Here is a 72,089-nt window from a genome sequence, read left to right as displayed (position 1 = left end):
AGAGATTGAACACCAGCAATGACTGACTCTCCGCTTCTGCTCTTACAGACATTGCAGTACACATGAACAGTGGTTGGACAAAATAATGTGAACATCCATCATTTTGGAGAGAAGAGTGAGAAGCAGATTCCCTGATGTTCTGGTACAACATTCCACTGAAGGCTACACAAAAGTTAAGTAAGTTAATAAAGAAATACAGAGCTATTTTTCCCAGGTGTTCTCATTATTTTGACCAACCCCTGTATATTTCCCTTGACTGATGCTTGATCCCTCACTGAGACCTGACCGTAAACCTTGAGGTGCCCTAATGTGAATAGTGCACCTGCCCATTCATCTGAACGGCTGAGAGAGCTAATCTGTGTTTTGGCAGCTAAATGTCCTGGGCACAGCACCCAGTTTTAGGTAAAGTTATCTGGTGTGCAGAAAAGCAGGGCACTCTCTGCTTCAGCAACTGCCAGGGTCATTCGTCAGCACCTGGAATGGAGGACGAGGGAGAATATGTGGACTAGGGTGAATGCAAAATTCTTTTCCCAGCGCTCCGGCTTTGCGATTTACAATCTTCAAAAGTGGGTTGTAAAATTTCTCTCTCTGTCTGACACGTGCACTCGAGCTTTCTCTGCTCTCTGGCTGTTCGTTCATATCTTAAATTTACTTTAATCCCCATGGGACGCCACATTACAAAATCCCATAATCGCGCGGCCGGCGTGCAGCGTTTGGGACATGTCATCTCAAGCTCAACAGGCTTTGACTGAAAACAAAAGGAAAAATACTACCATTCAGCAGTTTGGGGTCAGTAAGATTATTTTATGCTTATACTGTCCATCAAGGCAGCATTTATTTGATCAAAAATGCAAAATGGAAAAAAGGTGGTAATATTGGTAATATTGTGAAATTTATTTATTTATTTTTTAATATTTTAAAGTGATGCAGAGCTGAATTTTCAGCAGCCATTACTCAGCCGTCTTCAGTGTGACATGATTCTTCAGAAATAATTTGAATATGTTGATTTGGTGCTCAATAAACATTTCTTATTTTCATCAGTGCTGAAAACAGGTTTGTGGAAATGTTTTTTAAGGCTTTAATGAATAGGAAGTAAAAAAAATGCATTTAACAAACTATTTTTACAATACAAAACATTATTTTCGTCAATTTAATGCATCATTGCTGAATAAAAGCACTCATTTCTTTCAGTAAAGAAAGAGGATGGATGATGAAAGATATTTGTTGAACGCGACTAGTGTCAGTCAGGTGGAAATCAGAACCGGGGCTCCCCGATGTGCTTGGTCACATGGACTGTTATTTATGTCTGTATAATAAAGAACAACTACTGATATCCTGTCTGTGCTCCCCTGTCGTGTGTTTTACCATCACACAAGGGCATGCATTTTTTTTATTTTCTGCTTGGTTTCACAAGTTTACGAATGAGTGCCAGAGCCTCTCAGCAGGTGAGATGGCAGCTGTTTTGGACCTCACTCTGCCAAAAAACACATCGTGTTGGAGCCATATACCTAGACACACATAAACATAACCCACCGAAAGCCAGACTTCATACAGAAGAGTCAGCATAGCTGGACATCCTGAGACATTTGGAGATAATAATATACACCTGGTACAATGGGAGAAATACAAGTGTAAAAAATTTAATCATAGTACAGTGTACAGATAATGTCAGCAAACTTATATTTAGTTTTGTCTATCATGTAATTAACTCAAGGCTTTCATAATGAATGGTTTTCTGTCTTTGAAGGCTTAAAGTGTTTGTGTTTTAGTAGTGGTTGGTGCTTCTCACAAGCAGGAAAGCACAGATTTCACTTGTCTTAATTTTTTTTTTTAAATTTTTTTTTTATCACAATTAATCAAATCTTATATATAATAATATAATGCTTAATTATATTCTCAATAATATAATTTTTAAAGATTTAAAAAATTACATTTACACAATAAATTAAGATTTATTCATTGGGTAATTTTGCAGATTACGCAGTTTTCAACTTTACGCCAGTTGGAGTCATAGAGCATCTTTATGTGTTTTAAGCGAGTCACTGAATTATTTACTTAACCAAGTCATTTACAGCTATACTTCAGTACAGTACAGTCTTACTATACTTCAGTATTATCTATTATTTTCTACAGTAATTTTCACGCACCATTCAAACACTCCCTTGTACTATTCTGTGGCTGTGTCCCGGGCTGAGAGGGTTCACAGCAGGGCTGGGACTGTCACTGCTGTTCAGTCAGTGTGTTTATCAGGCTACAAGAGCATGACAGCTTGTATGCTTCATTACGGCTTCAACCGCAGCATTGAGTGGCATGTGGCTGTGTGTGCTTCCTGCCTGCTCTCTCATTCACACATACGTGACAGTACACATACGCAGTCTGTCTCTATTTCTGACTCGCTCTGTCTCTCCTGTCACCTGTGCTGCTCATTAGCGGGAGGTCTTTTGTTGTTCCTCCAGAGGTGAGCGAGTGAGGACTGGTGCTGAGAGCTCTGCCATTCTGTGGGTGCCAGACTGTATCATCCTGAGATAACCTACACACTCTTAATCCTTGCTCATTTTTGTACAGTGGTCATGTTCCCTCACCTTTGAATGAAATTTCACATACATTCAAAAAGGTGTGAACTAAGAGGTCGGCTACATTGTTGTTATTAATATGCTTTTAGGATTCCTGTTACTTTTACACCCTGAAATGGAAGATGGATTAGACAGATAGACAGACAGGACAGACAGGAAAATGGAGCACCAGACAGGTAGACACAGACATTTCTACAGACTACAGACAGATACAGTAGATAGATAGATAGACAGACAGACAGGACAATGGGCCAACATTAAGGTAAATACACAGATATTTCTAGATGGACAGACAGACAGACAGACATGAAGATAGACAGACCGACAGACAGCCAGACCGATCGATTGATCAATTGACACACATATATTTCTAGATGGACAGACAGACAGTCAGTGAGGTAGATATAAAGACAGACAGACAGAAAGACACATCGATAGATAGATCTGATAGATAGATAGACAGAAAAACAGACAGACAGACAGACAGACAGGACAATGGAGAGGCATTAAGATAGATAGATAGACAGACAGACAGACAGACAGGACAATGGAGAGGCATTAAGGTAGACACACATATATTTCTAGATGGACAGACAGACAGTCAGTGAGGTAGATATAAAGACAGACAGACAGACAGACAGACAGAAAGACACATCGATAGATAGATCTGATAGATAGATAGACAGAAAAACAGACAGACAGACAGACAGGACAATGGAGAGGCATTAAGATAGATACACAGATATTTCTAGATGGACAGACAGACAGTCAGTGAGGTAGATATAAAGACAGGGAGATATGAAGATAGACAGACAGACAGACCAATCGATTGATCGATTGACAGGCAGACAGGTAGATAGACAGACAGACAGATAGATAACATACAGTCAGATAGGCAGGAAAACAGATATACAGACAGATCCTTGCCTGAACACGACTGCAGTGGATTGTGGGTGTATAATGTACTGCTTCATTTGAGTAGGCTTAGCATGTTCTTTTTTTGGACTCTGTATGCTAGTATCTTGTACATTTAAAACTGTGTGCTCAAGTACTCGTAGATGGCCCTGTTTTGATCCAGATAAATCCATCTGTGAAACTGCCGCAAACTGGTTTAGCATAAAGCAGAATACCATGCATAAATAGAGTTCTTGACTCCTTATTCTTGCATGGAGATAAAACCGGAATAAACTACTGGTTTACAGACCATTGGAGGATGTTAGCAAAAACAGAAAAAAAAAAGAAAATCAGCAGGCAAAAAAAGAAAGCTGTTGACTGAACTCATTAGAGGATATGTCTTCTATAAGGTTAAAGCTAATAGTTGGCGGTTCGGTCCTATTTGCGCTTGAGGATGAGTTTGTGTGCGCCTAAGCTTGAGTGTGTATTTATTCACTGGCGTTGTGCTGGAGTCTGGAGCCGATCACTGGATTAATCAGGCATTTATTCCAAGGAGAATAGCAAACGGATCTGTTCTGTAAACACTTTAGGCAAGTGTCAGAGAGGCAGGCTAAGCCATGCCTGACAGATTGGGCATGTCAAGGCCCCATCACACACATTCTTTACTTGCTTTGGACTAATAATGAGTGTGCCCGTCACTTGAACCTCCTTTCCACCATGTCACATAATCAGATGGTCTCCTTCTGCTATATGTTGGCTCAGTAGTCAACAGGATCTCATTAATATTCATAGGTATTCATACAAAAGTGTGGCTCTAGCACACATATGGTTTTCACACCTAGATAAACGACTCGGGTTACATATGTAACCCTGGTTCCCTGAAGGGAATGAGACGCTGCATCGAAAACGCTAGGGAGCGAGATGTCACAGGCGGGTGACGTAATCGACCAGGAAGCATAAAAGCAAGTGCGGTGGAACCGGCACGTCTCACCCTTCCATTGGACAGATTGGACACGTGACGTCTCGCCCTTCCATTGGACAGATTACACATGTATTCAGAGCGCGGTCACGCTGAAGACGTTCCCCTAGCGTTTTCGACGCAGCTCGAGTTCCTGGAAGGAAACACTAATTGAATTAGATAGATAGATAGATAGATAGATAGATAGATAGATAGATAGATAGATAGATAGATAGATAGATAGATAGATAGATAGATAGATAGATAGATTTAGCTAATATACATTTTTTTCAGCGCTTAATCTTGCGATATCAACAATTGTATGTTACAGCTCTATTGAGGTTCATGGAATTAATAAGTTGGTTTTATTGTATTTTTAATACATTTATTTAGTTAAATACATTTTTCAGAGCTTTGATGATAATTAAACTCAAAAACAAAGACTGCAAATTACTTATCAATCCCATTCGGATCAAGTAAATTTGCCATTGATTTGTCTTTCTCAGACCTTTTATCCATTATATTGATAAAAGTCTTGCTATGGGATTTTTTTTTTTTTTTCACATGGCAGTAAAGATTCCAGGTATGACCAGAAACATTCTTACATCTCAAATTGTAAATCTGTACACTGTAAAATAAATAAATAAATAAATAAATCTGTATAAAAAATGGATAATGACCAGGCAGAAAATTACCAGAACATTTTCCATTAAGTTTATGTAAATTTCCTTCAATGTTAAAACACAGCACATTGCAATGCATAAAAAATATCTAAATAAATAAGTGTAAAACACCAGTAAAAAAAATAATTACTAAATAATAATTAATTTAATTTACTTTTCTTGTGTACATACAGTTTATTTTTATTATGTTGATTTTGTACATTTTAGTGACTCTGAGTGCTTGTGTGTGCACAATTCATGTATGACTTCCTGAAAAAAGAGTGACATCATCCTAAAATAACACTGCTACCTTTAAATGAGTCATTTTCAGTGTGCTCTAATGCTCATGTTTTCACTGTGTTGAGTATCGAAATGCTTCTACAAAGCAGAACTGACCTGCTGTGCCACCTTATCCATGATATCATTGCATCACAAAACCTCTTTACTATTACGCCCCCCGCTAATGTTTTATTCCCCACTCCACACCTCACACGGCACCAAGCCACAATCCTTCATCTGATCAGCCTCAGCTTCTTGGAGATTCAGGAAGGTTACCTTCACAATTTAATCCTTGACTCCATTCTTCTCAAAGGGGGGTTAGATGTTTAGCGAGGTGGAGGAGGAGGGCTACACTTTGAGCTACTGTGCTCAGACCTCCTCCAATCCAATGCCATAATATGTCGCTTTTCACTAGGGAAACTAAATGTTCTCTCTTCCTGTTCTTATTTCCAGAGTGTAGCTGCAAGATCTGCTCCATAAGCTCCTAAAAACTTTATCTTCCATTATCCATCGCAGAAGGATTACTATCCAAGGAGTTCCGTTTAATACCTAGAGAAAGCTATTCCCTTTCTTCTAAGTTGGCATAGAAGGTATGTGGTTTGACATTTGCCATATATTGTTATGTTTCAGACATTTCAAAACCTGGAATTCTTAGACTCGAAAATAATCACAGGAATGGGGCTCAATGTTAGACATCGAACTTGTTTAACACCAAATTCAGTGCCAAGTGTAAATCGTTATGTCATTTCCAAGATTCTGGCAACTAAAACAACATTCCATTTGTTATTTTGCAGTGGAAGTTGGAGAATTTTGACTATAATTGCATTATAACTGGAATTTTTTGAGATCACAACATACTATACACTTCTTTATACAACAGTTCTTTCTGGTTCTCGAATCTGATTGGCTGATAGGTATGCGATATTGGAGTTCAACAGTGCTCCTCGACCCGTCTTCTTCGCTGTTTGTATCACTCTGCTTGCCGAAGTTGCCGTATTTCTGACAGCGAGTGTCATGGCGGACAGCCAAATCCACTATCATTTTAAAAATAATACTGTTTTGTGTCACGGAATGCAGTTTTAAGAGTTTTTTATGTGCTTGCTTGGACTTCAAATATGCAGTTTGTTAATAAAGATAAGGTATATTTCAAAATTTGCTTCGACGTTTTCGGAGACGGGAGTTCCATCAGTTCAGCGGCCGTTCAGTGCTCATTACACATGCAGAGAGTGCCTGACCGTGGCCAGATCTTCTGGGATTTACCTCTGGCTCTGATGTCTCTATAGTGGTTAAACACAATATATAATTCGTGTTGGGTAAATCTAACGGCCAGTCTTTGGACTCGTTAAATTATTAGCAAAAATATTATCATGTAAATGCTGTATACTGCGCCGTCTTTGTACGGTTGGCTGAATTGCAACTTTTATGATGGCTGTTGTTGTGTATTACATTAAATATAATTATTCAATTAAATTTTTTATATAAATAATAATAGTATTTAATAAGTGTTTAGTACCGAGGTATGGTGCGTGGTCATGATGGTGAGTTTACTTACATTGTTCCACCATTAGATGGACAAGAGGGTCAGCGCTGCAGTAAAAACTTTGAAAAATAAACGCTTTTGTGAACAAATTATTTTTACTTTCAACAACGACGCAGCTAACAAATGAGCAGTGCTGTCATCACAAGTTACGCTTAACGGATGAAAGGATATTGACGATACGACAAAGATAACGCTTTCCTCAGTAGACATAGGCTTATGTTTTATTGTCTGTAGGAGATGCTGTATCAGATGCAGATAATCACAGTCGATCAGTCCATCTCTCTCTCATAATACTTCACTCTACATAATACAAGCTTTTACTACAGTAATACAATAAGCTTTCAATGAAGCAACTCAACGTTCCTTCGTTACTATTTCTAAAGTGACATTGTGGAATTAGTAACAGAGGCTTGGGCTCAGCTGTTCAACTGTCAACTTTAGATTTAAATCTGTGGCGGAAGGAAGTAGTTCTGCACAAAAGAGAGCTTTTAAAGACACAGTAGACATTTTGTTGTTGTTTCTAATTTATTTACACACTTGTGCCGTCAAACTGTTGTATAAACGCAATATCACACTCGTAGACTGCGCTATGGCTGTATGTCACACGGCTGTGATTACCTACGGACGAATCACAGCCGTGCGATATACAGCCATATCGCACTTCTACTCGTGTGATATTGCTCATAAACGCTCCTAAAAATTAAGGTTCTTTATTGCCATTGATGGCTCCATGTAGAACCTTTAACATCCATAGAACATTTCTATTCCACAAAAAGGTCTTTAAAGTGGAAAAAAAGGTTCTGAAGACCATTCAAATGTTCTTCACGCTAAGAAAAACATGGTTCTTTTCAGACCTGTTCATTGAAAGGTTCTTTGGAGAACTCAAAACGGTACTTCTATGGCTTCGTTGGAAAAATGCCCATTTGAAACCTTTATTTTTAGCAGTGCATTGGCATTTTTGGTTCCATGAAGAACCTTTAATGTTCATGGAAAATTTCCATTGCACAAAAAAGGTTCTTTATAATTGAAAAGGGTTCTTTAGATCGGTTTCACAACCCTGTCCCCATGCAGAAGCCCACCAACATAACACATTTTTATAATTGAACACCGCTGATTCAACTCATCAGCTTGATAGTAGAGAATCCAGAACCTAAAATTAATGGTTCAGATAACATGTATTGTTGGTGTGCCTCCAGGAACAGGGTTGGGAAACACTGCTTTAGATTATTAAAAAGTTCTTCATGGTAAATTCTTAAAAATTAAGGTTCTTCATTGGCATTGATGGTTCCATGAAGAACCTTTACCATCCACATACCTTTCCAATGCAAGCCAGGTTCTTTAAAGTGGAAAAAGGTTCTTCGGATTATTAAAATGTTCCTCACAGTAAGAAAAAAGTTTTTTGGGAACCCACAATGTTTTTTGTTTTTCTATGACATTGCTGTTGTAGAATATCAGAGACTGAATCAGACAAATTTAAGATGCATCAGAACATTGAAACCTGAGGAGCTGGAATTCAGAGAGGCCCCAAGGAAACACGACAATGTCATAAATTAGATTCTGGCACCACTAGTCTGAAGCAAGCAAACTAACCAACTTTTTCAAAGAACAGCTTACAACCTTGAGACAAAAGAACACTTATTGATAATTCCAATTCAGGAAGGAGACCGTCAAATTTGGGGCAAATAATCAAGACTGATGGTTAAAGAGATGGCCATCACGTGTTCCACGATTGAATTCACAAGCTTCCTTAGACTGACTTCTCCCCCACATAGAAGACCAAGACCAAAATTCCTTTGTCTAAAGAACATGCCTTCGTTCGCCATAGAACTATACAAAGACTTTCTTTTTCATATGCACATAAAATCATCCTAAAAGCACATTTCTATGCAGAACCCCATATTATGTTTGCAACCCACATATTAGACTATCATGTTTTAATCAAATATTATGTATGTTTTTTTAATCATTATTGAATAGCTGAAGGATTCCTATGCGTGTTTGGTATGTATGAGTTTGAAAAATCATGCTTTAAATGTTTCTTCCAATCAATTCTTTGTCAAATGTATCATAGTCTTGTTATAGAAACCATGTTCAAAAGTATACTTTGCAAGGGCCTGTAAAGTTCAGACCTCTGACTGAACAGATAACATGTTGATTTATTGATGGGGTGGAGAAACAAAGCAATACCCCGAGCAAGGACAGTATCTAATTGGTCAAGGCGTCCAGATAAGGCGGTCTGAAAGCCGAGTTTAAAAACTCAGGACACCATCAAACTCTCTCTTCTTATTAAAAATGCTCTCTTACAACCTCTTGGTCCTCTCCCTTCTCCTCTTTTGCCACCGCGTTGTGATGCTGCTCTTTGAGCGTGCTCTGGCCCACATGCCAGCTGCTACCACAATGAGAAGAAAACCACCTAGTCTCATTACCTCCTTTTATTTTTATTCTTTTACTTTAGTTTCTTTTCTTTCCGCTAAATTAAACTATTTCTTTAAATTACATATTAATATTAAGTTTTTATTACATTACACTGTGAAAACCTTTTGAAACCTTTACTTTTTGAGTAACTGTTCACTGAACGGTTCTTTTAGGAAACCATATGGTTTTAAAGCTTTATTTTTGATTGTAGTAGGGGATAACTGAGCCAAGCCTTGATTTGTTGTTACTAATTATGAGCATTGTGTTTGAAGCATGCATGGTGCGTTAGTCAAAGTAATTTTTATTTTTCAGAGATGAACTGGGACATTGGCCGGGACTCATGAAACAACAGGAAACTGTTGTGGCTTTTTATAGTGAACATGACAGCTTGATATATAGTTTTTGTTTATTCATATAAACAGAACAGCAGAAAGATGCAGTCGTGACCTTAAAAATCACCACAGATGCATCCTCCCCAGCAATGCCGTGCATCAATAGATTGCTGCCTGACTTATCTAGCGGCCTCAGTAGGCACGCTCATTGCCTTTGTTAAATGGACGGCTTTAGAACCAAGGCTTATGTTTCTTCACCAAATGCCTCTGCATGCATTCCGTGGTTTCAATCCAATATAGGATTGAGTTTAAGCTTTTTGCTGGACAGGGAATTAGAAGTTACTACAAAACTGTGTCACGGTCAGCTATGGTAAATCAGCAACGCAGTATGGGGCTATTTAATTCTGTGCAGCAGTTCTCGCTTTTGAATTACATCTGGGACTTAAGATAATGTTGTCATCATATATTAAAATGTTCTTCTAGTATAAGGTCTAGTCCACAACACAGCTTATATTTATATAGACCATATGAATGCCACAGTTTGTTCTTGTTTAGGGTGAGATTATGTGAAATAGATTCAGAATTGAACTGGAAATGCATTTTAAATTCCAAGCAAGTTCCTGAATTTGAATTATACTTGAATTGAAGTAGCAAACAAGATTCCATATTGCATTAAGAAAGTATAAGTAAAATTAATTGAAGTTCAAAGAAATGTAACTGTGCAAGAAAAGTACAATTTGCCTTAAATTTGAATGTTGGCTTGACAAATAGATAGATACAATTTTTTAGATATAGAATAGATCCTTCGGATGAGATGTTAAATCGAGGTCGTGACTCTCTGTGGTCATTAAAAATCCCAGGATGTCCTTCGAAAAAGAGTAGGGGTGTAAACCCAGGATCCTGGCCAAATTTCCCCATTGGCCTCTGACCATCATGGCCTCCTAATCATCCCCATACACTGATTGGCTTCATCACTCTGTCTCCTCTTCACCAGTAAGCTGGTGTGTGGTGGGCGTTCTGCCGCAATATGGCTGCCGTCGCATCATCCAAGTGGATGCTACACATTGGTGGTGGTTGAGGAGATTCCCCCCTTCTATGTAAAGCGCTTTGAGTACCCAGAAAAGTGCTATATAAATGTAACAAATTAATAGATAATTTTTTTTAATTTAGTTTATATATTTCATCATAATTAATAAAACATCTTCATACAATTCTAAGAGTGTCTTACTTGTGTTGAATTTCTTTGAATTTTAATTCACTAAATTTCTCTTCTTGTCATTCCAATTCAAATTCAGATTCAACTTCCTGGCTATTTCTTTTTAACTATAAAAGTAAAGTTTGTCGGGATAAAATTGGACTCTTGGCTTGATAAGGCTTTGTTTACACGTTTACTTTTTTTTTTTTTAAAGCTAGATAGATAGAAAAGATAGACAAAAAATAGGCTAAATAAATTAAATAAAAATATAAAAGGAAAGAGATTTGTACGGTATTTAGTTTATAAATTTCACCATATTTAATAAAACAGCTTTTGTAGAGCAGGATGGAAGAACACTTAATTGGCTATGCTGATTTTCTTGAAAAGTACAGTTCAGTAAATTTCTCTTTTTTCCATTCCAATTTAAATTCAAGTTCAACCTCCTGATCAATTCAATTCAATTTAGGTATGATTATATCAATTGGGCAATGTGTTTTGTTTCCAGACAGACTGTTGCGAAAAGTCAGCCAATCAGATTTTAGGTTACCAAACAGAGAAAGCAATCGCCAGTTTTGTGTGCAGTATACGTCATATGGTTGTCATGCCCATCTGAGTCTGAGACTAATGTCCACCCACCTGAAACAACATAAACAGTCCCAGAAGAACCTGTCCAGACAGCAGAGACACTCACTACATGATCCTTAAAGCCCCACGGGAATCGTTCTACCACAACCAGATGCCTGTCTCTTTATTTCTTAAGAACTACTGAGCTTGCTCTCTTTACACAAATCCCTCCAGTACACCCCGCAAGGGAAGACTCAGAGAGCGGGAAATACAGAGCCTGAAAGAACATCTCATTTTTCTCTTGTACTTTCCAACCAGTAAATTCTTTTTACATTTTTTTTTTTCACACAGCTCCTACAAAATAATGGTTGCAGGGGGAGAAAGTTACAGAGCAAGATCCAATTATAAAGGGGCGGTGAAGAACCCCAGACATGACACGCAGCGAACAGCAGATATGAAGGCGGAGCAGGAAACTCAAGCAGGTGTTGAGACTCATCTTTGACTTAGGGCGAACAGATTGCCTCCATCCTGCCAGCGCTCATCTGCATGGTAATATCAGCTGCCCCCTGCTAACCAGACAAAATGATAAGAGCTTCTGCCACAAGCGGTATGTGAAGAAATTCAACACATAGTTCTGATGGTTGCCTATGGTCCATAAGTTATGGATATACAGCACTTGAAGTCAGTTCGCACAACCATCATCTTAGTAACAACCCTGGGCAGCTCCTAATCTACCAAACTGTTTGAAAAGATTGTGCCATTCCAGTTCCTGTGTATGCAAATTCTGGAACATATATATTTTTCCCCATATGTGTCACACTCTGCCCGGGAGCACGGAAACCAGGAGACGAGGAATTCACAAACACGAGAATCTTTAATCCAACTAGGAGCATGGGAGGCACAGGAAACACATCACGGACAGGGAAGACAATTCAACGACCGACAAAACTAACTGAAAGGACTGGGGCTTATAAAACACAGGATAACGAGGGAACTAAGGAGACACACCTGGGATCAAATTAACAATTAACATGAGGGAGAAACTGGGTCACAGAACACATGGGGAGCAAAAACACCACAAAAACAGGTCCAAGATCCTGACATATCGCCCCCCTCCCGGAAGGTGCGTCCTCGCACCGTAGAAACATCCAAAGGGGAGGGGCGGGTGGGAACTAGGGAGGCGGTTCAGGAGGAGGACGGATACCCGGGAGGGGGCCGGCAGACAGAGACCAAGGCGGTGACGAAGGAGGGAGGAGCCAGGGAAGAGACAGGAGGGACCCGGAGCAGGAGGCGCTCAGCTGGACCCAGGCCACAGCCGTGAAAATGGCCCAAGGTGGAGCCGACGGAGGGAGGAGCCATGGAGGAGGGATGGCCGCCGACTCCAGGGGGCCGACCAACGGCGGCGGAGCAGGTGGTGGAGGAGCCCGAGGCGGAGACGGAGAGCCAACGAGCCAGGGGGATGCCGAGGATCCGGGGGGACAGGGTGGAGCCGAGGGCTCTGGTGACCGAGGTGGAGGCGGAGACCCGGAGATCCGCGGCGGAGCCGGAGCGACTGAGGACCAAGGTGGAGCTGGAGGGAGGAAGGAGCCCAACGGAGCCGGTGGGACGGAGCGACGAGGCGCAGCCAGAGGAGAGGAGTCCAGAGGCGATGGCGGGTCGACGCCCGACCAAGGCGGAGCCGGAGGGACGAGGGAGCCCGGTGGAGCTGGTGGATCGAGGGGTGACGGTGGAGGCGAGGGAGCTAGGAGCCGAGGTGGAGCCACTGGGTCTACGGGCCGAGGCGGAGTCCGGGCCTCGGAGGCAAGGGATACTCCAGCCCCGGCGACGCTGGAGGATGGCAGACCCACGGGGCTCGCACCGTACAGATAGAGGGCTGAGGGTGAGCGGGGGGGCTGCCAGACGACAGCGGTGGAGGAGGCAGGAGCGGGTGGGAGGGTGGGGATCTTCGAGGAGCAGGCACTGGAGGGCATTTGCGAGGAGCCGGCACTGGAAAGTCGGACGCCCCCTCTCTGTCCAGCAGTCCCAGATTTGTCCTCAGCTCACCCTCAGCCGCGGTGCAGGGGGCGGAGCTCCACTCCGCGCTCACACCGTCCACGGCTTGCTCCCTCGTGATGGGCACTGACGCCGGCTCTCGCACCTGGTCTGACGGGTTGGGCTCTACTTCCGGGGCGATCATCCGCTCAGTCGCTCGGCTTCGCGCTGGCTCGCAGATCGCGGCGGGAAATGGCTCTCCGTCATCGGTGGGCTCGGGCTGGTGCTCCGCACCGTGGGGAGATGGTGGGCTGGGCTCTGGGTCTGGAGTGGTTCTGGCGAGATCATCCTCTGAGGAGACTGTGAGAGGCGATCCGTTTCTCACCAGAATCCACTCCACAAAAGCGGCGAAATCCTCTCGAGGACCATCTTCGGACGACAGCGCTCTGCACGCGGTGTTCAGGCTTCCATGATAGAAAGAGCAGAGCACGTCGTCCGGGTAGCTGGTGGCGTTAGCTAACATCAGGAACAGTCTTGTATGGTCCTCGAGAGATCGGTCCCCCTGCTCCAGCAGGAGGAGGAGGAATTCGGGCCGGACATAGGGATCCATGGGTCACAACGGAAAGAAAAACACTGGGTAAAACGGAAAACAAAACGGAAGGTAGACGTAGAGGTATCTGTTTTTGGTCGGTCGTTCTGTCACACTCTGCCCGGAAACACGGAGACCAGGAGACGAGGAATTCACAAACACGAGAATCTTTAATCCAACTAGGAGCATGGGAGGCACAGGAAACACATCACGGACAGGGAAGACAATTCAACGACCGACAAAACTCACTGAAAGGACTGGGGCTTATAAAACACAGGATAACGAGGGAACTAAGGAGACACACCTGGGATCAAATTAACAATTAACATGAGGGAGAAACTGGGTCACAGAACACATGGGGAGCAAAAACACCACAAAAACAGGTCCAAGATCCTGACAATATGTCTCTAAAGCAGACCATATTTGATTTACCAAACAAAGACAAAACAGTGAGGGATAGAAGTACAGTTTGTTCAGTGTGTTATATTGTTGTGGATCATTATGTCGATCAATTTGCAGACAAAACACTGAAAATATGTCTTTCCATAAAAATGTAATTGGTCAACATGTTCTGGAAAAGATGATCTAGGACCTCTAGGAGTCTTGTTTTCATTCATATGAAATACAAATTTGACTGACTAATTTACATAAAATAGAGTTATTTGCCTATATACTGTATATATATATATATATATATATATATGATTTGAATCAGTGAAGCCTCTTCATTTTGCATCCATCTACTACGGTGGGAGTGGCAAAATGTAAATTTTGGACACTGTATTGTTGCTTTGGTATCTATTATTCAAAGTTGTAAATAAAGCAAAGATTGTTGCAGTACATTTTACACGAAAACACTGTTAATATGGACGGACGGACGACAGACAGACAGACAGATATACAGAATGACAGAGACAGACAGACAGACAGACAGACAGACAGACAGACAGATAGACAGATAGATAGATAGATAGATAGATAGATAGATAGATAGATAGATAGATAGATAGATAGATAGATAGATACTTTTGTCTTTCTATTCAAACTTTTAATTCAATGTGTTACCTGCCATTTCTTTGGAGCTATTTGTTAAATTTTCTTGCAATTTCTGAGTGAAAAATGTTTTTACACCTTTTTTTCAGTGTACAGTTGTCCTTAAAGTTTGTTATTGCAGGACAAGTACACCCATAAAATCATTGCTAAAATCATTTTGGCTCTTTAGTTGGCTTGGCTGAGATTCTTTATCTCTATGTTCTCTCTTTTTTCAGTTCACAGCAATTTAATGATGAGTGTAGAATACATTTTTTTATTCCAGACCATTTGGCTTTTATTTGCTGTTCATTCTGGGAGTGAAATGATGTGTAGTTGACTACCTTAACAGAAGCGCATTATTGTCTGCTTCTTTTCCAATTAGTAATACTGCTGCTAATGTTCAAATGTGTGTGCGTGTGTCATATTCGCTTACTCATCAGTATGCAAATACCTGCCATACTTTACCACTTGTGGCCAATAATTATACTGTGCTGAAGACGTTTGGTCTGCAGGACACAATTAACATGACACAGCACAGAGTATAAATGAGACTGCTGCCAAAAAAAAAATCAATCCCCAGGTCCTTACTCGTTTTGCCTGAGTTCTTTTTTTCTGCTTGTCTTGGACAGTGGCTGTGCTGGAGGGCTGAGGAGGAGATGATGTGACTCAGGGAGATTTCTGCCTGGTTGCTCTCTGCAGGCTGTGTGAAGGGGAAGGTAACCAGCAGGTGGGCCGAGGTTTGAAGGAATTTTCCAGCACATGAAAGAAATAGAACAAAATAGTTTCTGTGTCACAGTGAGCAAATAGCACCCTCAATCAGAAAGCACATGACCTGTCACACACGCTGAACTTGAACATACACAGACACACACACACCCAATGCATCTGTACTTATTATATAAAACCCCTTCTTATCCCTGCAGCTGATGCTATAGTGATGCAGTGATACTTGTGACATTTATAGATAGATAGATAGATAGATAGATAGATAGATAGATAGATAGATAGATAGATAGATAGATAGATAGATAGATAGATAGATAGATAGATAGATAGATAGATAGATAGATAGATAGATAGATATAATCTATCTATCTATCTATGATATAATTGATATAATTACACACGGCATATTAGTTTATATATATATATATATATATATATATATATATATATATATATATATATATATATATATTTTTGTTTTTTTAGGTTATAACATTTTTCTATGTTATTATTTACTCACACTAATGTCTTTCCAGTATTGTTTGAAACTGTTTGAAGAAAAAAACTTTAAAAAAAAAAAAAAAAAGGCAGCATATGGGCTTGGAATAACACGAGGGTGGAAAAATTACAGGGAAAACCGTTAAATCCAGGAGCAATGTATCTAACAGGATGAGCATCTCTAACATGTAAAGAAAGAAAACCTCATCTCAGGCTGTGTACTCTTTTTGTTCTATTCATACTGCATAAAATTACAGCTAGTTACACTCCATCAGGGTCATTAGCATCCTCTCCGTCTTTCTAAAAACAGAATATTGTACTGTGCAGATGCATAGCATGATTACAAGAGAGGCAGTCTCAAGAGAACAGAAGCTCAAATCAGCAGCGTGAAAGTGTCCCTCAGGGGCTACAGCAAAGGTGTTTCATTCCCTCTGTTGATGTGACAAGATATAGCACAAAAGACTGCAGGTCATGCGTGTGTGAGCACAAGCACATGGGTGTTGCATAGGGGAAGTCTCACATCTGCTTTTGGATGAAGGGGGGAAAAAAGAGAGTGTTTTAATTATCATATTAGTCATTAAAAAAGAGACATTGTCTTGAGGGAAATCAAACAGTTACTGATTCTTTCCCTTCTAGTGAAGGCGGCCTTCCACAACTTTTTTCTGTCCACTAGGTCTGTCTGATTTGTCTTTTGCATCAATTACCGTAGTTTGGTTCTGACAGGTCATTTTTGACAGGTGTAAACAAGGTAGGGAAAATATCCTAAAATAGTCAAACTATTCAGTTTTTCTTTCGAAGTTGTTATACTCTGTGTAAGCAACGTCAGTGGGTTTTAGTCTAATCCTGAAAATCCTCTCCAGGTCAAAAGGACCAGAACACAATTAAGAGGGTTAATAAATCCTTATCATTATACAAATTCATATCTATCCAATGCCATATTTAAAATAGTTTAAAATGAAATCTTATAATATAAATCATATAATATCTTATAATTTCAGTGTTTTAAATAATCTGCAAACATGGACTTGCATTGGCAAATCAGAATCCTCATAACGGCTTTCAGAGCGAAATAAAGTAAGTGCTAATTCAGCTAAACAAGAGCTTGATTATGGGATGATCAGCAAGGGGGGCATTTTATTTTGCAGGGTGGATGCTGATGGGCTGGTTAATGCTGAGTGGAAGTGTTTACACTGGAAGGAGAACACCCACAATGAGAGGTAATAAAAAGAGTACAAATAAGGAGATTTCATAGCCATTTTGTAATTCACCCTGTAGAGAAAGCATAACGTTTTTCGCCTTACTTCAAGTAAATGAATGTACTGGAATTTCTGGACTGAATAGCAATGTAGTGTTCGGTGCAACAGCTCCCCCATCTTAACAGACCTCTTGCACGCACGCTGTGCTTCGAAAATAAATTGATCCAGCCCATAAAGCCATTTTAATATGTTCTATTTGCATGCAGTTACACTGAAAGGAAACGACTGGTCGTTATTTTATGGAGCAAGCTGACGACAAAATGAACAGTAAATTGCCCAGGTAATCAACAGATACTTGCCAAACACTTGCCAAACTCTTCAAGCATGTACAAATGGTTTTATTGAACGCATGGTGGTCTTATGTAAAACAAGTGTGGATCATTTACAATTCATAGACTGTTCCACGAGGACCTCAGTGTGAGATTACTTTGAACTGTGGTGTCAAAGGAAAAGTTCAAACACTGTAGACAACTCTTTGTGGGTGGGGGTGGGGATTACATCAGTGTCATTTGGTTTATGACGCATATACACAAGTAGGCTATTTATTCCTTTGCTACTGGACTATCCTAATAGTACCTAGTAAATATTTCAACTGAAATTTTGTATTTTTCCCCCCATATAATACTGTTGATCTGTGACATCTGACATCTTTATATCTTAAAACATTATTTTTAATTTTATCCCTGTATTTTATTTTGTTATTATGTTAATAAATGTTATAGTATTATCTGTACACAGTGCACAAACAAAATACACACACACACACACACATGCGCGCACACAATTATATAATAAATATAATTTTATTTATATATCATATACATTATGAATATTATTTAAATACTAATAAATAAAAATATAATTTTTTTCCTACCCAAAATATTACATCAAGACTTATAAAATGTATAATTATATTTAATAAAATTATTATTAATAATATTATAGATATTATTCTTTGTTTTAATATTATGTAATATATTTTGTTATTATTATTATTATTATTTATTTATTTTTTACAACCTCAAATATTACTTTAAGACTTAAAACAGTCGTGGACTATATGTGATCTCAACATATGAACAAAAACTGTCCGAATCGCTGTCCATGGTGCTGAATCACCATTATAACCCTTCACTACACGCTAACCCGCATTAAGTGGTTTGTGGAGAGTATTTATGATTGTAGCAGCAGTTAGACCTGTATACATAAACTCGCCTGTAGGAAACCTGGTAATAGTCATGATGACATAGGTTTTGATGGCCATTAACTCAGAGTGTTTTAAATTACGGCATAGAACGCAAGAGTTGCATTTATATCGATATCTGAAATGTCAAGCAATATGTAATGAGTGAACTCTTGACGCAGAGGTAAATGCAGCGTTGACGCTTTTATTGGTATGATCGTAAGTAATCGATCTCCTGCCCCACACAACACAAAGCGAGGGTGGAAGCGGTATTTCAGCGGCGGCACCTCAAAGCTTTATAGCTTAATCAGCTGCAGCACCATTCACTGGCGTCACTGCATTCACTGCGTGGAACATTCCTGCACGCGGACCACATAAGGTTCGTTCTTAATCCCGACCATCTGCTGGTTTCCGTGGACGGGACTGAGAGTTTTGCGTTGAACGGTGATCAGTGACAGACAATAACCTGTCCATGTATGGCAAGCCGGATGAACGTTTATTCCTTTAAATTGATTATTCTCATTTTCTAGTTTTATTAAAGTAGTCAGTAAAAAGCTTATTTTTGCTACTGATCTATTCTACAAGTAACTATTTCTACAACAATACCCCCATTTTTTCTCGTGTAATGCTGTTGATTTGTGATATCAACTAATTAAAGTATGTGTTCTAGTTTCACTGGTACCTGTTATTTAGGAACTTACACTTTAAGTAACTGTCCCAAGCCTCACCAGAATGGATGTCTAGCTTTACTGGTGTTCTACTGTAGTCATTATACCAATGAATTACAGTTAAACAATTTAACACTTTCGTGCATATAGGTCACTATAGTGGACAGCTATTCAGAAAGCCATTTTCATGCATATGCATGGGTTTTATGCATATCTGCACCAGTGTTAATTTTGGCAGGCATTTTTGATTTAGTCTTAGTCTTTATCTTGAGACGAAAATGCTTAATAGTCTTAGTCACATTTTAGTCATTTGAGTCTTCCATAGTTTTAGTCTAGTTTTAGTCATTTGAGTCTTTCATAGTTTTAGTCGATGAAAAGTCATTGCATTTTTGTCAACTTTTAGTCAAACTGCAGTTACCAACATTTATTTTGGTAGCTATTTTATACGTAGTATTCAAACTAAAAGAGTCATCAATTATTCTCTCTTTAGACCAAATCAATTAAGCTTAGTTATGAGAAATTTGAATCAAGGATTGAATTTGGAAAAACTGGTATTTTTCAGATACAGAAGGTTTACTTAACAAGTATACATTTATTTAACATCTTTTGTTGGTTAACATTTATGACAGATAATTAGGAATGCTGTCCATTTAAGACGGAAGGTATGCATGTAATAGCCTACTGACATACATTCAGTTTTCACCCACCTGTTTAAGCTCACTTAAACCATAACGGACTGTATTTCCGTGAGATACTCTACATGATAGACATTTGGACTGCTGTGTGTGTAGTGATCGCGCGCTGTATGAGAACTGAAGAAGTGGAGCGTGCGCGAGAGAGAGCACTTCTATCAGTGCGTTTCCGCCTATCGCACCTTCACTAACTTTAAGTTAATCGCCAATGAATTGTGACTCCCGGGAAAAATGGGATGTCTGGTCACCCACTCCCTAACCCTTCGGGAGCTGAGGCCATTGTTTCAGATCGCTAGTTCGCGTTTTTGTAGCCTATCCGTCCACTGCGGCTGCCATGCAAACGCACCTTATCCAATGACAGAGACGCACATTTTGAAAGACAAGACAGTTAACTTAGCCTATAGGATGTATTTTGAATGTCCGGTAGTCCTCCAATAACATTTTAGTCCCGTCTCGTCTTGTTAACGAAGATGTGGCATAAATTTCATCATAGTTTTAGTCAGATATTAGTTTTAGCTCGTCAACGTCTCGTCTTAGTCACAGAAAAAAGGTTTGTTAACGAATATTTTTCGTCGTCGACGACGTAATTAACACTGATCTGCACATCAGCTACTAGAGTGGTCACTAGGCATCATCCTATAAACTGCCACCTAGTGGTAAGCCATAATTTGTGGGGTTTTTTTCTTCTCCAAACCAAGATGTCTGACGACCAGTCAGAAATGCCAAGGTGCTTCAGACTATCCATCCATTCCTTCTGTCCTAGGAGACTCTTGCTGATTAAAATGCATGCATACATGCATACATAAATAAATAATAAAAATGTTGTAACATCAAGTAACATCTAAGGAGTCATATTATTGTTACATTTTCCAAGTATTTATTTTAGAATGTGAGGAAAATCTAAATAATCATCTGTCCACTCTCATCTTTCCTTATATTTTTTTGTTGATATTTTGCAATTTTAACATGATTTTATATCATTTTATTATTTGATTTGTTAAATACACACAGTATTACTGTGCCAGTGCTGTATTAGAATGAAATATGTGTGAAATAAAATAAAAGTTCTTGTTTTTCATGGCCTAAGAGCAATACAAGCAAAAAGCAAACTAACCTTGATGGAGGTTGTCACAATTCATGCATGAAACGTTTAATACAAGAATACTTTTTAAGCACGAAGAAAACAAAAATAACATAATTTATTAAACAATTCTTCTCCCCGAGTTACCACGACAAATGTGTGCACTGTCCCAAGAATGTAATCAATGTAATCAGCGTTGTTTATGTCTAAACAACGCTGATTACATAGTACGCCAAATAAAAAGGAAAACTCATGGTATTGAAATGCAAAAATTGACTTTGGTGTTCATACGATATGCACATGTTTGCTTATAATATGCAGTTTTCGCTTGCATATGATACAAAATTTGTTGGCGTGCATATGATATGCAGTTTTTGCGTACATATGATATGCATCTACCCCACAACCCTAATCCTACCCATCGCGTAGCATATACACACACCAAAGTCCATTTTTGCGTATCAATACCATAAGTTTTTTTTTTATTTGGTGCACTTTCATGCGATCAGGTTAGCATATGCCAATGTCCTTGCTACGTTTCTGGGACTGGGAACATTGCAGTTGTGTTACTGTCTACGGTTCTGAGAACTCTCAGATTTCATAAAGAATATCTTAATTTGTGCTTTGAAGATACATGCAAACAAATGTCTTACGAGTTTGGAATGACATAATGAGGGTTAGTAATTAATAACAAAATTTACATTTTTGGGTGAACTAACCCTTTAATAGTATCTAATGAAAAGATAGCCAGTGAAAAAAAAAAATCCTTAGACGTAATACTGGATAATTTATTAGTTTAAAAAGTAATTATCAGTACTATGTTTTAAGCAATAAACGTTAAAGCAGCTTGCCATGATAGTCCGTGGTTTTCTTGACCTTTTCCGTCGTCTTCGAGCACTAAATCAACAACACTTCTCACTGAGAGGCGCAGAGTGACACACGTATCAAGTATTGAGAGCGTCAGTCTGAGCCAATCCGTGATGATGTCCTGCTTTCTCTCTCCCAATCCGAACAGCAGGGGAGAGAGAACAGCAGTTATACGGATGATCCCAGGCAGCGGCTGGTGCAAAACTAGTTTGTTTAAACAGCTCGACCTTTATGATGAGGAGTTTGCTCCCTCTTCCCGCTTCACGGGCAATTAATTAGACCCCCCTTTAAATTTCCAGCATCCCATGTGTGTTATAGCGACTTATCGGAGACATTTCGAGTTATTATTCCATCTCCAGTCGCGTGTGTAGAGCGTACGCTGTCTGAGGAGAAGACACTTTTGGTACCTTTTGGATGGAGGGTTGGCGCGGAAGGCAGTCGGTCAGTGATTGTGTGGATTAAGCGGGGAGGAAGTAACGTTACTTGTAAAGGTGCGGTGGTGAGAAGGTCTCTGTGTTGAGATTTGATTTGACTTCCCGGGTTTAATGCGGACGAAAGCTCGCGCTCGAGCGAGGTGCGTCGACGGGCGGGAGGAGAATGGCACGAGCTTCCGCGCTTCTGAGGGGAAAACAAGTACTTGGCTTTCTTGAGGGGCGTCGGGCACATTGCGCAGGAATTTGACTGTCCCTCAGAGTACGTTTTTGGGGATATCCATCCATTACGTCGAAAGGAAAAACCCATTGGATTTTAGTGGCTTTGGATATGGGCTTTGGGGAGTTGGATGCCTTCATATCGCACGCACCTTTGAATTTAGTCTGAATCCAGTGGAGCACAACATGGGGAAATATGACAAGTGAGAAGATTCGGTTCCTCTGACCCTCGGTGCTTCAAGCCGGACTGGCGTTCCTTCTGCTAGGTAAACTTTTCTGTCTGAATATTGAATGGCTTTTCACATTGAACTGTCCCTTCTCGACCGCCTTGAAGAATCGGTGCCGAGTGTCTGGATCTGTTTTCAGAGTATCTGGAGAGGCTTTGGTTTTTAGGCAAGGTCAGTATGTGTCTTAAGGAGAAGAACTCTCTTTTGCTCTCAGAAATGAGAAATAAGTGCATTGAAATGCTTCATAATAGCTTATTGTAGAACATCAGCTTCACGCATAAAAGATATAGCCATGGTTTGGACAGAGTGCTTGTATAGGCTAGTATAGGCTAGTTGAGATAATGGGATGGATGGGTTTGTGTGTGTGTGTGTGTGTGTGTGTGTTTGTTTGGTTGTTGGGCGGTGGAGGGGGTTGTGTTGAAAGACTAGATTGAAATCAATTCTTTCATATGCATCCACATCCGTAATCTGCATCTGCTCTGTTATAAGTAATGGTGACATTAAGAGTGTCATTCTCTGTGTCATGAGGGTTTATTTGTGAGATATTGAACAGTAGAAGCAATGAAGTAATAGTCATCAGAATTGGCACCGATCCAGTCGATGATATAGGAGGCGTATCCCAGTCATATGTGCATTCGGATTTCGTGCGATTTTTCCGATAAAAGTCATATTTGCATTCACTGCAGCGAAGGAACTTGCATTTCATATTGTGATTTTCCACCAAAAAATTTATTTTGTGCGTGATTAAATAGGCAGGAGTTGTATTTCATCTTTTAGCAAATGGTTTTAATAATGAATTTCAAGCATGCTGGGTTAATATTAAGGGCTGTAGGAGAGAAGAAATTAAAGAGCATTTTGTAGTGGTCTTTGGTTATTTAGATGATGTGTGCAGCTCTATTTGATTATTCTGAACACCTACATTAAGATTTAGGGCTTTTTAGACTGATTCTTGTCATTGCTGTTTAGGTTTTATCGTCGTTTGCCATACACACCTGAAACATGAACAGCAATATGAAATGTCTTCATCTGTCTTCATTAACCTTTCTTTTACCAAAAAAAGTTAAATTAACAAAATAGTTATGTTGTATATTCTTGCATGCTTTATTTTATGATGCTCTTGAGCTTTTAGAATTTTTTTCCAAGTCAATATATTTTATTACTTTAAATATTTAAAATATCAATTATATATAATCTATGTTCCAAAATTATATTTTATATCTAAATGCAAAATAATATACCATAAATGTTTGTTTTATTTTAAGCTGTCAAATTCCATCAGTTACTTTGACAAAAATCCTCAATTTATATAGAATTACTTCAAATGAAATGCAATTTTCTATATTATATTGTTGTTCCTAAGTTTGTAAAACACAAACATAAGAAATATGTTGTTTGATATGAAGCTGCTTTATAAATTTGGCCACAATGTTTGAGTTTTCACAGGGAGTAGATGGGTAACTGAACTGCAGCACCTCTTCCACTGGCTGGTGGTGCTATAATTCAATTTATGGCTCACACAGCAGCTCTGAGGAGCCAGTGACTTTGCGAGTGTCTTTCTGGATAAGGGTGTGGGAAACTATGGTTTTATCATGCTGACAAGACAATATAGAAAGAGTGTCTTATACTTTATAATAGGATATTCATGTTACAGCACTTCTAACAAACTGCATATTTAATGTGTAATAGATTTGTGGAACTGCTTGTGTGTAGACCTTGTAGGTCAGCCGTGTAGGTTAATGTACCCAATTATTTTAACATCTGTAGTAAAATGTGCAGCATTGATTGCCCTTCTTTACATAACATTGAAATTAGCATGTTTTCCAGCACTATGGACCGATCCTAAAACTCCCGTGGCTGTCTGTTGTGTTGAATGTGGTGCCAGGATGCCAGAAAGTCCTTCAGACTTGTTTAATTACTCTTGCTGAGCTTAGACCCATGATAAGATGAGATAGAGCCAAGAAGCCAGCAAGAGCGCAATGATTCCCACAGCTTGCGTGATTGTTTGAGTAAGGAATTGGAAAGGGTAAAAAGGATTATCACACTCATTGAGTTATTTTGCAGTTTAGAGTAAAACTGAGCTTTCTTTGAAATGATGCAACTAGCAGGCCGGAATCACAGCAGACCTGATAAATTGTAGGTGATTTATAGTGGTACAGTAAGTTGTGAGCTGCATGTTTGAGACAGATGTTGTTAAGATCGTTTCAGTCATACAGTTGCTTTTTGCATGTGAGCAATTAGGAGACATGTTAACTGTGCTGAGATGATGAAACCTAATATGCTGCTGTTTACGGATGTCTGGAGAAGCAGCCATGTCTCTGGTTTGTTCCTCTGCATTTCTTGCTCCAAATATAGAATTGAGAGAAACCTGGGAAGCTATATACACTACCGGTCAAAATATTGGAATAATTAAGGATTTTTTAATGCTTTTGAAAGAAGTATCTTATACTTACTAAGGCTGAATTTATTTGATACAAAAATACATAAAAAAAAGGAATATTGTGAAATATTATTTTCTATGAAAAAAAAGTTAAAAGGAATTTATTCCTGTGATGGCAAAGCTGAATTGTAAGCAGCCATTACTCCAGTCATTACTCAGTGTCACATGATCTTTCAAAAATAATATGCTGATTTGGAAACATTTCTTATTGTCATATTATGTTGAAAATATTGCTACTTAATATATTTGTGGACATTGTAATACACTGCCATTCAGACGTACAGGATTTATTTTCTTTTTGAAAAATAAATAAATAAATAACTTGCAAGGACGAAGCTACAGTAAATAAATTTAAAAATATATATATTTCTAATAAATGCTGTTCTATTGCAGTAATAATAACTGATAATAATTGAGTACCAAATCAGCATATTAGAAGGATCATGTGACACTGGAGTAATGGCTACTGAAAATTCAGCTTTGCCATCTTAAAAGATTTTTCAATAGAAAGCTTTAAATTGTAATAATATTTCATAATATTATTGTTTTTACTGCATTTTTATCAAATAAATGTAGCCTTGGTGAGTATAAAAAAACTTCCTTCAAAAACATTTTTTAAAAACAGTATTTATACCAGTTTGACTGGTAGTGTAAATGTGTTTGGTTGAGTAAAGAATAATCCTATATTTATTCCTTTAGCTTTTGTGACTTTCTTTGATGTCATAGACTACAAGGTTAAATTATTTCTGTCAGTTAATCATCCATGTTGTTTTCTGTGGAAGATTTGTACACTGTATCTGCTCTGACTGGTATGGAGTATTTGCAGGCCTGGGTGACCAGCTGTTGTGCATGAGTTATGTCAGCTAAAACAATAGAATTAAACCCAATAGATCTGTGACCCAAACAGATGAATGTAAACATGTCAAAATAGATTAGATATTGGATATGAGGTCAAAACTCAACCTTTAGTTAACATTATGATCTTATATCCAACTTTGAGATACACGGCAGATGGCCGCTCAAGATGTTTGCCAATACTAAAAAGTAACATCTCAGACCCCCTAGGTTATTCTTTTATCACATGTCCGCACAGGTTAAAAACTACCCTGCAGTGTTTCTGAAGATGCTGTGAGGCACCACCTGAATCTTCCGGAAGCTATTTTTGAGTCGCAGAGGACAGAGTCACTGGGATGTAAAAAGCTTTCGGGCAGCTGTTCAGAAAACATTTGGCAAGAGACATAAACTGAAACAATTCCACTCAAAACAGCCAGCTTTGGAAGCTGCATAAAATCACAACACAGCCACGGTGAGGTCATGATCAGCTCTAAACGTTCTGAATTCCGGATTCGGGAGTGCTGGCGTTCGGAGATGGGGAGAGTGTGGTTGTTGTCAGAGTGACAGGAGAGGCGGCGAGGTAAAATGGCAGAGGTTCGAGTGGGAGTCACTTTAGGGGGTGTTTGTCTGTGATAATGAGCTGTCACTGAGGCACTGGTGCCTTGTTTTGATCTTGTCACCCTGCTGCTTTAAGCAAGAGAAAACTGACAGCTGTGAATAGAAATAGATTCTGGGTACAAAGGCCAATGAAGCTATAATGCCATTAGTTATGTGTATGTGTTGGGGACTGGAGGCTTTCCTCTGTGTTCACAATGAATGTGTGTGTTACTCTTTGTCTGCAGCACTGTTGTACTGGACGGTGGTTGATGTGGTCCACTGAGACTTGAACATAGAAAAATTATCATGGATTAGAGGCCATCAAGGGTAAAAATAGGGAATAAATCACTAGAAGGAAGAGGAAGTGACAAAAGATGATTTATCTAATCTAATAATATCATAATAGCATTATCAATACTCTAGTGGATTCCCTACCATTTCCAAGTGCTCCAGTTCAAATGTAACATATGGAATTTATCAAAGCATAATTTTAATGATGTTCAAGAGTGTTTGGAAGTATATTCAATATTAAAATTGTGGGCCATGGTGGTGGGTTTAATTGCTTTGAATATATCTGTGCCATTTCATGTCAATGCAGTTTGTCTTAAAATAGAATCATTAAAAAATATATGCAAATATTAGTATTGTTTTTGTATTTGTGTGGGAGTGTAATATTCAGATTTTTTTAGAGGAGTGTAATATCCAGATTTTCTTTTAATAAAATCCTTGGGCATATTCTTGAGAAATGTTGTGATTGTCGCCCACATTTGTGTACTCAGTTAACATTGACTTCTAATAAATGTGGTGGAGTAGACCATAAAATGAGGAGTGTGATCCAAAGATGGAGTCATAGAAGATTATAGGAGTGCTGATATTCTGCGCAGTTGTTTGTTGTTGTGGTGCTACTGAAAGTCTTTGGTGACTGAAGCTTCATCAGACCTCTCTGATCTAGAAATAAATCATCAGCGTGCATTAGCTGTCATCTGCATTAGCATATCACCGCTACCTTCTGCTTTCCTCTGTATGGAGCAAAGCCTGTGTCATCCATAACGAGATTAATAGAGTTTAGCTAACCAAAGCTATCTCTTTAAAGTAGCCCATGCATCCATACTGCACTTATTTAAGCCTCATCATCTAAACAGAACTGGCTTGGAATGATTTCTATACACATACATATAAAAACAATTCATATTTGTTTCCTCTGATCTCTATTATAGGGCCTTTCAGCAATGCCAATCCCCCGTCTAATCTGTTTGCAAATATTAGTCTTGTATTCGCAAGGTGAAAATGGGATAAATATTTGTGTTGTGTTCTGAGAACGGAAGTGTTTTGTGTTGGCGAGTGCATCAGAGCGTTAGACCTGATTTTATCTGAACTGATCAGATTACAGACATAGAGGAAGAGCCTCAACAACATGGATGGCCTTAATCTGGTCCAGGGTGATGCATTCTTATACCTATACTATCACATCGTAGTTGTTTACTCAGGTCTGCATTTATGAGCAGAATAGTATGTTCTATTGTTAATCAGTATCAGTGAATATCCAACTCTGTAGAGCTGCACTGAACTGATAATCATGACTGTTTTACTCAAAAAATTATAATCACGATAATCATGATTAGTGTCATTTCATGTATATATATTTTAGATATCATGAGAATTATTACACTTTTACATAAGCACAAATCAAAAGAATGTCAACTCACATTATTTTACCTAATTTAGTTTCCTAATGTATTATATTTATTATATAAATAAACCTATTTTTTATATAAATAAACTGTTTTCATGAAAAGTGTTATAATAAGATGTTTCTCTCAAAAGCTATACCAGTAAATTTCCTGGTATTAACACCAACAATTCCAAATTATGTTAATATTTTTCCCTTAAAAGGACGGCGTAATGACATTTATTCAGCAACTACAATTACAAAAAATACAGTCCAGAATAATGTTCAGATTTATTACAGTTCAGGTTAGTAGCAAACAGCACAAACCGCCACATGAAAGAAAACAATTTAGTTTGAGCATAATATTGCAGTAGAGATCACTAAGCTCCAACTATTTTTTCTTGGTGCAGAGAGGGCACAAGTCACATTGTTGCCAGGTTGGGAAGATTACAGTATGTAAACACAGAGTAGGTGAGTATCCATTTATAGGGGATTTAAGCACTTGATATCTGGCAATTTGCATGATAGCTTGTGAAGGCGTGTTACTAATAACAAGTTTTCAGGATAAATAATTAGTGGGCACAGACAATTATGCTTAATTAATTCAGAGAAGCATAAATCGGAATTGCGATTAAAATATAATTCAGCCATACTTAGTGATGGGAGAAATAAATATTTTCAGAACTTTGAATCCATTGAACCAGTTGCTTTGCAAAATGGTTAACCTTTTCGACTTGTAACACCACATACTAGTGACTTTTGCTGGTCAGAATGGTAAATGCAATAAAAGCTCTGCTCAACAGGCCTAAAAACACCTTTTACAAACCAACAGCAAATGTTTTATTGAAAGAGTAGTCTAGTAAATGTGATTTGTTTTGTGGAGAGCTTGGTTAATCATGTCAGTAATAGACTAATCTCTACAAGTCTTCCTATTCAGTATACAAATGTGTCATTAATAATGTATAAAATGGATCAGAGATAAGGTAAAAACCATAGACTGGTTCATGGGTTCACAGAGATTGAAACATTATGAAATAGTTTGAAACAAATGATTCACAAAGGTTTCAGAGCTTCACAAAGCAGTGTTTAAAAAGAGCCTATTGCTAGCCCTACTACTCTCATTCCAGTTTATTTCTGTTCGTGCTCACCGCCTGATAAAGTCTTCCTTCCTTTTGAAACTGCAGACCACTTGAGTGTCTTTGATGAGCTGACCTGAGGGAGTAAAGCTGAGAAAACCTTCTGATGCAGTAGGTGGCATCGGATACAGCTCCCCCCTGCTGCAAACATGGCTGGCCAGGTATGGCTTACAGTAAGCAGATCTTACTAAAGTAAGCAGATACTGAGTCATAAAAAGAGGTCTGCAGAAGCTATAAAATGAGACAGTGCCACACGGCATGCTTGATATACTCACTTAAGTGGTAAAGAGCGCATTAAAGCTCTTGCTGTATCCTTGCACTAGTTTTTGGTAATGGAATTGGCTTCTTATCTACAGCCGTACCCAAGCAGAAACTGTAAAAAGCAGCTAGGCAATGTGTCCTACGCCAGGAGACCCTAATTGCACTTCACTTGGCCCGGCTGATGAAGATAAAGATTTGGTAGGTGCGTTTATTGCGTATATGATTACCTCCTCTGGCCTCTGTCTCCTGCGCATATTGACACTAAATGATGGACTGAAATGGCTGTATGCACATCTGTGTTCAGGATGAACAGCAAACTATAATGGCTTAATGCAGTCACTCTCGCTCCCTCTATGGCCATGAGAGGCTCAAAGCAGATAGAAGTCTGCCAACAGCTGGGCGGAATACAAATGCACCACCAACCTGCTCTCTCTCATTAGCCAGTGATTTATCACACACCACAAACTATTTCAGGCTCGTATTTAATGGGGACGACAGCACTGTTGTTGTGACCTGTGTGGTTCAGGGATTTTTACTTACCTATTTATCTGAAAAAATACTAACTTTTGGTACTTTCTGGAAAGTGCAAGTTAGGGAAAAGTAACCAAGGGATGGCATGAGATGACAGCTAATGTGTTGACTAAATGTCTTTGTTGATTTTAAAGCATCCTTTACAAGAAAAGACCTACAGATGAACTCTGGCTAAGGTCTTGAAATTCTTCTGAAGCTGTCAGTTGTTTGCTCTGTCAAACTGAATTTTACTGCAAGGTAAAACTTTTCTTTGAGAACTGAGTAATTAACAAAATAAGGTTGTATTCCATCTATTGAGAGGAAAATGTGTTTTTAAGAGGGTATTTGTGATGTAAAGGGGTGGTAAAATCAGTCCTTGTTTTTTATCATATTATTCGAAGGAATAATTAAACCAAAAATATTTTTTTAAAAGTGAATTCTAAGATTTTGAGTGATTAACTCACAGATATATTGCTTTGTCATACTTTTTGAAGCTCGAAAGCTTTGGTTCGGTAAATTGTAACATTGTAAATATGATCCTTTTTCATTTCATGAAAAAAAAAACATTGGTTTGGAGCACTACAAGAATGATTAAATGTCAGGATTAAAATTTTGGGGGGAATTTATCCAAATCAGGCAACAACAAGTTCAGTCAGTTGTATAGAATAATTTTTCTTTATTTATTTTTTATTTATTAGTACAATTATTGTTTTTGTTTTTTTATACTATTAAGTGGGAAAATAAAATGAAACGTTTTGGTACAGCAAACTTAACCCAACATGCCCTACTTAAAATTATATATAATAAAGCTGTTGTAAAAAAAGAAAAATCCTTTATTGAACATCAAGGTTTTAGATTTTTAGAATTTAGAATTTAACCAAGTTTGAATCAAAACACAATGTAAAGTGTTTTGGAAAACAACACAATTTAATGATTGTATATTTTGTGTGTGTGTGTGGGTGTTTTGTTTTTAGTTAAAGTAGATTGAGAAATAAAATTCAAGCTATTTTGTGTTATTGCGCAACAACAATTACCTCACAGCGCCACCTACCGGTGGTATTAGCAGTATAGTCATTTTGAACATGAATACTGCAGTGGTGTGAAAATTCTGACGTTGTGACAAGTCTAATAATGTGTTATTTAAAATAATTTTAGGTGAAGTATAGCATATCACACTGCAGGACACTTGAAATGCCAACTATACAAACACAATAAAGAGTGTATAGCTTGCATTGTGTGACATTCTTTCCCACTGTACTTCAAAACAAGAGAATCATTTAGTTAAAGGCAGGAAGCAGGAGTTTAGAAAGGCTTTGATGCTTTGTTGATTCTCATTAAGAAGCTGAAAGGTTGAATAGCTGTTTTAGAGGAGACACCTGGGAGGCCTGAATGGAGGCTGTCACCGTGAGTTTATGTCCCAGTGCAGGCAGACTCATGAGCTGAGCAAAGGCCGTCTGTCACTCCAGAGGTGCCACTCACCGTCTCTAGAGATGCCACAGAGCACAATGAGCACCTGGGAGGATTTAGAGATCCGAAAATGTGTCTGTCAAAGCACAACCAGAGGTTAGCCAGGCTCTGTTAGAGGATAAAATAGCTATCACATGCTAACGAGCAGTGCTTAATTTGTAAATGATGAGGTTGTTGAACAAAGACTGCTGATGGATCTGCCATTAAAACCCAACTGACACTGCAAGCGATTGGCAGTAGACAAAACTTGATGTTTTTTAACATGCAGTAGTAGCATACTTTTTTTCCAGAGAAATCCACTAAAAAAGGTGCCAGATCCAAACCTGGCTTGTTCTGGCACAAATTAAACATGGCTAACGAGGCTCTTTGTTAGGGCTCAGGGAATATGAGTGAGGAGGAATTTCTAATCAACCAGGCAGGTGTGAATTAAAAGACCCTACAGCACTTATAGATTGCAGGCCTCATTTTTCCCATCAGCACCTTGATCGCTAATGACAATTGATTAGACAGTAACTGAGTAATGATTGATCGTACAGAGACTAATTTCTGACTATAGGCATAAAGTCTGGTTCAGTTTGCAACATCTTTTGGAAAAGAACAATACAGTACATTTAAATTGAGTGACTAGTCTTGTTTTTCATGTGGAAAATCTGAAATTGATTCTACGCTAGTAGACCAGCTTGCTACTTGAGCTGTAGCTCATTCAAATAATGTCTCCATGAATAGTTCTACAGTGGTGGAAAAGTTTAACTTTGTGTTTGGAATTTAGATCATGTCGGAAAGAATGTATTTATGTGTTGAACGCTCATGAATGCTACTATAATGTCGTAATTATGAGTCTTTTGAGTTGTGTGTATCGATGAGAAATCATGTCGGTATTGATGATAAATTTGTTGAAATTATTAATATTTTTTGATTTACAGTAAAACTAAAGTTGCATCTACAAAATATGATTCTATTATACAAATATGTAAGAAAAAAAAAAAAAAAGATGGTATCACCATCTTGCTCCGACCAAAGTGACTTGAACCCATTTGATAACTGAATAATGACTTCACAACTTATAAATGTGAACTTCCCTGTAGGATTGAACGTACCATAAGTATTGCTCTTTTTTATTATTTTCTTCCAACAACCTGGCACCTTTTAAAACACTAATTTGTTTCCTTTGATTACGTGAAATTGCATAAAGCCAGCCAATCAGATCAGATCGTTTGCATATCTGGCCATTATTTGTGAGCAATATGCATTAGACACACTCTAGGCGGTCCTGAGACTGAGACTAGTGATTAATCTTTGTCCAGTAACTGTGAAATAACAATTAAAAAGAAGTGAAAGGAATTCAAAGCATCGTAATTCCTTTCACGCATGAAGATCTAATGTTTATTATGCACGAATCATACAAGAAACCATTGAGGTGGAGAGTTGTGAGTGGCATCTGTGTGTTGCGGTTTATTTCTCCTCCTAGAGCAAAAAACATTTCATTTGCTCGGTTTCCGCATTTTTCTTAGATGTCAAGACGTTTCCAAATGTTTAGCTAAACACGTGTGAAATGTCTTGGTGCAATATGGCAGCGAAGTACTGAAGTGTTTACTTTTGATTGCTGTGTTTTCTGGTGGTATGTGACAGAGATGCATGTGACGGTCTCATTACTTTGAGCTGTTTATGAGCATTAACATAGCTTTGATATCACACTTCCCGTCGGAGGTGAGCCATAATGTATGCATTGTCTTAAGGCTTCAGGTTCTTTTCTCATCTCCTCTTAGGCTTTCTTTCTCTCTTAAATATTACTCTCTGCATTTTAATCTCTCTTTGATCCACTTTCTACATTGCTCAGCTGATTACCTTATTTCTTGATTGCTTTATTATAGTGCTTGTTTTTTATTGCCTCATAGGCTTATACAACTTTTTCTTTTCCTTCAGCTTCAGACACTTTACATACAGATTTTACGCTGTTTTATAGCTAATTTAGGTAAGTTATAGATAAAGATAGTGGAATGCTGTGTGACTTCACCTTTGGAGAATAAAATCAAGGTTAGAACGATTCTGTCATAATAGAAGCAGCAAAAATCTTCATCCGTGCAAAAGCAGTGTTAAGTTTCATTGAAATCCACTCAAGGTTTTGCTCTTCATGGCTACTGCCTTGGTTACTGTGGAAACGGTCTTGAAAATCTCAAAACATCTGCCCACTTCAGATGTTTCAGTAAAACACATGCACAATCACACATGCCTGTTTATCTAAATGGAGACGTATGTTGTTATTAAATTAAGCAAATTACAATGCATTTGGATTGCATGAAATAGATTAATTGCATCTTAACTTTTTTTTTTATCTGTGAAACAAACTTTTGTTCATAATGAATAGCATACAGTTTTTTCTTTAAACAAATGGATCTTATTTTGTTAATTTATTTTAAAAAATCATCATAATTTTGAATGCTATATCTACTTTTGTCCTTAACCTTTTATCTTTTAAGACAAATTTTGATTTGGTTTGTTTATTTTGTTTTCATTTTTAATACCATTTTTAAGGTCTTTTAACATCTAACAAACATATGCTAATTTTGCACAAAAACACACAATTAAATAACACGTAATTTCAACATTTATTTTCCTTCTTGTCTGATGCAAAGCATGCTGGGAACTAGAAAACTCAATCATTTTAAATTTAGCTTATTATAACAACATTTTGAGTTTACAGAACTTTTTTCAATTAAGTCCAATGAACTTTCATTATTATTTGAGTGAAACTAACTAATTTCATTCAAATAATTTCACTGTTCGGTTTTACAGTGTATTATATAGTGTTTTTGATAAACCTTTTTTCCATTGAGGATTTATTCTCATAAGGATTAGATTTAATTGATTTATTGACAACTGATTGATTGATTGTCACCAAAAGCGTTCCTAGGTCAGAGATACACCCCAGTGTCATCTTTCCTAGCCCCATGTGTTTTATACTGCACGAGTACAGGCGAAATCATCAGTATCATTAAAGCCTAATGACCCTGTAATTATCTCCTTGCATTTATTGGATGAACCTAGAGTGCATTCATCTCCATTCACTCTCCATATTGTGCTTTGTTGGCTCGATCACCCCTAATTTGCAGCTTGTTGTCTTGACCTTCAGAGGAAGCAAATCATTAGGATGCTGCAGCATGTTGATGATTAAGGCTTTTCTTTGTTCTGTGTCCTCTGATGCCCTCCTCGTTCCACATATGTGCGCATACATGTATGTGTGATGATTCGAAACTAGAACGCTTGGATATGTTATGATGGAAAACATCTCAGTGGGAGCGGAATGCTTTTAGCTCTTCCTGTCTGTCAGACTGTTATGCATGATTTACCAGAGTGACAGAGCTTTTCTTCAGATGGGACACCCACACAACACACACACACACACCTAGACCAATACATATAATTACTGAGATGTGTCTACCCTGTAAGCCATCAGCTATTACACAGGAAACACAGAGACTGTGATAATCAAGAAGCCGCAATGCACAAAGCGACAAGAGGAAGCCCCTTAAGGGGGGCGGCATTTGTTTGTTTTGCCTTCTTGAAAACATACCTCTGTGATTTGTTCCCTGTCTAATGATTCTAGCTTTTTGGTCATCAGCATTTCCACACACAGGAAATGCAGGACCCACAGGACCCATTCTTTTTGAAATACAGCTGCAATACTGTCCACATGCGGTCAGCATACATAGCATAATCTATGTTTTATAGGATTTACAAAGGGGCGGATTGTTGTATTCCCGCAGACAGGCATCCCAGTGCGTATTGCATTTTGGAAAGGTAAAGCGTCATTAAATTTTATGGCTTTTCATACATATTCAGGGTCGGTAAGTGAGCTGACTGTGGATCGTTCATCATCACAGACCAAGGGCTATTTAATAGTTTCAATATTAATCATGGGCAGCACTTCATAGCAGAGTGGCCTATTCAGAGTCAAAAATACGACCGTAGAAAGGCTGAAAACAGTGCTTAGATGAATGAGCTATGAGCTTGATCAATACGTTGTATGATTTTTGAGCTCCTTGCGCTGGATTTTCACCTGTAGTCACTATTGGAGGTGCTAGGGTTACTAGTCATTGAAGAAACACACGAATGCAACAAATCACCATTCACATGGTAGTGTAATTAGCTACTGTATTGTTAGTAAATGGTCTAACTCTTCAGTGAAAGCATCAAAACCAGGGGTTTTCAAACTGGGCTCCGCAAGAATGCTGGAGGAAAATGTTTAGAGAAAAAATGCTAGTTTATGGTTGTTACCCCGAATAGTCAACGGTTCGATGCTTCAATAGGAGGAGCCTGATTCGACTACCAATCTCACGAATATATTCGCAGGCTGTTATGATCATGCCATTTTGGCTATGTGGGGGTGCTCAAATATCTGATTTCACATAGAACAAAGCATATTCTATATTAGATAACTGAGTTAAATCCCATTTATTAAAAACCTGCTATCATATGCTTAGTTCTATTGGTCCTCTTCAGCGCGCACAGCTAAAAACAGAAATACAGAGCATTAAACTACTGTCATATACATAACGTTATAATGAGAGCACTATTGTAAAAAAAGTTGTGAATTCTTAGGGTTTCGCTCACATTTAGTGTTAACTATCTTTTAATCAAAACATAAAACATTATTTACCCCGTTTGTATCTGCGAGGCGTCCGTTACACATTTTCCCTGTGTGTTAACATCAGTAATGTCTGACTTGACTCGGTAATGTATTGTGCCCCCGCCCCCAAACATGATTCGACTATCGGTCGACTATTGGCAATATTCTGATCCTTAGTCGGGGACACCCCTACTATTTTTGTGTTATTACTTTCATCTTCATTTCTAAAGGCTTGCAGCCAAAAGAAAATATTAAAATCAGGATTATTATAGTTAACTAAAACTAAAATGATAACAAAAGAGAAAAAAAGCTATTTTTATGTGATTGCGATTTCATTCTGGTTTCTAAAGATTTGTTGGAGCCTTGGAGGTCATGGAATTACTAATTGTGATTATTTAATTTTAATTCTATTGACAGCAAGAAATAACACATACATAAATATATAAAGTATTTATAAGTACACACACACACACACACACACATATATATAGATATGTATAATATTTGCAGCCAAAAGAAAAGATTAAAATAAGGATTATTACAGGTAACTAAAATGATTACTAAAACCATTCTTTGAAATAAAACATTTAGTTAAATTTAATTTAACAAAAACTAAAGCTGCAATAAAAATGAATACAAACAATCTATTGAATATTAAAAAAAGACAAAAAACACAATAGAAATCGTATTTTTTTTTTAATTTAAACAAAATATAAAACTAAAAAGTAATTCAAAATATTAATAAAAACTATAATAATATATCAGTGATACTAAAATAACGCTGTTGTGACCATGAAAATCTAAAGCTGAACATATATTTTAGGAGCAGTGTCCTTGGCATATTTAAAAAAAAAAAAAACCTAATCAAGACAACAGCAAAGTGCAGAGTAAAGCAGGTGCACTCTCAGAAAAAAAGGTACAATAGTGTTCACTCAGGCTGTACCCTTTTAAAAGATACTGAAATGTACCATTTAGGTACAAATATGTACACTCCAGGAACTAATATGTATCTTTAAGGTACTAATATGTAGCCTTTAGGGGTAAATAAGGTGTAAATGTGTAGCTTTTGAAAAAGGTACCACTTTAGTAACAGCTTTTTTACCTTTTATTGTGAGAATGTGGTGAATCAGCACAAATTCTTGTTGTTGTGGACTGATGCTGCTGCATCCTACTCCTCTCTTTGAAGAAAGCTCGCCATTGGGTTTGTAAGCAGAGATGCACTCTCGGAATGTATTCAAGCTTTCAGACCGGTAGGTGAACAATCAGCCAGTGAATCTGCTTTTGGCAAGTGGCTCTAATGGGCCTTAAAAGTGATCAGAACGACCCCTTAGTCAGTGTGTGGGACGGTGACTGGTGGCTCTCACAACAGGACCACTGAGACATACATTGTGACATAATTGAGACCGACATCTTAGAGACCTGTCCTGGCCAGACCTCTCAATCTTCTGAGAGACCAAATGTAAGTGGTGTAAGCTTGAAATCCTAAACAAACTGTTTTTTTTTGTCTCTCACCATGTCCTAGATATGGGCAAGATATTGTGCTTTTTGTGTGAGCCAGTGGTATATAAACTGTGACCTACTTCTCTGAATAATGGGATATGCATCATTTAGTTTGGATCGCAGGAGGGAGCACGACCTGAGCTGTACCACCGGCACAGTTGGCGTTGTGTGTGTGTGTTAGTGCATGTATGTGTGAATGCCACAGGCAGGTTTAAAGTGAAATAGCGCCCTCATTCCGTGCAGCATTGATCAGAGAGGCCTCGACGCCAAACTTTGCTGATGAGGAACTTGAGGGGAAACAATGGGGAATGTTTGAGATGCAGGAGTCAGACATTGCCATGGGCAGTGCGATTTAGATTCAAGCTGGAGCGTCGCAAGGATAAAACCCCACCAGGGAGAGGAGGGAGAAACTCCATCTATAGAGACCCCAGGTGCAGCAGACACAGGTGCTGGAGAACCCAGAGGAGCTGAGACAGCCGGCTCAACCAGACCTGTGTCTATAAAAAAAAGAAAGAAAAAAAACCTGCATGGACAAAATCATCAGCTCTAGAGTGCTGAAATCATTTTTATGCTGTTCTCTAAATCCTTTTATGATGCTCTCTTTTTAGTGCGAAATGAGCTAAACATTTTACTGGATCTCTCCAGGAATAGACAGCCAAAAATGAATTTTTTTTCATCATTTGCTCACCTTTATGTTATTCCCACACTATTATATTTTCATATTTTCCTCGCAGAAACACAATAAGATATCTTGGGCAGAATGTTCAAGCTTCTGTTTTTGTACAAAGAGACTGGATTGTCAAAAATTGACAAAAAAACAAGGCAAAAGTTTCATGCAAGTATAGTCTCAAATTTTTTACAATTTTATTCTAAGAGTACATTAGTTTATACAGTACCTGTGCTGAGAGTAACTAACCAAAATGCAATAATCTCACAACTGTGCAAGTGGATAACTTTCCTACTGAAGGGAAAAACAAAAAAAAAAATAAAGAAAAGAATGAATAACAACTTTATCTGTTCACCACACATATAAAATACAGTGCATGATTATTATGATTAACTAAAACTGAAATAAAAGGTGCTGGAGAACACAGAAGCATTTTCGTTACTTGAAATAAAATAAATGTTAAATGAAATTACGATTAAGCTGAAATTAAAATGAGTAGAAACACAGTTACTAAAACTTACTAAAGTTAAAGTCAAATACTATATAAATAATACTGGACAAATCATTTATTTATGCGTCACCTATTTCTTATTGTGTATGATATTTCTCTGATATTTTAATAAAATATTTGGGTTCCAGACACCAGTTCAGATAAAAAGGATCTGCTTGAGGAGCATCCTGAAATTTCAGCTCTTAAGCAATAAAGACAAACAATGATTTGCCAAAAACAACAGCGAGCATTACTGCAAAACAAATTGATTATAGATCTTGGCGGTCCCTTCCTCTTGATGCCGAGAAGACTGAGAGGGAGGTGGGGTGCTATTCCGACTGATTGTCCATTAGACTCTGCATTAATCCTTAAATGCAAAATCAATACTGAGAGGCAAATGAGATCAGAGCCCTGCTGGAGAGAAGGATAGGAAGGAACAGACACTGAAAGAAAACACACGCTCCGACCAGATATTTGTTCATTTTCTCCCCCACGCTCAGTTCTAGTCTCTTTAGAGACAAACAAGGAGACATCTAAAGATGTCTTTTGAAACAGACATAGAGCCTGCTTGAAAGTCTTTTTATACTGTCGTAAATACAAATGAGTGTTGAGAGTACAGCACAATAGGATGCTTTGTAAAGTTGTGTGATTTTAAATTGCAGGACAAGTCACAGAGGCGTATCAAGAAGTAATGAGCTCGCAGAAAGATGTTGCTGTTGTCATACATTGCGTGCTGCATTATGCACTTATTTACGCTTATTTCTCCGAACCGTGAGTTTGTGTGTGTACTTGTCCTCTGTTTGACAGAGCTGTGGCGTGTCCATCTGTTGTAGGTTTTAATGTCTATTCGTGGCTGGTGCGGCTAGCCGAAGGGTATGCATCAAACCACACCAGCTCTCACACAGATGGCAATGAGCAACTCCACAGAGACATTTAGGGTTAAGCTGTCCTCATACCCGCGAGGAACCATGTGACCCCTGCATTGCAAACGCTCATTCGTGAGACAAGAGGATTTAGGGATCAAATCAAAATCAAACAAACAAACAAACAAATGCACATTGGGAAAAATGCTGGTCTGTTAACATTTAGCCATCCTCATCTGTGTCATATTGTGAAACCAGATCTATTCGGTGTGCACCTGTGTCTATGCATGTAAACACCTGCTTCTTTGCATGCACTGCAGTGTAATTTATTTATACTTAAAGAAATATGAAATCCCACCAACTACCATTTTCGGTTGTGGTTTCTGTTGGGATTTGAATAATTCATTTATTTATTGTTGTGCATCATGAGCGTTTGGTTTGGTAGCTTGTTACCCTGTGGTGTGTCTATACAAGGCTGTTTGTTTGTTTCTTGAGGTCTGGCACACCTTGAGAAGTTCTGGGTCTGGATTATGATTAGGATTCTGCTTATTTACATTTCCTGGGGTGAAGGTCAGGAGAAGCCATTAGAGAGTCCAGAGCTGCTTGATCTAGCCAAAGCCAGACTTTTGACTATTGCCATGAAGTCTGCTCCACATTGCAGCTTATCTGTGCCAAGATCTGCCCACGTAAACACAGTTGATTGCTGTAAAATGACCAACTACTGTTTGCGTTGAGATTTAGGGATGAGTAAATATAAAATCAATAACAGAGCAATGTGCACCCAAGTTGTATTTCATTCAAATAAAGGTATTTCACGAGTTCACACTTACATATATTTAGCACGAGTAAGGTAATGCGTATTTGGCGAGTATAGTAATGCGTACTTGGCATGCTGTCCTGGGGAAGGGCTCCGGGCTCAGGAATGGCCCGAACCCAGAGTACCCTCCATAGTGGGGTGAGAACTCTAGTGATACCTCTTGAGTGGAGAAGAGGTGGTGGAGGGTTGCTGATTATCCGTCAAATGAATAGAGGTATGTCAGCTGTATTTATAGCCGTGCATTGATTAACTTGAGTGCGAACCTCCTGTGTTAATTAGGCTAAGTATCTGACGCGCTCCTCCTGAACTTTGTTAATAAAACATCATATCAGTCTAGTGGAAAATGTATTGACTTTGTGGTCAGTATATGAAACAAATCCCATGAATATCTTTATGTGATAATTATTTTCCACTTAAACACTTATTATACACTGTGAACTATTGCAGTATATATATACACATTTTTACACAAATGATCTTAAATTCTTTGGAAAACCATGCAAAGATACTGAAAAAAATATGTGTGTGTCTATCTATATATATCTATCCATCCATCTATTTTTTTGTGCAGTGTAGCAGCCTCGTTACTCGTTGACTGACACTTCTGTCATTCAAGGAAAGCATATAATGTTGTGTAGGAGCCAGCCAGCCAATTGATTTTTTCATAACCTCTTGTGATTTTTATTACTTTTTGCTATTTTTGTGTGCACTTTGCATCATACAATCTGTGGGCAGTCTGCAGACATGGGTGCCTTACTAAAACTAATCCTTACTAGAACATATTGGAATAGTACTTTTTGTAATATCACATAGCTAGATCTACCTTCTGTTCACCATTACTCCAGTCAAGCAGTTACTTTGATATCCCTCTTCAAATAAACCGCTTTAAGCAATGATATTCTGAATCTTAACCTTTTGAAAAGGCTTGGACCAAGTTATAATATTTACAAATATTTGCGAGGACACTCGTTACAGCATTAGCTCAAATGTCATCAGCGACATAAGACGATTCCCTCATCTTTAACCTCTCCTTTGAGGTGCACAGACAGTTATCCTGTACTCATCCTCCTGTTTTCCACTGGTATTTTCCTGTAATCCCATAAAGCTTTGCCTGGCTGAAAGGGTAATGTGAACTTCATGCATGAGGTAATCACCTCACTGGGTGTGTTTTCTTTTTCTTCACTTTGAGACTGAGTAAAGCCAAAGAGAGAGAGCGAGAAAGGGAGAGGACTATTGATCTTCATAAAGCCTAGCTTTCCCAGCTGTGAACGCCAGCTCTCAGCTCAGAGATAAGTTGCTTGCTTCACTTTACATAGAGACACTTTAATGGCAAGTGCATTCGAGTGAAGCACCAAACAAGCACACCCACCCGTAAACAATACAAAAGCAAAGCTTGTTTGGATATAGCAAGACCTAGAAGTGTGTTTCTGACATGCTTTACAATGTTGACATTTAACTTTTTTCTTTTTTTGACTTTGTTTTATTTTATTGTATTTATGAATCAAATACAGTCAGTCCAAAATTCTGAGCTCAGTAGTGAAAATGATTTTATTTTTATTTATTTTTATTAATTTTTTTCAGTTAGATTTGCAACATAAGAATCTTAAGTTAAACAAATATTTAAAAACCACTTAATATAAGGTAAAAAAAAAAAAGTAATTTAATGTTAAAAATCTTGTCTTTTAATTAGATGAGCAACCTAGTTCAGAATCTAAAATGTATAATTTAACATCACATATTTTTTTTCTTTTAAAAGGGTCAAATGATTATTTTTTAAAAATCATTATTTTGTATATTTGGTGTCACAGAATATGTTGACATGCTTTAATGTTCAAATAACTGTACGTTATTGTAGGTCCTCTATGCCCCGCCTCTCTCAAACGCTTTGTTTTTTACAAAGTCCCTCCTTGCGACAAGCGCAGTCTGCTCTGATTGGCCAGCTGAGAGAGTGCATTGTGATTGGCCGAACACCACAAGCACGAGTCGGAAATGTAACACCCCTTTCCATAATCACGAGCTTTAGCTTTCAAAATAAATGTGAAGACAGTTAATAATGTCCTTAGTTTTACCATCAGTTCAAGCCAAAAAGGGGAACAGAGTCACATGACAGACACAGTGATGATGCTCCTATGTGTTTGCACACAAGCCGCGTTTAAGAAAGCTGTCATGCTGTAATGTGTCCCTGTCTCTCTCTCGCTCTCTCTCTCTCTCACTCTCACACGACGTGCAAAACTTCGCATTTGAGCAGTCAATAGCAAATACTTAAACTAATAAAAAAACAGATTCAGAAGCGACAGATTGTTATTGCAAAGTCAGAATTACCTCCTCTCCTAGGTTCACGAAACGGTTGTCCATAAAATGCGTTGTGATAACATCTGGGTTGTGCTGTTCTATTGTAAGTAATCTTAATGATTCCTAAATGCATCTACTTTCGGAAGACCAAATAAAGTGCTTTTGCTTTCGCCTAGAAACACACATGGCTGCATCAACACTACTGCAGTTACTGAAACCACGCCTTCTTTCTTTGCGTGAACATTTGGGCGGCGTTACGCAAATATTTCCACATCGTGACGTAGACATGTGGGGGCGTGTTTTGAATGAGCCGTTTTAGGGGGGCGAGTCTTAACTTTGATAAAGAATATCTCTTTGGTTTTGAGACTTCAGTCTTTGCAACTTCAGGGATCTTATCTATACACAATCAGCTTGTAACACTCCAAAGAGAAAGGAAAACTTGAAATCGCATCATATGACCCCTTTAAGAACTTTTTTTCATTAAATTCCCGGATTTTCAATGTAATCTCAGTTTTTTCAGAACCCTGTATTTTTACAGGATTTTGCTTTGATCAGATCTGTCAGATGGAATTTTTACACTCATTTACTAAGACAGATTAGTTTTGATAAAGACCTTGAAAGTATTTCTGACAATTGTGGCATTTTATATTAAAAGCATCTCGGTTTATTGGCATTGAGCCTATTTTGCTTCTTAGTGGGGAGTCGATTTTTGTATCTATGATGGAATTAAAATACATCTGCTTGACAGATTTAGCAGAGGTTATGATGACACAAAGCATTTTCAATAGTGAGCGCTCTTAGTGTCATTTATATAACATTAGCAGAAACCCTTACATAAAATCGCTGATGTGACACAATCATGAATGAGTACTGATAGATGAAAACTTAAGCCATTATGCCCTTGGCTTAAAGTTCCCAAAAAAGTCTTGTCTATAAAAAATAAATATATAAAAAGACACAAATCTGGATCAATTACTTTGAGTTCTGGGAAAGAGAGATATCCACGCAGCTAAGCCCTGGTGCCATGGATCTGATATACAGCTCAGGTGGAAAGAATGAAGGCCTCAACCATTAATCGCACACCGAATGGCAGAGAGAGTATTTCAGCCCTGGGCGGTATGTTGGAAAGCGCACATCACAAACGCTTTTCATCTTATCTACCATTGCAGTTTTGCCTTTGATGATGGTGAGGGCTGCCATATATCTGATTGTACTGTGGATGTGTTACTTATTATGGCTATTTTGTCTGATGTAAATGTATCTGAATAACACTAATAAGACAAATGATTAGCATTTATGTAGGGAAATGTTAAGATCAATGTATTTTCCCTCTCTTTTGCTCAGTGTAGGTTGAAAGAGAGAATGCTATTGTCTGTGCAGTTATCGTCTATCCAGATTTCTCATTTTGTAAGATGAATGATACGATGAAATGAGCATTATATTTCTTACACCTCAGGTTGAATACACAAAGCAGTGTTTTTTTGCAATGTTTTATTTAGTAAATGCTCTTAAATGGTACAGTGATTTAAATCTGTATATGATAAAAAAATGCAATTTCAGTCTTTCCACTTAAAAATGTAACATTTAATTCAATGTGTTACTAGCAGTTTCTCAGTAAAAAAAGAAAAATACACCAGATTCTCTTTTTTTCAAGGGTAAATTGATTTTCTGGCCCACTTGTAAAGCAAGCAACCAGTTTGTTTTTGCATGTTGTTTAAGCTTTAATTTCAAGTTGGTTATTAATAAACATGTTCCACAAATGTTGATGACCAGAAAGTGTCCTAGACTTTTTGGGCCAGTTTTACTAACAGGCGTCTTTTGGCGTTACAAAAGTACTGTCAGGATTTACTAAAGATGCGCAGTGACAAATTAGTGCTGAAAATACGTGGACACAGTTATTGAATTGGCCTTATTGAATATGCATATAGAAGTTTCCCTTTCAGATGCAAAATTGATGGGAGGAAAGTATTCAAATAAATCACATAAACCTAACAAATATGGGTATGGGTATGTAGTCTACAAAATTTGGAACCACTATCCTGGCAAACTTTGGCAAATCCAGTGGATAGTTTTTCCTCAAAAGTGTGTTATGTTTTGTAAACACGAAGCCAGCCAATCAGAATTGAGCTTGAGATTTTGCCATTTATGTGTGCAATATGCATCAGGCGGTCAGTGAACAGACTGTGGGCGGTCAGTGAGGCTGAGACTAGTGTCGAGGTAATAAGGTGAAGAGGGATTTCAACCTATCACCTTCTGGTTACCAATCTTTTCACACTCATCTCCCAATGGAGGTGCTACAGATGCTCTGTTACAGATCAAAGAGTTCTGGGTCCTCTGCTTCAAAAGCGATGGAGTTGTGGTGGCAGTCCAGCATAAGTATCTGGAGGCCTTTCTCTCTGTCCACGCTCGCCGGCTTCTCTCTCCTCTCCCAGCTTGAGCCGATGATGTTGGCTTTCTCCATCGGTTGTGATCAGCGGCCAAGGTGGGCGGAAGCCCAGCGGGGGGTGAAGGATCTTCTAACGAGCTGTGAGAGGCAGGCTACGGGCGGCGCGAGAAGCCAGAGGGTCACCAGAAAAGCGCTCGGGTTGTTTGTGTGTGTGCGGATGCGGATGCTCTGGGTCAAACACTGACAGCCAGACAGAACAGAACAGCTCCCGCTGAGCTTCAGTCATCAGACACATGATCCCACATGGAGACCTTATTAACATATGCCAGCATGCACATGCACACAGTTGTCGTCATGTCAAAATGAGTCTCAGGTTGCTTGGCATACAGGGTTGGCTCAAGTCTTGTTTGCTTCTAAGTGGTTAGGTGCAGTTTCCAATTTAAATCAACTGCTCTGAGGTTGCTCTATCAAAGCTTTGGAGATTTAGTGGCCATCTCCATTATGTTTAATTGAGGTATCAACTTTGTCTCTCCTACACTCTTAAAAATAAATGTTCGTATTGGCATCTAGGTTCCACGGAGAACCTTTAACATCCATACACTCTTTAAAATAATTGGCATTGATGGTTCCATGAAGAACCTTGAATATCCATGGAACCTTTCAAATGCAGAAAAGGTTCTTTATAGTGGAAACATAAAATGTTTTAGAACATTAAAATTCTCTAAGAAAACATCGGAACCTTTGTTTTTAAGAGCATGGAATCTTCCCATTGCAAGAAAGGCTCTTTCAAGAAATGTGCACTACAAAGTTTTTGGTTCTTCTATTGCATCACTATGAAAACGTTTTGGAAATGACGCTGCAAAATTCGCTAAAAATTATAATTATTATTGACAACCAGTAAGAGCACAGAACTATAAAACTAAAGGGAAAAGTTGTTGAGAAGTATTTGAGGTCTTTCTTATCTTTTATTTCTTTTTGATTTTAGATAGTAGACTTTTGGCATCTTTTGGCAAGTTTTAGACACTGTTGAGTTCTTAGAAGTCTAGAGGAGACACATCTCAAGTAATCCAAAATTTCTCATTGGTTGGTCTGTACAGCTTTATAACTATTCACATTTTATGATACTATAACAGAAAACCATGTTATTATAGTTCTGGCTCTAAATTTTGATTGGATCAGCCATGTTTAAAGCTGTTTTCGTTAGCCAATATATGCACACCTGTGACTGCACATCAGTTCAATTTGATAGAAATGAGCTAAGTTGGTATGTTGCTCAGCAACCATAAACATCCTACAGTTTGGCTTATGAACTACATAATTATTTCACATGAATGTAAAATTAGGAGCAGTATTTTTCATCTGTGAGTCATTGGTGAGCTGTTTTCATATCTGTAGCCTTTCTTTTATTTCTTATAATAGAAAGCTACATTACTTGTGGTTGTTGTTTTTAACAGAATATTTAAATCATTAGTGATGGCCATCATTATAAAGTAGTGTTTTATGAAAATTGAGAGTGTTTTGGTACTAACAGTACCCCTTACTATGGTAAAACCACATTAATGCTTCACTTATAATAAACTGGTGGCATTAAAAGGTTCAGTGGCCATAGATGCATCTGCTCATGCTCAGACGCCAGGCATTGCACAGAAACCAAAAGAGAAATTAGATTCCCCTGATAGGATCTGTCCTGTATCACAAGTGTGCTTTATTAAAATTCATCCCATCGTATGCAACGCCGAATTCATTTTCTCTTCCAATTAAGTGACCTGCGTGCCAGCTCTCTTTCTGTCGAGCTGTTGTTCCCGTCTCCGACACGCACACACAGTCACACAGTCTTTTCCTTCTCAGGGTTTGATCAGTGCTGAACAATAGGTTATCTTTCCAGAGCACAGATTTCTCATGATTGCTGCACTCTGCTCCTCTAAAGCGTTTCTCCAGAAAATTTGGGAAAGTTGGCAGAGCAGGAAGAGGTGCAAAATATTGCTTTATTTTGACATCTTTTCGTACAGTGGCAGAAGAGACAAAAAAAGGGGAAGTTAAAAAAGTAGGGCACCTCCTAAATCAATCCTAATCCTAAATGGAGAAATATTGTTGCTTAGAGGTTGCTCTTTGTAACTCATTAGACTTAACTGAGTTCTCAGTTGTTGTTTTCTCATGTTTCTGCTGTAGCTCTTAGAGGGGACAAAATAGACACAAATAAGACAAATGTTGACTTACAGTATTTATGAGTATTGCTTATAAAATGTATGTGGATATTGTAGCACAGAAAAGTTTGGTTTTGGGAGTAAATGAATGATATTGGCTTTGAGTAAATGAAAACAGTTTATGAAATGATTGAGTTTTTGTAGAGGGTCTTTTTCTTAGGGTAAATATCTGAGAAGCTAAAGACTAACATCTTAAACTTTTTAATAACTATATGATTTGTTCCAAATTACAAATTAATGAAAGTTTAATTCATTGCCATCCTGTGGAAGCCTATTTCCACAATGGAAAAAATAAAAAAAATAAAAAATGTTTTTTTATTTTGTATCTCAGAATTTTGCCTTTTTTTCTCTAAGTTCAGAGAAAATGGGTCCAAATTGCTATAGAGTATATAAACAGAATTGTGAGATACAAATTGCTACAACTTTTATTTCTCAGAATTCTGAGTTTATTTCTGACAATTTTGACTAAATTTTGAAAAAAGTGTGAGAAAAAAGTAGAAATTATCCTTTTTTTTTTTTCTTTTTTTTTTTCTAAGGCAGAAACAGGCTTCCATCACTTCTGGAATGAAAAAATATATATAAAAAACTTTCAGTCTTAAAATCATTTGTGATTTGTGTGGGATTGTAGAGATCTTTTCTGAAACTATTGTGGAGACATGAGATTACTGAGGTCTTTTTTTCTCAGTAGAAGAATCTCACAAGCTGGAGACTCTTATTGCCATCTAGGAGAAACTGTTGAGAAAACTGTTGTTTATGATTTCTCTTTCCTGTGTGATTATTTAAATACATTCTGACTTCATAGTTTAGAGAGATTATAGGGTCTTTATGTAAAAAAAAAAGACATCTGTGTTGTAGCAGAAGTCAGCAAAATCCTTCATTTGATGTCTATGAAATGCCTGAGATATTCAAAAAGATCTCATTTGTGTTTTTGTTTTCCTGTGGGGGAGGAAGCAAAACGTTAGGAAAGGCAATAGATGAGCTGAGGGGAAAAGGCTAGATAGAAGGAAATTGTAGAAAAGAATGGAGGGAATGCAGTAAGGAGAGATGTTTAGTATGGATTCTGTCTTATTGTGTTGCTGTGCGTGTGTGTCAGTGGGAGTGATGCTGAGGCTGGTCATTGCTCCAGGCAACTACTGCGGATGTGTTGATGTTTCTTTTTTTCCCTTTCTGTATTTCAATCCATCTCTCTTAGTCTGTACCCTTCTCTCTTTTATGGAGATTTTAGCACTCTGTTTTGCCATTAGGTGCTGATTAATCTTGAATAAGCAGCCTGAAAAATGCTGCTGCCATCACTTAGCGTGAGGAAAAAATGCAGCTTCATTTCTCTTCCTGTTGAAGTCTGGATCTACATCCTCCAGAACAAGTCAGCCTCCCTCCCAGCCGTTGGAGCAAAAGTCTCCACATTTTTCTTCAAAAACATCTTTAGGCTGACATCTGCAGTGCATCACTGTTCGTAGTGCAAATAGGCCAGGAATGGGATTTCACATTGTGCCACATTTTGGTTAGTGGTGTTGGGAATACAGTAAAAGTGCAAATGGCCCTCATTCTCAGGTGAACCTGTAAGTATAAAATGTAGCTAGAATTTACCCTAAAGAAATAGGAGGTGAGAAGTCACAACATTTTATACTTAGGCAAAAGTGGGAGAATGTGTATGGAAGATGTTTGACCAGTAATGCCTGACGATGCCTGTTTTGCAAAATTTAATTTTATACAAACAAGTTTTTAGTTAATTTAAAAATGTAAATCCCTCAAGTTATTCCAAACTTGTATGAATTTCCAGCCAAACAGTTTCTGTTACCCACTGACTTCCATGGTATGAGAAAAACACAATTTGTTACACATTACATATACTTACTATTTTAATAAAAATAACCTATGCATAATTACATGCAAGTAACCCTAATCCTAACCCTAACCATATAGTAAGTACATGTAGTTAATTAATATTACTCGGTACTCAAATGTACAATTACACTGTAACAAGGACACCTTAAAGTAAAGTGTAACCAGAAGCTCATACGGATTTGGAATAACTTGAGGGCGAGTAAATGATGACAGGATTTTCATTTTTAGGTGAACTATCAACTTTAAATGGATTTTAGTTTAGTTTTTGGAAAAACCAATTCAGATTATTTCAAATATATTGGAAGAATTTGATATCATCCATTAGTCCATCCATAATTATACTGTAATTGTGGATTCAACCAAAGAGGTCTGTTATACCTCTATACAGATATTCAATACCTACTTAATCAGAAAAAATCAGAAACGACACTGACAAAATATTCTTTATTATAAAGAAATATTTGTGATTTGTAGATACATTTCGTAAGAGTACATGGCTACTTTTGAATATCTGTCAATGGAGAAAATGCTTCTTGACTGCAGTTATGTCATCTACCAGCAGGGTTAACTAGTTAAACCCTGACACCCTCACAGCACCAAATCTGGTGAGAGTTTTGCAGAATGAGTTTGACATCTTTCTCCTTCTCTCTCTCTCTCTCTCTCTCACTCTCTCTCTCTCTATCTCTCTCTCTCTCTCTCTCTCTCTCTCTCTTTCTCTCTCTCTTTCCCCTTATCCTGATCTGCATCTCTGCTGTGTTGACATGTCTTAAATATTTATGATAATATTTTCAGTGAGGAAAACATCTCCTTTTAGGACGTTTAAAAATGCATGTGTGCATTGTGTACAAAATATGACCAATATAAATTATGGAGCAGTTTTTATGTTTTATCATTTGAATGATGCATGATAATCATGGGATTCTGTACATCATGTCTTTCTCATTCTCTCTGTCTCTCTCAGGTCAACACACAGTTGTTACAAACAAAATACACATACATGATTCCTGCATGCAGAAGCTTGTTTCTGCAATGGGATGGATAGATAGATAGATAGATAGATAGATAGATAGATAGATAGATAGATAGATAGATAGATAGATAGATAGATAGATAGATAGATAGATAGATAGATAGATAGATAGATAGATAGATAGATAGATAGATAGATCGATAGATAGATAGATAGAAAAAGGTCAGAATTTTGAGATAAAAAGTCAAAGTTAAAACATTATAAGAAATAGGCTACCACTTTGCAATATCAAGCAGCATAAGCATTATTGTACACCTAAAAATATTAGAAAAAAAATAACACGTCATAAATGGATTATTACATTTTGTTTTTTCTTGTCGTTCACTCCTTGATCATAAAATTAGATTATATTGTATAATCATATTATAATAATTAGAAGTCATGAATATTAATATATCAGAATAATATCAGATTTAATTTACAATTTACTGTACATTTTATAGTATTCTCCTGCCCCACAAAACAGTCTGAATGATTGCATTTATCTATTTAAAATGCAGAAATGTATCATTGTTTGTAAATTTTCCCATCTCAGGACTGTGGCGGATTCACACCCCTGCATAAAGAACCACAGAGGAGCTGCATGGCGTACGTGTTATGGTTTAATCGAGCACCTCACTTCATTAAGGGCTGTGGTGGGGTGAAACATCCATACTCTCTCAGACATGCTTGATTAGCGAGTGTTTGTCTTGGGGCTGCTCTTCACAGTGAAGTGCACGGCAATTGCTTCCAGTCAAAGTGACTGACAGCACTCTTCAGCTTCCTCATCACAGTAGCTATCATTATGCTTTTCATGAGTGCTTGTTGTGCATATATAATCTACATGATTATTCAGTGTGGTCACTTGTCATTTGGAATAATACAAAGTGGCTTTTTCTTTGGTATATTTAGACAGACTAGAGAGGATTTTAATGGAATCAGTGATATTTTTATATCAGGATGCGTTTAGGTCCAGAGCTTGGATTTTGGGAGGGATTGCAGATGTTGTTTCATTAGATTGAAGATTATACCAGATCCCATGCATGGTTTATTTAGCCAAACAAGTTCAGATTAATATACATCTTCAAACAGTGTTCAGGCTTACAATTCTATAATCTTAGAATTCTATATTGTTAGCTCTTAAATTCTTGTAAACAATAGACAGTTTATTTGCAGTTTTTTGTGTAAACATGTCTTAACATTTAGCATTCTGATAGAATGAGTCAAGAAAGACGTGCATCACATCTGATATTACCACTGATTCATCCATTACACTGATGCATTTTGGGATGTAGTATTCCACACAGTTGCAAATGTAATGGGTCACCTGGGTATTCTATGCATACAGAAAATGTGCATACTGTGCACAGTATGCATATTTCAGCAGTATGCAGCATGGTAGTATTCTATTTATAAGCCTGAAATCAACTCCAAAATAAAAGTCATCAGCATATGCAAAATGTGAAAACATGGTTGCATCAAAAATCACATAATATCCAAGTAGCCACTTCCTTTGAGTCGGTAATTGGTTTGTGACTATTAAAATGTATGTTTTATATAGTATGACTGTGTGAAGTACGAATGTAATCCAGATGTACTGCATCCATCATAGTGTCAGTCTGCTACTACATGTAGCAGATAGAGTCAGCTGCGTCACTTCACTGCCATTCACAAATCCTCTTCTGTAGCCTCATAGAATAGTAAAGTGTCCATCAAATGCGCACTTGAGAATCTGTCTAGAAATAATACGCAATCCAGGTACATTTTACCTACTGTTTTATGAAGACTGTAGCCATGTCCTAAATGACGCACTATACAGTATGTGCTTATACACCATGCACTTAGGCATTCGACCGTGTAGTGTATAAATTAAATAAAGTTATTTTGTCATTTATCATTGGAACCTGATAGCCCCTCCCCCTCTGCTATGTAATTAAAGCTGCGACAGTTGAGTGCATGAAGTGTCCAATATTCCACACGTTGTTCTTATTTTTATTTTATTTTTTTTTTGGCTATTTAGGTGCAACATCCAGGCACTTTTCCTTGTTGGAATTTTCAGTGTGAACACACTTCACTATTTATTCTACAGAACGGCATAGAATATTGCATAAGTACGTGACTTGGGACATACCTTGTGAATTCAGATATATTACTATTGTCATATACTGCTTCTCGCCTACTATTTAGTAGGCAAGTATGAGATTTTGGATACAGTCGATATCTGTAAATTCTGCTAAGAATTATACTGATTCAACACTTGAAAACCACACTTGTGTGGTTGAATATGTGAGGTGAATGAGTTATTGAAAAATGGGTTGATTTGGGTGGTGCTAAAAGACAGATTGGAAAAGTGTGCTTGGTAAAGTATGAAAAAAGTTTTTAAATTGAAATTATGATATGTGAAAGTTGTGAATCATTCATCAGAACGTTTCAAATTAAAATGCTGAAGTCATTAATTCAAACTGGATTGCAAGAAGAACAAAGAAATAATGTTCCTTTTCTTTTCTTTTTTTTAGACTGGTATTTTCCCAAAAACATTTCTTTTTTTATATTTTTGATCACTTAGATGCCCTTAATTAAGCATGAACTATGCAGAATAATTAGTCCTTTTGTTCAGTAGTTTGTCTCTATTTAAGTTTGTAAAAGAATTGGGAAATGCAAATGTGGTAATTCTCAAATCTGCATTCATAAATGATAAAGAAGGGTGATGAAAGAGAAGATTTCTGGGTGTTGTATGCTTGGATCATAAATGAACACATTTAGCTAGTCACATTTAGCTAGTGTTCTTTATGAATATTTGTCATAACTTAACAGGTTTAATCAATGTCCTTGATAAGATTGTCATTGTCAGGGGAAAAAACTAACAGAATTGTCACCTTTAGTGAGGTAAACAGTGGCTTGGATAATTGCTGATAACTACTGGGAATTATCTGATCAAGCACCGTTACAACATGCTTTAGATTGATATACAATTTCCCTTCCAGTAACTTGAGCTGCGTCGAAAACGCTAAGGGAACGCGACCAGCGTGACCGCGCTCTGAATCACGTGTGTAATCTGTCCAATGGATGGGCGAGACGTCATAGGTGGGTGACAAGCTACAAAAGCATGTGCGGTGGAACGGCGTCAGCTTTTTGTTATTCAGCAACCACCACTCTGTGTGTGTGTCTGTCATTTCATGTTATGAGTCTTATTTAGTGTCGTTTGTCCTTACACAAGCACTATAAGCTCCAAGATGTCAAAAGTGCACTGCAAAACTAAGCACTTGGGCGACAGCAGATCACATTTCAGGCAGTGTGTTCCCCCTTGCAAACGTTACATCACTGGGGTGGATACTCACAGCCTGTGTGTAGTCTGCTTGGGAGAGTCCCTATCTCCTTCCACACCTGCCAGATCCAGTGGCCGCTCTCTGGGATCGGAAGCCCGCTCCGCGGTTTCTTCCCCCCGGGGAGGTGGCTCGACACTTCCTCTATCTGCCTTCGAGGAGGTTGATGTGGAGAGTGTCGATGAGGAGTCGCACCCTCAGTCGCCCCAATATGAGGAGCTTGTGGAGGTGGTTACTCACGCGGTGGCCAAATTAAACATCAGCTGGCCGCCGAGAAACAGGCTGAACCGCAGATGAGTAAATTAGATGAGAGATTTCTGCATACTAAGCCGCCACCTTCACAAACGGAGCCTGCCGTTTTTTCCGAGGTGTCGAGATCGTGGGAAAAACCATCCTCGGCCCACCTCTTCATCCCCACTTCTGATAACTACAGCAATGTGGTGGGGTTGAGCGAGCTATCTGTCCCCCAGCGTGGCGTCGTCTCTGAAGGCTCCGAACTTGCCCACCAAGCCGTTGTGCACAACATCAGCGCTGGTGGGCGAGGGGTATGTGGCTGCAGGACAGCCTGGTGCGTGTCTGCACACCATGGCGGTTTTACAGGCGTACCAAGCCGACCTGCTCAAAGAGCTGGATGAGGGAGAGGAGCTCAAGCCTGACGATTTTGCTGAGCTCCGTAGAACCGCTGATTTATCTCTCCGCTCCACCAAAGAGACCGACCGTGCCATCGGCAGGTGTATGGCAGCAATGGTGGCTGTGGAGAGACATCTGTGGTTGACCCTATCTGATATGAAGGAGAAAGAGAGGGTCTTCCTCATGGACGCCCCGCTTGCGCCTTTTGGCCTGTTGAACGACGCCATCAACTCCATCGTCGACAGGTACCATGAGGCCCGTAAACCAGTGTCAGCGTTCCAGCGTTCCTCCCTCGCCGATCTCTAGCTCAGGGGGCTGCTGCATACCAGCTCCTCATATAGAGAGGCACAAAAGCAGAGTGTTGCAGGCGCGCATGTCCCCTGCTCGGATCGAGTCGATCCTCTCGTCAGTCAAGAGAGTGAGAAAAGGCCAGTCACTCACTGTCAAGCAGTTTCAAAAACTGCTGGGTCTGATGGGAGCTGCGTCCAACGTGATGCCTATTGGCCTGCTGTACATAAGACCCCTACAGTGGTGGCTCAGAACCAAGGGGTTCTCCCTGAGGGGAAACCCACTTTGCACGATCAAGGTCACGTGGTGATGCCTACGTGCCTTAGACATGTGGAGACAACCTTGGTTCTTGTCTCAGGGCCCGGTGCTGGGAGCTCCTTGTCACCGCGTAACGCTAGCGACGGACGCATCCCTCACCGGTTGGGGAGCGGTCATGGATGGCCACCCTGCCCGCGGTCTGTGGAGTGGTCGCCATCTCACGTGGCATATCAACTGCTTGGAGATGCTGGCCGTGTTTCGAGCACTCAAACACTTTCTCCCAGACCTAAGAGATCACCATGTGTTGGTGCGCACCGACAACACAGCGGTGGTCTCTTACATCAACCACCAGGGAGGTCTGCGTTCGCGCCCCTTGTACAATCTGGCACATGAGATCCTTGTGTGGTCCCAGGACAGACTTCGCTCACTGAGAGCCATCCACATTCCTGGTTATCTCAATATGGGAGCAGACATCCTGTCGAGACAGGGGCCGAGGCCCGGGGAATGGATGCTTCACCCTGAGATGGTGAAGCAGATATGGAGAGTGTTTGGCCAGGCACAGGTGGACCTCTTTGAGACTCAGGAGACATCACAATGTCCACTCTGGTTCTCTCTAGTTCCTCCAGCTCCACTGGGGCTGGATGCTATGGTACAGACTTGGCCGAGGCTTCGTCTGTACGCCTTTCCCCCGATCGCTCTGCTCCCGGGAGTTCTGGCGAGAGTGCGCCAGGACGGGGCCCGTCTCCTACTAGTAGCCCCGTTCTGGCAGGGCTGAGTATGGTTCTCGGACCGGATTTCTCTCCTTGACGGCACTCCATGGGAGATTCCCGTCAGGAGAGATCTCCTCTCACAGGCGGGGGGCACTATCGTCCACCCTCGCCTGGAGCTGTGGAAGCTCTGGGTGTGGCCTCTGGGGTTGGCGGTGGTGTTAGAAGCTCTCTGTAGGCCTCCATTCGAGCTTATTGGAAGTCTGGCAGCGTGGGCATCTCGTTCCCCTAGCGTTTGCGATGCAGCTCGAGTTCCTGGAAGGGAACGTCTCAGGTTACGCATGTCTCAAGGCCATACTTCCGGGACCATACTGCGTCTCGAGGCCATACTTCCGGCATCCCTGTGAGCGGTTGCTTCATTCCCAGAAGCTGACGCCGGTTCCACCGCACGTGCTTTTATAGCTTCCCGGTCGGTGACATCACCCGCCTATGCCCATACATTGGATAGATTACACACGTTATTCAGAGCGTGGTTACGCTGGTGGCATTCCCCTAGCGTTTTCGGCGCAGCGTCTTGTTCCCTTCAGGGAACCATGGTTACATGCGTAACCTGAGACGTTTTCAGGCCATGTAGATAACACAAATGGGTCTGTGTCCTGCTACTTCATCAAGCAGTATAAAAAGTAGTTTTTCTACACTGATCCTTCCATAACCATGTGGCTTGAACACATAAATCAGTTCATCTTGAGGCAAAACATAATGCACATCTGCCAAGGCCTCTTATGCTTTACTGCACTGGTGAAGAGTCAGGGCTCGTGAATCAGATCCACTGGCATGAATCATACACTCTACATACTATTCCCTGTTGTTCATATGCACAACACATCACTCTCCATTAAGGCATCGTATTTCTCTGTCTCTCTTGCTCTTTCCTTTCTCCTGCTCTTTCTCTCACTCAAATCTCGCTGCTTCGTCCTGTCCACAGGGTGAAATGAAAATCAATAGTGAAGACTTGCAGTGTGGGAAAGAACACAATCTTTCCATTTGCTGTGTGACTGGGCGGCAGCATCGGGTCTGTGGTACTCTTGTAAGTTTCACTGTGTGCTGAAGATAGTTTCACCGGATGAGTCTTTTACGAGAGAACGAGGGAGTATTTTATCTTATCCAGCCATGTTCAAAAGTCATCTTTCCATCACTCAAAGGAATGCCCAAAAATAAACACACTCTCATGTTGTTTCAAACCTGTATGAATGTCTTTCTTCAGAGAAGCACAATAGATGATGTTAGACAGGATATTGACACCAGACTAAAACTATTACAATTTTTTGTTATTGTAAATAAAGCTGAAATAAACTGTAAATATTGATAAAAAAAAAATAGAAATGTTGCCTTGGCAGCTAACTAATAAAATAGGTTGAAGTGCAAAAATTACTCCGACAGAATAAAGTCTGAAAGAAATAAATTAAACAAAAATTAAAATTAAAATATAAAAATAAAAGCCAATTCAAAATATTAATAAATACTTTAATGGTAAATAATAAATACTGTAATAGTATAATAATATAATATTGAAAGCACCATAAAGGTATCATAAATGAAGGTAAAATGCTATGTGCATGAAACAGACAAGCTAATTTTTCATGGTAAATTTTCTCTTTCATCACGTTTCTTCCCTTTCATAAATTTGTATGTCATGAGACCAGGCACAAAAACCAATGATGTTTGGCCTTTTTGATATCAAACCTGGCATGATGTCTTGATTGTGATGGAAGGGAACCTTTCTAAGCTTTCGTATGACTTTGAGGCTTTGAATGTAGCACATGATTCATATGGACTTCTTTTACTGTAATTTTATTATGCTTTTTGTAAGGTTTGGGGTGTAACAGCCCTTCATGACTATTCAGTTCCATTGTATTGAATGGCATGAGTGTAAATAAACAATAACAAATGATCATAGTTGAGATATACTATACAGAAAGATGATATAATCAATCAATGATCATGCTTCTTTGGGTAATTCCAGGTCTAATGCTCAGACCGTCTCTTTATGATTTCATAGTCTGATGTCAGCCTCTCTTACCATTTTGATGGCTGTTTTTAATGCAGTACTCTCTATGAGTGCAGAGTTGTTAGACCCCGTATTGTGTCATTACATGCTCAACTCAGCATAATTATATAATTAATAATAAATATAATACAGTTGCCCCCACTGGGTCAGGGTCTTGCAAAAGCGTTTCCTGTTCACACACACACGGTCATTATGAAACAGCTCTTCTGCGCACCCACACAGTTCTAATGGAGAGTGAAGGACTCTACAGTAGGAAAGAATGAGTCACACCTTCGAGAGAAGTGTGAGAAAGTGAGACAAGGAAGATGTTGTGTTAAAACCCTTGAAATCGAGGATGAAAAGAGCATATTGGGTTTAGAAAGAATTAATGTTGTTCTTAATTTGTCGCTAATAAACTGAAGTGTTAAAATAGTTCCTGTAGTGCGCATGGCGTTTGTAGCCATGTGTTTTGCCTGAAATAAACCCACACTCCTTTAGAGACTGCATCGATCTATTTTGAGCAGTGTTGCCATGAGCACTTTTTATAAGCTACTTTGGGCCTGTTTTTTTTTTTTTTAATATAAAGTTGCTTATAAATATGGGCAAGTGGTTGCATTTTAGGCTTATTTCCAGTCGTGTGTTTGGACTAGCTAGTGATTAGCTGCCATATCACAATAAAGTGTGACTAACCACTAATCACAGCTGTCAGATTTCCCCACCTGCTGTTCAAACTGCACTTTATATCAGTGATTTTCAAAACACTGGGGTCTGCAGACCCTCAGGGAGCTGCAAGTGATGGTAGGTGGTCTGTGAAATAAATGTATATTTTAAGTAATTAGAAGAAAGCAAATATACATATAGCTTTGTGAAAGAAGCAAATAATTTGCACTGTGAATATGTACAAGAATAGTTTGTGTTTGTGTCCCAGGATACAACAGAGAAAGTTTTCCTCCATAGAAAATGTTTCTTTCATATTTTAATATTGGGTGAAAAAAAAATTCTGTTGTAGTATTTTCCAGGTAATAATTTAATCTTTTTTGGGGGGGGGCACCTTCAGCTCCTTTAGCTGTCAAAATAATGAATAATATATATATTTTTTTGTTTGTTTGTTTGTTTTAACTATACATATTGACTTAGAGTCTGCACAAGCTTGGGAAATTAACCCCGCAAAAGAATGATCTGACAAAAAAAAATATTTTTGGTGAGTTACTTGTTTTGGATATGTTTTATCGGAGCAGGTTGCTTGTTTTTCTTTTGAGATCTGGCAACACTGATTTCGAGCTTGGGAATGTTACTGCTGTGTTACTAAACTGCTGATTTCTTACATCTGACATGGGGTTTTGTTTGTGCAAGATGAACTGTTTATCACACTTCCTGAAATGACTGCAGGATAACCAGTGGCCTGCTGTTATCACATGCATTCTGGCTGCGCTAAGCACTGGTGTTTGATAAACATCTACAAATGCAATTATGCTCTAACTGAATAAAGGCCTGCTTTGCTTAAATTGTAGTTCAAAGGCACAGTAGCATATTAATCACACACTTCTCTCTCTTTTCCCTAGGTGTAAAAACCTGATTTACAATGGAAAAACTGCTTGTCTGCTTGTTGGTTATCGGAATGGCAGTGAAGGCCCAGATCTGTCCGAAGCGCTGCGTCTGTCAAGTTCTATCCCCCAACCTCGCAACACTCTGTGCCAAAAAAGGGCTGCTCTTTGTTCCGCCCAACATCGACAGGCACACCGTGGAGCTCCGGCTAGCTGATAACTTTGTCACCAGCATAAAACGGAAAGACTTGGCCAACATGACCAAGCTGGTGGATCTTACTTTGTCGAGGAATACAATAAGCTACATCACTCCACATGCGTTCGCGGACTTGGAGAACCTACGAGCCTTGCATCTAGACCACAACCGGTTGACGCGAATAGCCAACGATACCTTCAGTGGCATGTCTAAGCTGCATCACCTGATTCTGAACAACAACCAACTGACCCTCATCCACATGGGAGCCTTTAATGACTTACTAGCCCTCGAAGAACTGGACTTATCCTACAACAACCTGGAGACCATCCCCTGGGAGGCTGTTCAAAAGATGACCAGCCTACACACTCTTAGTCTGGACCACAACATGATCGAATACATTCCTGAAGGGACTTTTTCCCTTCTACAGAAGCTCAACCGCTTGGACGTGACCTCCAACAAGCTTCAGAAGCTTCCACCGGATCCACTTTTCCAGCGGGCGCAGGTTCTGGCCACGTCTGGTATACTGAATCCTTCCTCTTTCGCTCTGAGCTTTGGAGGAAATCCTTTACACTGCAACTGTGAGCTGCTGTGGCTTCGGCGGCTCAATCGCGAGGACGACTTGGAGACCTGTGCCACACCCTTGCACCTCTCTGGACGCTATTTCTGGTCAATTCCAGAGGAGGAGTTCCTCTGTGAGCCGCCCCTCATCACCCGCCACTCTCACGAGATGAGGGTCCTGGAAGGACAGCGGGTAGCGTTGAAGTGCAAAGCTAGGGGAGATCCAGAACCTGCCATTCACTGGATATCTCCCGATGGGAAGTTGGTTTCAAACTCGTCACGCACACTGGTTTACAACAACGGTACGTTGGATATCCTGATAAGCACAGTAAAGGACACGGGCTCTTTCACATGCATTTCCTCAAATCCCGCCGGAGAGGCCCACCAGACTGTGGAGCTGGTCATCATCAAGCTTCCACACATTAGCAACAGCACCAATAACATCCAGGAGCCTGATCCGGGCTCTTCTGACATCTCCACTTCGACAAGGGCGGGAGCAAATGGCAGCAACCACACCGGCGATGCCAAGACCAGCTCTGATAAGAGGGTGGTTATGGCAGAAGCCACCTCGTCCACAGCACTCATCAAATTTAACTTCCAGAGGAATATACCTGGAATACGCATGTTTCAGATTCAGTATAATGGAACATACGATGACTCTCTTGTTTACAGGTGAGAAATACTTATTTTTAACATTTATGCATATAGCAGATGCTTTTATCCAAATTGACTTATTTGTAATATACAATGCCAAGTTTACCAGAAAACTAAATTATTTAGAAGTAAGCTAGAGGTTTATTCATTTTTAATGGATGTCGAACAGTTGCTTTTAGTTATTGTTTTTTTTTTTTTTTCTTGTTCGGCTTTGCTGTCTCAAGTTCCACCACCATCATTTAGAAGAAAGCCAAGAAGAACAATTAGCATAACAAGGACAACTAATCCCCAATGTAAAATGACCAAGGAGTAAAACGTAGGATTGAATTGAATTAGAATGTGTGTACGAACTTATTCCACTTTTGGCATCACATTGTTTTAGATCTATAAATAAGATGGCCACAGCCATTGAAACTTATTGACCCTTCTCAAACCCCTGTCATCTCAGATTGAATTTCAGAAGTTAGTATTTCAGATTTGCATTTTAGGTCATAATTTATAGAATAGCGATGTGAAGTAAACACCATAAATACTTCATCCAGGAAGTCCATCAGTATTTCATTAAATGTGTACAGCTCTGATCATAATTTTTATCATGCAAATAATATTTACACAAATATTAAAAAAATGGGCTGATATATCAGTATAGTTTATAGATTGAAATTTAAGAAACCATCTTACAATAGACTCTCAAACCAACCAACAAGATGAGAGCGAACGATTTGGTTTAAAGGGCAGTTGAAAAAACACAATCAGTCTAGATGCATGATTGAACTGACTTTTGCCCTTTGAGTCAACAGCAAGGTGTTATGAGGCCAGTTGAGAAAAAGGACCTTATATTTAGTACATTAGCACAAAAATCCATCACCAGTTTGTGTTATTCTAGTGGATGGATGGATCAATGCTCTGCTTTCTGTCCATGTGAAATGGTAGAATAGAAATCCATTTCTAATTTTCTCTTAAATGAATAATGCTGGTGTTTTTCTGTGTATTAGTTTTTGCAGCTTGGCTCTGTGCAGTGTTTTTGACTTTTTTTTGGTTGTGATTCGTTCTGAGGCTTTAGATTACAGATAGTTTTTCTAACTATAATGTTACACGTTTAAAGTTTTTCAGTGTTTATACTTTTATACTTATACTTTTTATAGTTTTTCTGTAAATTTTTCTATCCTAGATTTTGCTATGCAGAGACATGGCATTTGGGAGACTGTAGACATACAATCCATGAACCTTTTGATTCAGATTAGCAAAAGTGTCTACCAAGAGCATATTAAAGTGTAAAATTGAATAATCACTGTAGTTTATAGTGCTGATGATATTCAGTCACCATTGTGTATGTTAGCCAATCTGTTTTAGTCAAACAGTTTTTCCTTTCACATACTCTGTACTCATTAATACATTCTCATAATTACGTTCTTTGCAGACTCGCTTGGGGGAATCAAAAAGAGATTCAATTTTTTGGTTTACTTTATCTCAATGGGCAAGACTTGAATGAATGAGCCACAGTCGGCTAATTACAATAACACACACTGGCCATGAGCATTCCTGTTCAATGAGACACACTGCAGAAGCAAAGCCATTACCTCATCATTTGTGTACAGAGCACATTGTGTGGGAAGCTCTTTTCACAAATGACGAGAATGAAGCCCACAGAAAGACTACAGATACATCTCGACCTATTTTTTTACTAGAGAAGCAGCTGGATGATACCCCATGCTGTAATCAAGTGCTCCCTTCTCAGTTAACACATTTAGCAACAGACCGGTTACAGTGAAACATAGACTATAATCAAATGTTCGCCACAAAAACAAGGCCAGTGGAATTTGTTTTTGCGATAAAGCTGCAGAAAAGTGCCATGAACTTGTTACAGAGACAATCCCCTGTTAAACCTGGGGTTAAGTGTCATGGGCACAATGATGATGGCTCTTATTTTGATTCTTGCAGTTCTGAAACCTTCCGACTATCACTTCTAAGCTGTAAGTCAATATGAAATGTACAATGTATTTCCGAGTTATACAGAATATTGGATGAGAAATTGATTGGATCTTGCAGTGTGGATGTTAAGTAGTTTGGTGTATGAGGGGTTTGTGATGTCAGTCAAAAAGGAAGGTCATTTCACAGGGGAAGCATTTTGATAGAAGATCATGGAGAATAAGTTTTTCTTTGGAATAAGGTGCACTGATGATCATGTACAATAAGGCCAGGAAGGTGCATTATGGAAATAAATACAGTTCATTTTGATTTCGCCACTCATATTTGTACAATCTCTAACAACAACAACAACAACAAAAGAAAATTAAACAAAAAATAAAATAAAATAAAAAAGTCTTTAATCCATGTAGATTCATTGAGATCTTCAAAGCCCATAATTCACTGCTCATCACAATCTGTGTTGATTTCTTAGAGGTTAATTGTGCTTTATTATTTTATGGGAAATTTTTACTAATCTCAAGAATTGTATTGAAACTGAAGACTTTTTTTTGTATTTCTAAGTAACTTTGTGGTAGAATTCTCGTTTAGCGAGTCAGAAGTTTTGGGTTGTAATCTGCCCTCGTATAATTTTTTTCCCCTTATTAAAATCAAAGATGATCATCGTATATCAAGTGCACATTTGTGTGTATTTTGTTTTGTGATTTAACCCGAATGAATAAATAGTCTCCGTATCGTCATGAGCAATAGATTGAAGCACTTGTGTGTGAAGACTGTGCACGATCCACAAGAGAACGTTCCGTCACTAATAACATCGCAACGAACTTTCAGCATGATTTCAAAAACAACAGATTCCAGTGCCAGATCGCATCTTATTTTACAGAAACTAATGTTTCATCTGCATTAGATGCGTCCATGCTAGGGGTGTGCTCAAAATATCGATTCTTAGATACATACCGATATAATAAAAAAAGATACAGTATCGATATTCTAGCCCTTAGTATCGATACTCCGCCCAGCCATTAGGGGGCGCAGCGGCGCCCGCGAGTTTAAAAAAACTCATGGAAAATGTTAAAGCAAGATGTAGCATTTAAGTGATTTCATAGTGAAATATGTTATGGCAGTACATGGTGTCACAAAAAAGAATTATAAGAAGATTTAATAAGAGGTTAAGAATAATAAGAAGAAGATTTTGTGCTTGTGTGAGCTCAGACTGTACCCTTGGAAAGTTAAATGTTGACTTGTGGTAATTTCCAGATTAATACAATTTGTGTACAATTAATCAGAGCGCTTAAAGTTGCAAATATTTAAGCAAAATGCACTTTGTTATAATGCACTTCAGGGCTCGACAGTGCGAGCATTTCACTCGCATTTGCGACTAAAAATAGATGTGTGCGAACTGGAAAATGTATTTAGGAGCACAAGTGCGAATACAAAACAAAATACAAAACAGCCTAACTTATACAGTAGCCTATAACAAACGTATTAATTTATTCTGTTTATTTATGGAAAAATTGCGATGCAGCCTCATATGATTACTTTAGAACTTTAAAAAGGCAACGGTTTAATTTAAATGAGCACAGATGAGAAGAAAAGCGGAGCGAGTTAAAGTGAAGACGCGCTGAATGACGCACATTCGCCACTAGAGGGCGCTGCCGCTGCCGTTACCCCGGTAACCCAGTAAACAAATCAGCTGCGCTACTTTCCTAAAACTGTGTAAATAATGTTTCACACTCACAGTCATTTAGATATTTATATTCGCTTTAATCTTCACAATAGCCTCAAATAATTCTTACTTAAAGACTTAATGAGCTATTTATTTTCAAACATTTTTTCTAAGCTAAAACATGGCCCATCCACTGATCTATAATAGAGAACAGTGGGCCTATCTATATATCAACGACTGATTCGTTATTATTGTTCAGTAACACAAGCTCCATTAGTTAACATGAAAAAAACAATGACTGCATTTATTAATAATGCTATTTTAATTTCAACTTTTAATAATACATTATAAAATCAAAAGTTGTCTTAATATAATTCAATGGAGCTAACATTAACTAACATAGTTGTATTTTTTTATTAATGAATATTAACTACTGCAACAATTAGCTATTGCACATTTTTAGTTAATGTTAACCTGCTTTAACTAATGTTAACAAATGGGACTTACTTACCTATTGTTCTTTCGTTCATTTGAACAATCTTTTGCACTCTAATCTTGAAACACTTGTTTACTTTATATTTTTATGTATTTTTTATAAAAGTCTTTTAGTAAATTATCTTTAATAAAGTTATTTAACCTGTTAGGACGACAACACTTTTTTTCACTTAGAAATGATATATTGTGATTTAAAAACAAAAACATATACCGTGACAAAAGCTTCAATGATTATTGTGAAAATTTTATACCGACACAGTTTAATAGGATTATAACTAATTACATAATTAGCCTATTAAATAGTGTCTGAAGTAAAATGATTTAAAAACCTTGTGTACTTTCTGTATTCTGATAAATTAAATAATGGTGCTTGTAAATGTTTCTTTGTATCCCCTTATTAAGCTAAAACACCTAATTAGAAAAATTTGCATTGCGCCCCTAAATGTTTTTAATGCGCTCCTAAATTTTTTGACTTAGGAGCACATGTGCTCCTTGGGGAATAGGTAAGCGTCAAGCCCTGCACTTTTGTCTTCAATAAATTGAAGAAAAATGCAGAGTTCTGTTTGTTGAGTAAATGTGTTCAGCATTAACTAATTGGCTCTGGCCCATGTATTTTTATTGAATTGTATCGAATCGTGTCACATTGTATCAAATCGTATCGAGACAGCTCTGTATCGAGGTACGTATCGAATCGTGACCTGTGTATCGAGGTATGTATCGTATCGCCAGGTTCTCCAAGGTATACAGCCCTAGTCCATGCCGTGAGATGTTTCAAAAAAGTGATGGGGACAATGGGCTTAATCGCCTATGAGCCAATTACATTTTACACTGATTCAGCCTTGAGATGATTTTTCAGTCACCTCAATGTAGAGTTTTTGATCTAAAACAGTGCATGTTATAAGAACAACTAAAACATCAACAAAACCGTGCTGAAAAGGACTCTTCTGCACAGTTTGAACATCAAAGTTACTTTAATGAGAAATTCCCTGCTGATTTCATCAGTCAAGTAGCACTCTTGAGGCTACTATTAAATATTAAGTACAATTAAATGTGGAAACTTTTGACTTTTGCTCAAGTACGAATTTAGCTGAACACTTGGCTTTTAATTTGCACAAGATTATGTAGACTTTAATTGAAATCACTCTGTCCTTTTTTTTTTACCCAGTATTTGTTGTCATTGCCAAGAAGCATTGTAAACTTTTCAACCTCTTTGCATTCGCAGTGCCAAATGCCTGCTAGTATCGAGAAACTCCTCCACAAAGAGGAAACTTATGCTATCCAGATGTAGTGACACTAATAGAGTCTCGGCAGAGAGCTAATTGGATGTTACATTTAACAATGAAGCATCTAGAAATAGGAGGATATATTCAAGTCTCACTGCATAAAATTAGTAGTTACTCAAACAGTAGAGCCATGCAAATATTTTCAGGCATTTTGTGAAACGTGACCCTAGCAACTAGCCTCTTGACACCATTAAACACACATTGAGTTACTCAGAACAACCCTGCAATTAAAATGCTCGGCTCATTCATTTGTATGTATGACGGCGGCCGCTCTCACCCAGCATACTGAAACGCTCTGACCGGCTGGGGCGCGAAGCCGCTTCTACTGAGAACCTTTGTACTCCAAATCCAGTTGGTTTGCATGGGAAATCACAGAGCGCTTCTTTCAGCCGGCTGAATGAGCTGAATGTTTGCCAGGCTGCAGAGGAGACAGGTGGGGCGCGTGGGGAAGGATGATAAGAGATGCTATTGTTCACGTCTGAAGCGAATGGTTCAGAGAGTGATAGCAGACCCCAGGCTCCTGCAGGTACAGCAGGACTTCCTGTAGATACAGCACCGAAGCAGATTTACCGCTGCTTCAGACTTGCGCTCTCTAGATTATGTGATTAAATATGCCTGCAGCAGAGTAAACATGGTAGAGATAAGAGATAGTCCTTATATCACAGTTTATTTTACGTGTTTATTGTAACATGCTCAGAATAGTATAATATTGCATGCTTCGTGCCTGAGCCTGATGCACAAATGAAAATCCTACTCGAATATTAGCATATTTATCAATAGCTTAGTACCGGCACATTCCTGTACAGAGCCGTCCGATCTTCTTTATCCTGCTCTCTGCTTAGATTATGAAAATCATATTTTCGTTTTTGATTCCTGAACACAAACCAAAATAAGAATCACTGGACCCCTTGAAGTAATGTCATTTTTTCCCCTAAATTAAATATTTCTTAAATTGTATTTTTTATGTGATGTTATTATAAATTTTATTAATAATAATCAATGTATTACTCAATTAATAAATTATTAATTAATTTATACATTTGTACTTTCTCTGTTTTGTTCTAAATTATGTATTGTTTAATTTGTAATTGTCATTTATTTTATTTTATTTTAAATAGTTCATTCTGTTTGATTAACAAGGATGCATAATACATTTATAATGTTAGAAAAGATTATAACCTGAAATCTTTTTCTTCTTTTCTTTTCTTTTCTTTTCTTTTCTTTTCTTTTCTTTTCTTATTTTATTTTCCGTCCTCCATACATAAATGTAAGAGATTGCTCTCTCAGGGCTACTGCTCAGCTGAAAAAGATGTCAATTAAAATTTTGCAAGAACTGGTACCACTCTTGAGGTTGCTAAAAAGGTGTAAGGCAGTTTAATAAATTAATGATGAATGAAACATATCATGTTTTATTCTAACACTGTTCCTTTCTTCCCAACAGAATGATTCCCCCAACGAGTAAAAACTTCCTGGTGAATAACCTGGCTGCCGGGACGCAGTACGACCTCTGCGTGCTAGCCATTTACGACGACGGCATAACCTCCCTGACGGCTACGCGGGTGGTGGGTTGCGTGCAGTTCACCACCGAATCCGAATATCTGCGCTGCCACTTCATGCAATCCCAGTTCTTGGGTGGCACTATGATCATCATCATCGGGGGCATAATCGTTGCCTCCGTCCTCATCTTCATCATCATCCTCATGATCCGCTACAAGGTGTGCAACAGCGGCGACTCCGCCAAGGGGACCTCGGTCACCGACGTGCACTCGCAAACCAATGGGGCGCAAACCCAGGGCTGTACCGTCACGCCGTCTGCGTCTAAACAAGGTGTTTTGAGCTTGGAGGAGGGCGAGGGGTGCAAAAAGAGCTCCGCCGCGCCTCTTCCTCCGCCTCCAGATTCCCAAACCCACACCTCAGAGACCTCCATCCCAGACTGCTCCACCTCCACTTCCCTGGTAAGCCAAAGCTGGACGACTCCCGGCTCTTCAGGGTCACTAAAGCCAAAGCGCAAACCAGCGCCAAAGCCCGTCCCGGCAGCCTGTGCCGAGGCCAAAGTAGAGGCGCTGCTCAACGCAGAGACGCAAAACACCAACCGCAACAACTCCACCGCTCTTCAGCAGCCGGTCCCAACCCCTCCGCCCCCTCCATCCCGCTTCAAAGACACTCCGATTTTAAGGAGGGCTCGTCCGTCTTCGTCCAAGTATGTGACACTGCCTGTGGAAGGAGCGCGGGCTAAACGCAGGTACTCTTTGAACGAGAACCTGTCGAAACATCACTGCTACATTGGCTCGCAGAAGCTGGGCAATGTGTTTTGCAAGCGGAGTATGTCCGTGAACGGAATGCTAGTCCAAATGGCGAACTCAAATCTAGACAGTGAGAAAACTGCATTTTCCAGTTCAGAGTGGATTCTAGAGAGCACCGTGTGAATTTATGACTGCTGGAGAATAGATGGAGTGCCTGCATCTCATTGTGTACGTGCGTTCGTGTGTGTGTGTGTGTGGGGGTTGGTGTGTATAGGCGCTCATAGTATATAAATGTGTGTGATAGTATGAATGTGCACGTTTTGCACCATTTCTTTTGTTTCCATCCGCAACTCATATTTTCTGCTGTCTTTTTATTAATGTTTTCTGGAAACCCATGGATTAATGTGGATATTTGCCTTGAGGGAGGTGCGAGAGCCACTCTGAGCAAGATCCATCACCTGAGAGAGACACGCCTCCATCTTCACTGCACACACCGAGCGTTACGGTAAGAGGAAAGCATTGGTGCCTTCCTGTGTCCTCTTACCAGGGGCTCCTACTGGATACAAGCTTTGTGTCGGTTACATGGATGGAAGGAAACATAAGAGATTTCACAAAAAAGCCTTTCTATTCAAGGAAATTACATTTCCTGCATATTATAGAGGAAAAAACAACTATGTAAGGACTTGATACTGGGACCTGTTATTAAATTGATATTTTTTTTTTTAAATCAAAGCGTTTTCTTTTCCGTGACATTGATTTTGCCTTTGTTTTAAGGCATTAAAAAACATGTACAGAAAGACGACATCTGCTGTGTTCTTATGTTGTGTAAAATAAAAAAAAATTTAAAAAAACTATTCTTTTTGTGTTGTTATGAACACAGCCTTGGAAGGTGATTTACAAATCCCCCAATTTGAAATCCCCCATAATGCATGTGTTTCAGATTTTATGGGATGGCAATGTAGGACTTGTATATTTACAGTTTACAGATATATTGAGTGTTAATGACGTCATCCTACTTGAACCATAAAAATCTTCTTTGAACATCAAAATAATTTTAATTAAAAAAAGTTAAATAAGTCACATGATTACAAATTTTGTCAAAATTGGTCTTTACATGTACCACAGACTAAACATAATAGCAAAAATTTAAAATTTCACATTTCTTTACTGTAACGATAAACATTTTTAAATATACATTTTTTAAATATTTTTTTGAATAATAAAAAATTTAAAATTAAACTAGTAATATTTTTTATACAATATAATTTGTCATACACTTTTTATGTGGTAAGATAGCTTAATACCTAGCAAACTGCAGCATTATTTTCCACTAAAACTACTATACATTGTTTCTGTGCAGCGTTGCTGCCAAAACAGATATCGCAGTGTCTTTCAGTGCTTTCAGTCTGTTATCCTGTCAGTGTGAGCTTCAATCCAGCTCAAGGATAATGTGAGGAAATAATCACCTTGGTAACAGAACCTAATTCTCTATGGTTCATCATTCATTAAAGCATCTGCATAAGATGATTAATATGACAACGCATCACATCATTTACACACTGGCGTATAAGATGTGAAGGGAATGTGTGCAAAAAAATGTTTGTGATGTGTTAATGACATCATAATTTTTTATAGGGAGATTACACTTTTTTCACAAGGTAAGTAACAGCTTAAAAAAAGTTTAAAATGAGGAATTATCATTTAAGTCTCTTATCAAAATGAAAGCCAAAGTGGATTGACAGCTGTAAAATGTCTCTTTCAAAGTTCAACCGCAACTTAGACATTCATATAAAGGGTTACAGTCCCTTACAATGAATCTATAAACTATAAATAAAATTGTCCTTGCTATGGCCCCTTTAAGCCCTAGACTCTTAATGGTAAGCAGCTTTAGGAAGATCTCTTTGACCACATATGGTTTCCGGCTGACGGGTCCAGATGCGTTACGTCCTACGGCTTTATTGTCTCATAGAGACACTCAGAAGTCAGAGCACCCATGTGTCTCTGCCATCAAGATTTAGCCGAGGGCACTGACATTTTAACAACCCTCACTCCACTTTTCTGTCACGAGTCTTTAATTGGCATGTGTCAGCTCATTAGAGGGAGGAGGAAAGACGAACACAGAGAACTGCAGCTAGTCTGCAGGGAAAAATTTAAACACAATTGTTAATCACAAGAATGTGTACTCAACTTTGGCACAATTCACAATTTTATACTGGAATACAATATAAAAATATGTCCTTTACAATTAATAATGTTGATGAACTTAATTTAAAAATGTTGTTTACAAATTGCTATATATGCATATCATCTGCATACTGATAACAGATGGCATGTCAATTAATTACACCAGCTAGAAAAAGTAAATACGCATTTAATAATACATAAAAGTCCCAGAATCGAGCCATGGGGTACACCACAAGACATCACTTTCTGTTTGTAAATTAACATTTTAGAATTTGGCCAAATGATTTGCCATTTGATAACCAATGTCACACTTAAGATGTAACTGCAATAAAGCATGCCATCAGGGGAAACAAAAAAATATATATATAAATACATTCATATATACATTATATAAATATACACATAATTCACTGTGACATATGAAAATTTGTCAATTTCACTAAACCAAAAAAATTCTGAATGTGGATTGCTCTTCAGAGATAAGATTATAAATCAACAGATGTCTTTATAATCCACAAAGTAGTTTTGAGAAGATGTGGGATGTTTCATTTCCTTTGTTGAGTTTATGAAAAAATGCTTGGAAAGTCCTGGATCTGGACTTTTGACAATGTTTATTTCACAGTTCCTCTGAAATCAAACATGATTATTATAGGCTTTGCTATGTCAGATGTGCATGATCTTATATATTCAATCTCATTCTTGGAACATGATAGCTAATTAATTTCCACAAATATGGTACAAAATATGGAATGAAAATACAATTATCTACAAGTCTGGATAAATTTCTGGATAAAGGTCAAAGCAACTGCACAATATCAAAATAGGAAAATAATGTGTCAGTAATGTAAAATGACAAGATTAAACACTCAATTTTCACTTAAAGGCATTTCGTTATTGAATTCAGTGATGTCATCGCCCAGCTCAGTTCAGCTTAAATAGTATCTGTGCAATCAAGTCAACGATATCGCTGGAAATGAAGTGTCCCCAACTAAGCAAGCCAGAGACGACAGCGGCAAGGAACCAAAATTTCATCGGTGAAAGAATGGAGGAAAAAAAACTTGGGACAAACCAGGCCCATGGGGCCAGTTCTCCTATGGCCAGACAAAACCAGCAGTTCTCTCATCTAGTTCCCGTGATCTTGTCCCGATGGCCGTCTAGGTGATGAGGTCATCTAGGTGTCCTGGTCTCCGCTGACGTTCAGGGCTGCAGAGGTCATCTCTAGGTGCTGATCCACCATCTGATCTGGATACAGACTGCTGGATGCAGTGACCATCTGGGCTGTATACGGACTGGATCAGGTGGCTACGGTGACCTCGGAATAAGAAAGAAACAGACTAATATGAGCGTAGATGGCATTCTTTTTACGATGTAACAAGTACATCGGATTTTATGGGAAGTGTTCCCTGTTCCGGTTGACCTTATTAATGCAGCCAAACAATCCTTTAACGGATTTGAATATTAGCAGCGTATTAGTGTGTTATGTGTAGGCCCCATTTACACTAGTGTGTTTTCATTTTAAAGCGGCGTTTGAGAATGAAAATGATCACCGTTTACACTGCCATTTCCGCTGCGTTTCAGAAACGATCTCCATTTACTCTACACAGCCGAAAACGCATGTCACGTG

The 72,089-nt window shown here is 38.5% G+C and overlaps 1 protein-coding gene across 1 annotated transcript; it reads left to right on the top strand.

Moving 5' to 3' along the window:
* The first annotated feature begins 22,173 nt into the window (after positions 1 to 22,173).
* On the top strand, positions 22,174 to 69,108 carry LOC306850525 (leucine-rich repeat and fibronectin type-III domain-containing protein 5-like). The gene is made up of 3 exons (XM_079386198.1): positions 22,174 to 22,891; positions 59,279 to 60,686; positions 67,480 to 69,108. Exons 2-3 carry the CDS (start codon positions 59,299 to 59,301, stop codon positions 68,462 to 68,464), a joined length of 2,373 nt encoding a protein of 790 aa, XP_079242324.1. The 5' UTR covers positions 22,174 to 22,891; positions 59,279 to 59,298; the 3' UTR covers positions 68,465 to 69,108.
* Positions 69,109 to 72,089: the final 2,981 nt, after the last annotated feature.

This window comes from Barbus barbus, assembly GCF_936440315.1.
Source record: "Barbus barbus genome assembly, chromosome: 30".
Taxonomy (NCBI): Eukaryota; Metazoa; Chordata; class Actinopteri; order Cypriniformes; family Cyprinidae; genus Barbus; species Barbus barbus.
The sequence above is the reverse complement of the archived record's forward strand: the minus strand, read 5'-3'. Positions and strand labels throughout refer to the sequence as shown.

Bases quoted from the DNA above. Each gene is read 5' to 3' on its own strand.
- LOC306850525 (XM_079386198.1), top strand. From the start codon at position 59,299: ATGGAAAAACTGCTTGTCTGCTTGTTGGTTATCGGAATGGCAGTGAAG. The intron at 60,687-67,479 runs GTGAGAAATACT...TCTTCCCAACAG, and splicing joins GATGACTCTCTTGTTTACAG to AATGATTCCCCCAACGAGTA.